At 44.9% G+C, this 71,226-nt stretch overlaps 3 protein-coding genes and 1 pseudogene across 14 annotated transcripts in view; 3 read left to right on the top strand and 1 right to left on the bottom strand.

Annotated features, from left to right (window-relative positions):
* Positions 1-20,521: 20,521 nt before the first annotated feature.
* On the top strand, positions 20,522-25,142 carry LOC117864073 (protein FAR1-RELATED SEQUENCE 5). The gene is made up of 5 exons (XM_034748061.2): positions 20,522-20,695; positions 21,970-22,018; positions 22,302-22,409; positions 22,511-22,594; positions 22,680-25,142. The coding sequence occupies exons 2-5, from the start codon at positions 21,986-21,988 to the stop codon at positions 24,687-24,689; spliced, it is 2,235 nt and encodes a 744-aa protein (XP_034603952.1). The 5' UTR covers positions 20,522-20,695; positions 21,970-21,985; the 3' UTR covers positions 24,690-25,142.
* Positions 25,143-30,987: 5,845 nt separating this feature from the next.
* LOC117864268 (protein FAR1-RELATED SEQUENCE 5) lies at positions 30,988-34,918 on the top strand. Of its 7 annotated transcripts, none has more exons than XM_034748306.2 (5): positions 30,988-31,171; positions 31,646-31,810; positions 31,921-31,986; positions 32,581-32,667; positions 32,754-34,918. In XM_034748306.2, exons 2-5 carry the CDS (start codon positions 31,706-31,708, stop codon positions 34,647-34,649), a joined length of 2,154 nt encoding a protein of 717 aa, XP_034604197.1. In that variant the 5' UTR covers positions 30,988-31,171; positions 31,646-31,705; the 3' UTR covers positions 34,650-34,918. The 7 variants fall into 7 exon arrangements, with proteins under 7 accessions (XP_034604197.1, XP_034604200.1, XP_034604203.1 ...); XM_034748309.2 differs by having other exon boundaries at positions 32,584-32,667; XM_034748312.2 differs by having other exon boundaries at positions 32,638-32,667.
* Positions 34,919-43,887: 8,969 nt separating this feature from the next.
* LOC140223415 (uncharacterized) lies at positions 43,888-58,400 on the bottom strand (annotated as a pseudogene).
* A 7,173-nt stretch (positions 58,401-65,573) lies between these two features.
* LOC117863852 (protein FAR1-RELATED SEQUENCE 5) overlaps positions 65,574-71,226 on the top strand; it is a 5,813-nt gene continuing 160 nt past the window's right edge. The window contains exons 1-7 of one of the 6 annotated variants that reach the window (XM_034747715.2): positions 65,574-65,789; positions 66,826-66,930; positions 67,042-67,137; positions 68,378-68,523; positions 68,731-68,838; positions 68,937-69,023; positions 69,110-71,226. The exon at positions 69,110-71,226 is cut by the window's right edge and continues 160 nt beyond it. In XM_034747715.2, coding sequence (XP_034603606.1) covers positions 68,518-68,523; positions 68,731-68,838; positions 68,937-69,023; positions 69,110-71,101 — 2,193 coding nt within the window. In that variant the 5' untranslated portion in view covers positions 65,574-65,789; positions 66,826-66,930; positions 67,042-67,137; positions 68,378-68,517 and the 3' untranslated portion in view covers positions 71,102-71,226. The remainder of the gene's footprint in view (positions 65,790-66,825; positions 66,931-67,041; positions 67,138-68,377; positions 68,524-68,730; positions 68,839-68,936; positions 69,024-69,109) is intronic. The other 5 variants (XM_034747713.2, XM_034747714.2, XM_034747716.2 and 2 more) reach the window with 5 other exon arrangements.

Raw genomic sequence — 71,226 nt, forward strand, 5'->3', positions numbered from 1 at the left:
AAGTTTCCTTTGGATATCCCACGAAAATGCACTTATCCGACTTGGGTGTGATCTTGTCCGACTGAAGTCGCTTGACAAACACTTCACATCCCCAAATCTTTAGAAAAGACAAACTGGGAACCTTTCTAGTCCATATCTCATATGGTGTCTTAACTACGGATTTAGATGGTACCCTATTAAGTGTGAAAGCTGTTGTTTCTAGAGCGTATCCCCAAAATGACAATGGTAGGTCCGACTGGTTCATCATTGATCGAACCATGTCTAACAAAGTTCGATTACGTCGCTCGGATACACCATTTCTCTGAGGTGTTCCAGGCAGTGTAAGTTGTGGAACAATTCCGCAACTCTTTAGATGATTGCTAAACTCGTGGCTCAAATACTCGCCTCCACGATCAGATCGTAAGGCCTTAATTTTCTTGCCACGCTGATTTTCAACTTCATTCTGAAATTCCTTGAACTTTTCAAAGGTTTCAGACTTGTGCCTCATCAAGTAGACATAGCCATATCTACTAAAATCATCAGTGAAAGTTATGAAGTATTGGAATCCTCCTCTGGCCGTCGTGCTCATTGGTCCGCATACATCACTATGTACGAGTTCCAACAAGTCTACTGCTTTCTCAGGAAATCCTGTGAAAGGCGTCTTGGTCATCTTGCCTAGCAAGCAAGCCTCACATGTCTCGTATGATTCAAAATCAAACGAAGTTAGAAGTCCATCAGAATGGAGCTTCTTCATGCGCTTTTCACTTATATGACCCAAACGACAATGCCACAAGTAGGTAGGACTCAAATCATTAGGCCGAGGCCTTTTAGCACTTACGTTACAGACAGGTGAACCATCAAGATTTAAAACAAATAATCCATTCACAATGGGTGCAAAAGCCATAAACATATCATTCTTAGAGATCACACAACCATTGTTTTCACTCGCAAATGAATAACCATCCTTCATCAAGCATGAAGGAGACAAAATGTTTCGACTTAAACTAGGAACAAAATAACAATTATTCAACTCCATAATAAATCTTGATGGGAGGTGGAGTTGCATCGTCCCGATTGTCAACGCAGCAACTCTTGCATTATTGCCCACGCGGAAATCAACTTCTCCTCTTTCCACGCTTCTACTTCTTATCATTCCCTGCATCGAATTGCAAATATGAGCAACCGATCCGGTATCAAATACCCAAGAATTAATAATTGTATCAGCGAGAAAAATGTTGTCTATAACATTAACAACAAGCGTACCTGAGGTAGAAGTACTCTTACTTCCGCCATTCTTCAACGAAGCTAGGTACTGCTTGCAGTTTCTCTTCCAGTGACCAAGTTCATGACAGTAAAAACACTCTTTGTCTGGAGCAGGTCCAGGTCCAGCTTTAACCTTGGGCGCTGGGTTTGGCTTGGACGTTCCAGCCTTGCCCTTCTTCTTCCAAGAATTGCCCTTCTTCTTAAAGCTAGGCTTGTTCTGTATAGCCATCACATGGCTGGTACTAGCGCTTTTCTTGATGTCAGCCTCTGCTGTTTTAAGCATGCCACACAGCTCATTCAGACCCTTCTCCGTCCCATGCATATGGTAGTTCGAGATAAAGTTCCCATAGCTAGGCGGAAGAGACGAAAGAATGAAATCAGTGGCCAACTCTTGGCCCATTGGGAAGCCCAGCTTCTCCAATCGCTGAGTGTAACCAACCATCTTGATTACGTGTGGTCCTACTGCTGCGCCTTCTGCTAGCTTGCTCTCAACAAAGGCTTTGGACACATTGAACCTTTCAGTCCTAGCCTGTGTCTGGAACATGTCTTTGAGCACCACGATCATATCGTGTGCCTCATGATTTGTTTCGAACTGCATCTGCAGCTTGGGTTCCATGCAAGCAAGCATAAGGCAGCTTACCTCAAGATTAGCATCAAATGCCTTCTTGTAAGCAGCCTTAACGGCAGCGGGTGCATCATCAGCAGGTTCTTCTGGTAGTGGGTTGTCTAGAACATCTTCCTTTTTATCGGCCCTGAGAACAATTCTCAGATTACGGATCCAATCCGAGTAGTTTGTTCCATTCAACTTGTCCTTCTCAAGGACCGAACGCAAAGCAAACGATGTGGTGGTGTTGCTAGGTGCCATTTAATCTACAACAAAAGTAATGCAAAATACACTAAGACAAACGTATCCATGATAGAGCAAATCACATTAAGCTATTTTAACAGAATCTACTCCCACTAAAATCAATATCCCTCTATTGAAACTTAGTGATTCAGGATCCACAACTAACAAGTCTACTAGTGAGCTTTAGCATCACCGCTAGCAAACAAGGTAGATCGGTAAGCAACTCTTGCTAATCATATCACATATGACTCCTATTGTTGGGTGACATCTCTATGTCTCGGCGCCCAACTTTTATGCCCCAAGGTCCTTAACCGTTAAGATAACCTTGTTAAGCAAACCAACCCTTATGCGCGTAAGTGTCCGACACAAACCCGTCTAGTCAAGGAAAACTAGTGGTACCCTAATTTCATAGACCCACCACTAATTGTACAAGACATGGGACGGTGCAAGTTTTAGTTGGGAGGGTATACTAACTTAAACTTTGTGAGGGATCGTTCTACTTCTAACATCACAGCATGCAGAAAGTAAAACATAAACAGAATAGCATTCACATAGTTGTGACATAGTATGGCCCGTTTTTTTTCTTATGGTGATCTCCATCTACATAGGATCTGTTCACCATGGTCATCTCCATCTCCATGTTCCATGTGCGCCATCCTCCTGGTGATGAGTCCTCCAAGAACTAGTACATGCTATTACGCCTAATAGCTAGTAAAGAAGCTAGTAATGAAGATTACATAGTTGCTTGGATCATCACAGATTGGTACGCAGACCATTAAATACATTAAGGTGACAACACATTTGGCTCCTGCCGTGTTGCCGTACGCGTGACACGCAGGTCATGAATGAGTTACACACATGCATCACATACACAAAGGGGCCATACTGATCACAAGATATATATACATACATCCTGCAAAATAGAGTTAGGCGTTCTAACGTTCCAAACTTCGGATGCCCAAAACTCCATCTTCATGTGTAACTTTTTCTGTTAGGCTATTCTGTTATATATACATACTGTGTCACAACTGTGTGAATGCTATTCTGTTTATGTTTTACTTTCTGCATGCTGTGATGTTAGAAGTAGAACGATCCCTCACAAAGTTTAAGTTAGTATGCCCTCCCAACTAAAACTTGCACCGTCCCATGTCTTGTACAATTAGTGGTGGGTCTATGAAATTAGGGTACCACTAGTTTTCCTTGACTAGACGAGTTTGTGTCGGACACTTACACGCATAAGGGTTGGTTTGCTTAACAAGGTTATCTTAACGGTTAAGGACCTTGGGGCATAAAAGTTGGGCGCCGAGACATAGAGATGTCACCCAACAACAGGAGTCATATGTGATATGATTAGCAAAAGTTGCTTACTGATCTACCTTGTTTGCTAGCGGTGATGCTAAAGCTCACTAGTGGACTTGTTAGTTGTGGATCCTGAATCACTAAGTTTCAATAGAGGGATATTGATTTTAGTGGGAGTAGATTCTGTTAAATTAGTTTAATGTGATTTGCTCTATCATGGATACGTTTGTCTTAGTGTATTTTGCATTACTTTGTTGTAGATTAAATGGCACCTAGCAGCACTACACCGTTTGCTTTGCGTTCGGTCCTTAAGAAGGACAAGTTGAATGGAACAAATTACTCGGATTGGATCCATAACCTGAGAATTGTTCTCAGGGCTGAGAAAAAGGAAGATGTTCTAGATAACCCACTACCAGAAGAACCTGCTGATGATGCACCCGCTGCTGCTAAGAATGCTTACAAGAAAGCATGTGAGGCTAACCTCGAAGTAAGCTGCCTTATGCTTGCTTGCATGGAACCCGAGCTGCAGATGCAGTTTGAAACAAACCATGAGGCGCACGATATGATCGTGGCGCTTAGGGACATATTCCAAACACAGGCCAGGACTGAAAGGTTCAATGTGTCTAAGGCCTTTGTTGAGAGCAAGCTAGCAGAAAGCGCAGCAGTAGGACCACACGTAATCAAGATGGTTGGTTACACTCAACGGTTGGAGAAGCTGGGCTTCCCACTGGGCCAAGAGTTGGCCACTGATTTCATTCTTTCATCTCTTCCGCCTAGCTATGGGAACTTTATCTCGAACTACCATATACATGGGACGGAGAAGGGTCTGAATGAGCTGTGTGGCATGCTTAAAACAGCAGAGGCTGACATCAAGAAAAGCGCTAGTACCAGTCATGTGATGGCTATAGAGAACAAGCCTAGCTTTAAGAAGAAGGGCAATTCTTGGAAGAAGAAGGGCAAGGCTGGAACGTCCAAGCCAAACCCAGCGCCCAAGGTTAAAGCTGGACCTGGACCTGCTCCAGACAAAGAGTGTTTTTACTGTCATGAACTTGGTCACTGGAAGAGAAACTGCAAGCAGTACCTAGCTTCGTTGAAGAATGGCGGAAGTAAGAGTACTTCTACCTCAGGTACGCTTGTTGTTAATGTTATAGACAACATTTTTCTCGCTGATACAATTATTAATTCTTGGGTATTTGATACCGGATCGGTTGCTCATATTTGCAATTCGATGCAGGGAATGATAAGAAGTAGAAGCGTGGAAAGAGGAGAAGTTGATTTCCGCGTGGGCAATAATGCAAGAGTTGCTGCGTTGACCATCGGGACGATGCAACTCCACCTCCCATCAAGATTTATTATGGAGTTGAATAATTGTTATTTTGTTCCTAGTTTAAGTCGAAACATTTTGTCTCCTTCATGCTTGATGAAGGATGGTTATTCATTTGCGAGTGAAAACAATGGTTGTGTGATCTCTAAGAATGATATGTTTATGGCTTTTGCACCCATTGTGAATGGATTATTTGATTTAAATCTTGATGGTTCACCTGTCTGTAACGTAAGTGCTAAAAGGCCTTGGCCTAATGATTTGAGTCCTACCTACTTGTGGCATTGTCGTTTGGGTCATATAAGTGAAAAGCGCATGAAGAAGCTCCATTCTGATGGACTTCTAACTTCGTTTGATTTTGAATCATACGAGACATGTGAGGCTTGCTTGCTAGGCAAGATGACCAAGACACCTTTCACAGGATTTCCTGAGAAAGCAGTAGACTTGTTGGAACTCGTACATAGTGATGTATGCGGACCAATGAGCACGACGGCCAGAGGAGGATTCCAATACTTCATAACTTTCACTGATGATTTTAGTAGATATGGCTATGTCTACTTGATGAGGCACAAGTCTGAAACCTTTGAAAAGTTCAAGGAATTTCAGAATGAAGTTGAAAATCAGCGTGGCAAGAAAATTAAGGCCTTACGATCTGATCGTGGAGGCGAGTATTTGAGCCACGAGTTTAGCAATCATCTAAAGAGTTGCGGAATTGTTCCACAACTTACACTGCCTGGAACACCTCAGAGAAACGGTGTATCCGAGCGACATAATCGAACTTTGTTAGACATGGTTCGATCAATGATGAACCAGTCGGACCTACCGTTGTCATTTTGGGGATACGCTCTAGAAACAACAGCTTTCACACTTAATAGGGTACCATCTAAATCCGTAGTTAAGACACCATATGAGATATGGACTGGAAAGGTTCCCAGTTTGTCTTTTCTAAAGATTTGGGGATGTGAAGTGTTTGTCAAGCGACTTTAGTCGGACAAGATCACACCCAAGTCGGATAAGTGCATTTTCGTGGGATATCCAAAGGAAACTTTGGGATATTATTTCTACAACCGATCAGAAGGCAAAGTGTTTATCGCTCGGAACGGGATTTTCCTAGAGAAAGAGTTTCTCAAAGGAGAAAAGAGTGGAAAGACAGTGCATCTTGAAGAAGTTCAAGATGAGCCGATCGAGCAAGAATCAATGAGTGATACTAACGTAGCAGAACAAGTTGAGATACCCATGGCAAGAGAAGCACCACCACAACCACGAAGGTCAGCAAGGCTCCGCAAAATGCGGGAAATATTATTGTTGGACAATGATGAGCCTGCGACATATGCAGAAGCAATGATGGACCCAGACTCCAAAAAATGGCAGAGTGCCATGCAATCCGAAATAGAGTCCATGGGAGACAATCAAGTTTGGAACTTGGTTGACCCGCCTGATGGTGTTAAAGCCATAGAGTGCAAGTGGATCTATAAGAAGAAAAAGGACATGGATGGAAATGTTCACATCTATAAAGCAGGACTTGTTGCAAAAGGTTTTCGACAAGTTCAAGGAGTTGACTACGATAAGACCTTCTCGCCCGTAGTGATGCTTAAGTCCATTCGGATTATTCTAGCTATAGCTGCATATTTCGATTATGAGATATGGCAGACGGATGTCAAGACAGCTTTCCTGAATGGAAACCTAGCTGAGGACGTGTATATGATACAGCCTGAGGGTTTTGTCGATCCGAAAAATGCTGGAAAGGTATGCAAGCTTCAGAGATCCATTTATGGATTGAAGCAAGCATCTAGGAGTTGGAACATTCGTTTTGATGAAGTGGTCAAAGGGTTTGACTTCACCAAGAACGAAGAAGAGTCTTGTGTTTATAAGAAGGTTAGTGGGAGCTCTGTAGTATTTCTAATCTTCTATGTGGATGACATATTACTGATTGGAAATAACATTCCTATGCTTGAGTCCGTAAAGACTTCACTGAAAAATAGTTTTTCGATGAAGGACTTAGGGGAAGCGGCATATGTTCTGGGCATTAAGATCTATAGAGATAGATCGAGAAGGCTTATAGGTTTAAGCCAAGATACTTACATTGACAAAGTGTTGAAGCGGTTCAGCATGGAAGAGACAAAGAAAGGGTTCTTACCTATGTCACATGGCATACATCTCAGCAAGACTCAGTGTCCTTCGACTACTGATGAGTGGGATCGCATGAGTAGAGTACCATATGCCTCGGCTATTGGATCTATCATGTATGCAATGATAAGTACTCACCCAGATGTTTCATATGCGCTAAGTATGACAAGCAGACACCAATCTCATCCAGGTGAGAGTCACTGGACAGCGGTGAAAAACATTCTTAAGTACTTGAGAAGCACTAAAGATATGTTCCTCGTCTGTGAAGGTGAGGAGGAGCTCGTTGTAACAGGTTACACCGATGCTAGTTTCCAAACTGACAGAGATGATTCAAAGTCACAATCAGGATTTGTGTTCACGCTAAATGGTGGTGCTGTTAGTTGGAAGAGTTCCAAGCAAGAGACGGTGGCCGATTCTACGACATAAGCCGAGTACATCGCGGCTTCGGAAGCCGCGAAGGAGGGTGTTTGGATAAGGAATTTCCTCATTGAGCTTGGTGTGTTCCCGAATGTGTCCAGCCCATTGAATCTCTACTGTGATAACAATGGGGCAATTGCGCAAGCAAAGGAGCCAAGGAACCACCAGAAGAACAAACACGTAATGCGGCGATTTCATCTCATTCGAGACTTCGTTAACCGGGGTGAGATCAAGATATGCAAAATACACACGGATCTGAACATTTCTGATCCGTTGACAAAACCACTCCCGCAGGCTAAGCATGATGTGCATGTAAGAGCTATGGGTATTAGGTACCTTCTAGATTGACTCTAGTTCAAGTGGGAGACTGTTGGAGGTATGCCCTAGAGGCAATCATAGAGATGATGATATTCCATTTGTATCCATGATTTGTATATTGTGTTCATTGAATATCCATTAAAGGCTACTTGAATTGATTTGCAATTATGTGAAATGTATGTGAAACTCTTAACTTGTATGGTTATTCTAAAGTTGTCCCTAGTCGGAGTTCATGTGAGGACACACATGAATATTAGACTAGCACATGTATTAGTTGATGACTATGTTTCACAAGTCATGGACATGGAGATGTTGAACTAATAATGTGGACACATGTGGAGACATGTGCTAGGACTGACCCAACACGAGAAGTAGTTCTCTCTTTAAACAACATATACGCTTTGTCCTTGGACCTGAGATTGTCGCATGTATTCTAGATGTGGATCGACCTACTTAGGGGCTATCAAACGCTACGCCGTAACAGGGTAGTTATAAAGGTAGCTTTCGGGTTTGTCAAGAAGCATGCTATGAGACATGATCAATCAAGATGGGATTTGCCCCTCTCTTATTGAGAGTGATATCTCTGGGCCCCTCGAGTGATCGGATCCGAAAATGCATGGCCATGCTACGTACGGTTAAGAGTTAATCTACAACGGGATTCCGAATCACAGGATCGAGAAAGAGCGGTCGGCTTGAAGCTAGACCAAATATCGTGAGGCAGAGGGAATAGCTTGTATATTATATTGTGATGGTTTGTCTGATATGATCTTCGTGTGCGTATAGGAGTTGGCACGTCTTGCTAGAGGCCGCTACCGACTATTGGGCTGAGTAGGAGTACTCGGGCCATGTCTATACGTATCGAACCCATAGGGTCACACACTTAAGGGGCTGGAAGCCCAATTCGGATCTGATCCGAGTTGGATTAGGTTTAGAAGTACTAATGGGCCTCGGACCCAGAGGCCCATCAGGAACCTCTATAAATAGAGGGGTGGGGGTGCCCTAGGGTTTACACCTTTTGGCGAAACTCATCTGCCGCGCCTCCCACGCCCTCGCCTGTTGCAACTCACGGATCTAGCAGTCCGGCTTGCGACGCTTCCTCCCTGCACGTGTGGATACCTTGGAGGTGTTACGCCTGCAGCACTTGAACGAGCCGCCGACGAGCCACGACGAGCCGCCGACGAGCCACGACGAGCTGACGACGAGCCGCGGCACGAGGGCGATCTTGCTGCACGTGGACGAGCTGCTGAGGAGTTGCTGGACGTTGACGTGATCGACTACGTACGACTACGTTGATCGTCTTCACTGCATCGACACAAATCTACATCTTCCGCACTAGTAGTGCGTCGAGTGGTAATCCCGTGATCCTTATACGGCAGTTCTTCCTGGTTTTACGCGGTAGAAATTTTGATTTGCACTAGTGTAGCCTACCTTGTATCCCAACAATTTCTCAGGAGTTGAAGTCGAGGCCGACTTAGCAGCAGATCTCTTGCGGACTACTCGGTGTTTCTTTACAGGAGGAGAAGGCTCGTCCTCTAATTCCTCAACAACCGATTCTTTTTCCTCTAACTGCGCCAGATAGCCGGCAAGAACTCGGGACTACAAAAACAAGTTGATATTCAAACAAATATCCCAAGAGTTCAAAAAAGTACAAGTCAAGTGAAAGACCATACCACTTCTGGCTGATACCAAGCATCATACTAACAAAGAGCTGAAGGAATAACTGGTACTCCTTGATAGTTCCTAAAGAACTTGGCCAGCAGCGCCTCCACATCATCGTCAGATATATCCTCAGCGGACATACACGATGGATCATCAAATTCTGAGTACTCACCCCCCGAGTGAACCCGTTTCTGAAGAGGCTGAACTCTTCTCTTGAGAAAACTGGCTGCCACATTAACTCCAGTCAAGCCCAGTACTTTCAACTCGGCAATCTGGGTCATCAAGTAGTCGAGCTCTGGGGTATCTTCAGGCTCGCTCACCCAGTTCTCTGCATGCTTAGGGGCGTGACCTGTGACTACCGGAAGGCAAGGCTCGTGGTTTCCAATGTAGAACCATCTCCTTTTCCACTCCCCATGGGAGTCAGTCAAATTGTAGTCAATATACGTGCCCGAGTTCCTGAGTTGGAACCCGGTGCCTCCAAAGACCTCTGTCCTAATGGCACTAGGCTGAGGCTTGCAACGAAACAGCTTCCTAAATAGCTCAAGGCTAGGAGGAACCCCCAGCTAAACCTCACACAAGTGTACAAAAATTAACATATACAGCACACCACTGGGATTCAGATGAACAAGTTGAAGCTTGTAGTACTCGAGGATACCTCTGAAGATGTCGGAGGTGGGCACTGCCAACCCCCTCTCCAAAAAATGTGCAAGCATAGCTGTCTTGTTCGGGTCCTTCTCGAACTGCCAAGCATTAGCAAAAGCAGGCCTCCACTCGAGTACCTTTTTTGGCTGCAGAAGCTTTGTATCGACAAGTGCTTGAACGGCCGCTTCCTTCATCACGGAGTTCTGCCATGTAACTCCAGGCGGCGGCAGTGCAGTCTGATTTGTCGGACCCACCTTCGGTGTCGGCAACACCAGTTCCTTCCCCTTCTTCGACTTCACCTTGCCCGCCGCTGGAGCTTTGCCCTGAGTCTTCTCGGGTTTCTTCCCCATCTTCTTGGTGCGCATCCGTCGGCTTCAGCCGTAGCAAAATGCACTCAACCTCGAATCTTTCTCAAAAGAGCAGCAATGGCAGCGGTGGCGCTAGACAATCGTGATGGTGCAAACAAGGAACAGAAAAGTAGAGGAGGAAGAAAAGGAGATCTATTAAAGTGGAGCGAAAACCTAACCGAAAGGGGGCCCTCCAGTTATATCTCCATCGTCCCCGGATTCCAAGCGTCAGTTACGCAACGGAAAGGTTTTAAACAGATTTAATGCCATAACACCCAACGGCTACTCCTATCAACGGGTTTTGACCACTTCAATGACAAAAATCGCCTAAGTGCTCGAGGGCTACGGGTACCGTACCCGATGGTCAGAATTTTCTTTTTCAGATTACCAAGAGTAAAACAGCCAAGAAGCAGGATTGACCCTAAGCCTGACTCTTCGACTCAACCTAAGGCTCGGGGGCTGCTCCATATGGAGTGCGATTGTCATCGCACCACCATATAAAATTCTTGGAATAAGAAGCAACTCAAAGGAACAAGAAGAGTACCTTCCAACCACACGACAGTACTCGAGCACCATGAACACTACAACCTCTACGAAGGAATACTCGGATAGTGCCCACAGTACTCGAGACTGCGGCGCATGACTACAAAGTACTCGGGGGCTTGTCGGGCATGCACCCCAGGCCCACGAGTAGACCTTGAACGGCCCACCAAGGGACGTACTCAGATATGATCAAGACAAGGGGATAGGCGTATCCCACTCAGGCTAGTCAAGTGTGTATATGGAAACTACTCGGACCATACCGAGTAGAACTCTGTAATTGTACTCGGCTAGGACTCGGACTTGTAACCCTGCCCTCCCGTGTATATAAGGGCGGGCAGGGACCCCCCCTCAAACAGAACAACTCCAAGTGTATCTAAGATCAATACAAACAAACACATAGGATATAGGGTATTACGCGATCTAGCGGCCCGAACCTGTCTAAATCATGTTCCTTGCGTCACCATTGACTCCTTGATTCTCGACGACCCTTACCGCATAAAAGACCACCTAGGATACCCCTAGGCGGGTTGCCGGTCTAAAACACCGACATTCACCTTGCCTCTATCATTTTCACCTTCATTTTTATATATCAAACAGTTACTTTCTATTAAAGTCTTTTACTATCACTTTTTACTCAAGGACCGAGTCTATAAGGATTATCGAAGGGGAAGAACCCTAATTATCTCTAGAGTAACTTTAGCAGTAGTTGAGCCATCACTACGACGATTGCTTGCATCGGGACTCTGTCATTTCCAATCGAAGCTACTATCGTTGTTCTTTCTATCTATCTGTATTGCCTCTCGATTTTGTTCTTCTTGATTCTTCTTAGCTATGGAGGCAGTTTGTGCAATTGTGCTTCCAAGCAAATCTTTGATTTTGTTCTTCTTGATTCTTCTTATCTATGGAGGCAATTTGTGCAATTGTGCTTCCAAGCAAATCTCAGCTTCCGCTTTGTTGTGGTGGAAGATTTCGAAGCATTTGCCTTGTTCTGCTTTGCTGTGGTGAAAGATTTCGAATCTTTGCCTTGTGCATATTTTACAATTGCTCTATCAGTATTTGAGTGTTTCATAGTTCGTCAGACATGGGTGCATTCAGCGTTCAACGCTTCGGCCTGGTGGGGGTAAACAATCAACTTTCATCCTTCCTTTGAGAAGGAGGATGTAACACCCCACTTCAAAATCTGCTTACAACCTAGCTCCTCACGTGAAACAGTCCCACATATACATTGCACCTCTCTTATACTTTCATCCTCACTTCGTGTAAAAAGGTTAATTTGGAGGTGCTATGTTCGGAACGATAAGGATTATAAGCTGGCCCTCACCCCCTAAACTTCCAAGGTGGTACTAAACCCACTACAATCATAGTTGAGCCATATGAGCCAACAACTTCAACTACTATAGGATATTGGGCTGGGGTATTACGGTGAAGCCCCCACCCATATACTTTTCTTCAAAAGCTTCAGCTTTAACTCATAACACGGCTTTTATTTCATCTCCCAAAAAAGATTGAGCATTTTCTTGGGCTAATCTGTTGCCCCATGCATCTCTCAAAACTCAAAACTCCCGAATTTAATGGCCTGCTGCACTTCCGCTTTTAGAAAAGAACAACGAACAATCATCAGCGAAAGCAAGTGTGGTATCCTCAGAGCTCTTTGGCAAACTTTCAGAGTTTGTATCTCATCTATATCTACTGCATTTGATAAAGAAGTGGAGAACCTTCTACTACGAACAGGAACAAGTAAGGAGGCAAAGAAACCCCTTGACATAATCCTCTCATAGGAGTAAAAGTTTCCAACAGGTGACCTGATGAGGACATCACCTGCTCGGATACAACCACATTAGTAACTTTTGATTCACAGGTGAAATAATTCTTTACCATGATTGTATTTGATATATTTGATGAATTAATGTTGCACCATGATGTGTGTTCGTTGTCAATTTTAGAAATACATACGTGGATCAAAAATAGTGTTAAACACACATGGAAGGTATAGAGGACCAAAGAAGTAGATTGGGGCCAAGTCCAAGTATTCACAATGTCCTTGTTGGAGGTATTCCCTAGAGGCAATCATAGCGATGATGATATTCCATTTGTATCCATGATTTATATTGTGTTCATTGAATATCCATTAAAGGCTACTTGAATTGATTTGCAATTATGTGAATTGTATGTGAAACTCTTTACTTGTATGGTTATTCTAAAGTTGTCCCTAGTCGGAGTTCATGTGAGGACAGACATGAATATTAGACTAGCACATGTACTAGTTGATGACTATGTTTCACAAGTCATGGACATGGAGATGTTGAACTAATAATGTGGGCACATGTGGAGACATATGCTAGGACTGATCCAACACGAGAAGTAGTTCTCTCTTTACACAACATATACGCTTTGTCCTTAGACCTGAGATTGTCGCATGTACTCAAGATGTGGATCGACTTACTTAGGGGCTATCAAACGCTACACCGTAACAGGGTAGTTATAAAGGTAGTTTTCAGGTTTGTCAAGAAGCATGCTATGAGACATGGTCAATCAAGATGGGATTTGCCCCTCTCTGATTGAGAGTGATATCTCTGGGCCCCTCGAGTGATCGGATCTGAAAATGCATGGCCATGCTACGTACGGTTAAGAGTTAACCTACAAAGGGATTCCGAATCACAGGATCGAGAAAGAGCGATCGGCTTGAAGCTAGACCAAATGTCGCGAGGCAAAGGGAATAGCATGTATATAATATTGTGATGGTTCGTCTGATATGATCTTCGTGTGCATATAGGAGTTGGCACGTCTTGCTAGAGGCCGCTACCGACTATTGGGCCGAGTAGGAGTACTCGGGCCATGTCTATATGTATCCGAACCCATAGGGTCACACACTTAAGGGGCTGGAAGCCCAATTCGGATGTGATCTGAGTTGGATTAGGTTTAGAAGTACCAATGGGCCTCGGACCCAGAGGCCCGTCAAGAACCTCTATAAATAGAGGGGTAGGGGCACCCTAGGGTTTACACCTTTTGGCGAAACACATCTGCCGCGCCTCCCACGCCCTCGCCTGTTGCAATTCACGGATCTAGCAGTCCGGCTTGCGACGCTTCCTCCCTGCACGTGTGGATACCTTGGAGGTGTTGCGCCTGCAGCACTTGGACAAGCCACGACGAGCCGCCGACGAGCCACGACGAGCCGACGACGAGCCGCGGCACGAGGGCGATCTTGCTGCACGTGGACGAGCTGCTGAGGAGCTGCTGAACGTTGACGTGATCGACTACGTACGACTGCGTTGATCGACTACGTACGACTACGTTGATCGACTTCGCTGAATCGACGCAAATCTACATCTTCCGCACCAGTAGTGCGTCGAGTGGTAATCCCGTGATCCTTATACGGCACTTTTTCCTGGTTTTACGCGGTAGAAATTTTGATTTGCGCTAGTGTAGCCTACCTCGTATCCCAACAGTGGTATCAGAGCCGTAGCTGTTTTGTTTTGGATTCGGGATGTGTGCATATGGAGATATGCGAGTTTTCAGTTTGATCTATGTCCTGGTTTCATGTTCTTGCTGCAATGGTAGTGTAACGACATACTTCTACCGGTCGGTTTCCACCATCGGAGTTAAGTGATACACGTAATTCCAGTTGCAGTGAGCGAAGATCAATGTGATTGGTCGAATCAAAATCCAGGTTCATACGCCAGGCGCATGAGATGTGCAATAGTAGATGGGATCTACTACCGGGGTCGGGATTTTTGCCGTGTGTGTATGCTTCGGTAAATCAGCCATAACTTTTCGGTACGATCTCGGATTGGGGCAAATTTTATATAAAAATTGATCTACAGAAAAAGTTTCAGCGAAATTAGATTTCCCAAATTTGGCTTGGAAGATGGAGTTTCGGGCATCCGAAGTTTGGAACGTTAGGACGCTTAACTCTGTTTTGCAGGATGCATGTATGTATCTTGTGACCAGTATGGCCCCTTTGTGTATGTGATGCATGTGTGTAACTCATTCGTGACCTGCGTGTCGCACTTACGACAACACGGCAGGAGCCATATGTGTTGTCACCTTAATATATTTAATGGTCTGTGTACCAATCTGTGATGATCCAAGCAACTATGTAATCTTCATTGCTAGCTTCTTTACTAGCTATTAGGCGTAATAGCATGTTCTAGTTCTTGGAGGACTCATCACCAGGAGGATGGCACGCATGGAACATGAAGATGGAGATCACCATGGTGAACAGGTTCTATGGAGATGGAGATCACCATAAGAAAATAGGTCATACTGTGTCACAACTGTGTGAATGCTATTCTGTTTATGTTTTACTTTCTGCATGCTGTGATGTTAGAAGTAGAACGATCCCTCACAAAGTTTAAGTTAGTATGCCCTCCCAACTAAAACTTGCATCGTCCCATGTCTTGTACAATTAGTGGTGGGTCTATGAAATTAGGGTGCCACTAGTTTTCCTTGACTAGACGGGTTTGTGTCGGACACTTACACGCATAAGGGTTGGTTTGCTTAACAAGGTTATCTTAACGGTTAAGGACCTTGGGGCATAAAGGTTGGGCGCCGAGATATGGAGATGTCACCCAACAACAGGAGTCATATGTGATATGATTAGCAAAAGTTGCTTACCGATCTACCTTGTTTGCTAGCGGTGATGCTAAAGCTCACTTGTAGACTTGTTAGTTGTGGATCCTGAATCACTAAGTATCAATAGAGGGATATTGATTTTAGTGGGAGTAGATTCTGTTAAAATAGTTTAACGTAAGTGCTAAAAGGCCTCGGCCTAATGATTTGAGTCCTACCTACTTGTGGCATTGTCGTTTGGGTCATATAAGTGAAAAGCGCATGAAGAAGCTCCATTCTGATGGACTTCTAACTTCGTTTGATTTTGAATCATACGAGACATGTGAGGCTTGCTTGCTAGGCAAGATGACCAAGACGCCTTTCACAGGATTTCCTGAGAAAGCAGTAGACTTGTCTGAACTCGTACATAGTGATGTATGCGGACCAATGAGCACAACGGCTAGAGGAGGATTCCAATACTTCATAACTTTTACTGATGATTTTAGTAGATATGGCTATGTCTACTTGATGAGGCACAAGTCTGAAACCTTTGAAAAGTTCAAGGAATTTCAGAATGAAGTTGAAAATCAGCGTGGCAAGAAAATTAAGGCCTTACGATCTGATCGTGGAGGCGAGTATTTGAGCCACGAGTTTAGCAATCATCTAAAGAGTTGCGGAATTGTTCCTCAACTTACGCCGCCTGGAACACCTCAAAGAAACGGTGTATCCGAGCGACGTAATCGAACTTTGTTAGACATGGTTCGATCAATGATGAGCCAGTCGGACCTACCGTTGTCATTTTAGCGATACGCTCTAGAAACAACAGCTTTCACACTTAATAGGGTACCATCTAAATCCGTAGTTAAGACACCATATGAGATATGGACTAGAAAGGTTCCCAGTTTGTCTTTTCTAAAGATTTGGGGATGTGAAGTGTTTGTCAAGTGACTTCAGTCGGACAAGATCACACCCAAGTCGGATAAGTGCATTTTCGTGGGATATCCAAAGGAAACTTTGGGATATTATTTCTACAACCGATCAGAAGGCAAAGTGTTTGTCGCTCGGAACGGCGTTTTCCTAGAGAAAGAGTTTCTCAAAGGACAAAAGAGTGGAAAGACAGTGCATCTTGAATAAGTTCAAGATGAGCCCATCGGGCAAGAATCAATGAGTGATGCTAATGTAGCAGAACAAGTTGAGATACCCATGGAAAGAGAAGCACCGCCACAACCACGAAGGTCGGCAAGGCTCCGCGAAATGCGGGAAATATTATTGTTGGACAATGATGAGCCTGCGACATATGCAGAAGCAATGATGGACCCAGACTCCGAAAAATGGCAGAGTGCCATGCAATCCGAAATAGAGTCCATGGGAGACAATCAAGTTTGGAACTTGGTTGACCCGCTTGATGGTGTTAAAGCCATAGAGTGCAAGTGGATCTATAAGAAGAAAAAGGACATGGATGGAAATGTTCACATCTATAAAGCACGACTTGTCGCAAAAGATTTTCGACAAGTTCAAGGAGTTGACTACGACGAGACCTTCTCACCCGTGGTGATGCTTAAGTCCATTCGGATTATTCTAGCTATAGCTGCATATTTCGATTATGAGATATGGCAGATGGATGTCAAAACAGCTTTCCTTAATGGAAACCTAGCTGAGGACGTGTATATGATACAGCCCAAGGGTTTTGTCAATCCGAAAAATGCTGGAAAGGTATGCAAGCTTCAGAGACCCATTTATGGATTGAAGCAAGCATCTAGGAGTTGGAAACATTCATTTTGATGAAGTGGTCAAAGGGTTTGACTTTACCAAGAACGAAGAAGAGTCTTGTATTTACAAGAAGGTTAGTGGGAGCTCTGTAGTATTTCTAATCTTATATGTGGATGACATATTGCTGATTGGAAAATAACATTCCTATGCTTCTGTCCGTAAAGACTTCACTGAAAAATAGTTTTTCGATGAAGGACTTAGGGGAAGCGGCATATATTCTGGGCATTAAGATCTATAGAGATAGATCGAGAAGACTTATAGGATTAAGCCAAGATACTTACATTGACAAAGTGTTGAAGCGGTTCAGCATGGAAGAGGCAAAGAAAGGGTTCTTGCCTATGTCACATGGCATACATCTCAGCAAGACTCAGTGTCCTTCGACTGCTGATGAGCGGGATTGCATGAGTAGAGTGCCATATGCCTCGGCTATTGGATCTATCATGTATGCAATGATAAGTACTCGTCCAGATGTTTCATATGCACTAAGTATGACAAGCAGACACCAGTCTGATCCAGGTGAGAGTCACTGGACAACGGTGAAAAACATTCTTAAGTACTTGAGAAGGACTAAAGATATGTTCCTCGTCTATGGAGGTGAGGAGGAGCTCAGTGTAACATGTTACACCGATGCTAGTTTCCAAACCGACAGAGATGATTCAAAGTCACAATCAAGATTTGTGTTCACGCTAAATGGTGGTGCTGTTAGTTGGAAGAGTTCCAAGCAGGAGACGGTGGTCGATTCTACGACAGAAGCCGAGTACATCGCGGCTTCGGAAGCCGCGAAGGAAGATGTTTGGATAAGGAATTTCCTCATTGAGCTTGGTGTGTTCCCGAACACATCCAGCCCATTGAATCTGTATTGTGATAACAATGGGGCAATTGCGCAAGCAAAGGAGCTAAGGAACCATCAGAAGAACAAACACGTAATGCGGCGATTTCATCTCATTCGAGACTTCGTTAACCGGGGTGAGATCAAGATATGCAAAATACACACGGATCTGAACATTTCTGATCCGTTGACAAAACCACTCCCGAAGGCTAAGCATGATGCGCATGTAAGAGCTATGGATATTAGGTACCTTCTAGATTGACTACTTTAGATGATGATATTCCATTTGTATCCATGATTTATATTGTGTTTCTTGAATATCCATTAAAGGCTACTTGAATTGATTTGCAATTATGTGAATTGTATGTGAAACTCTTTACTTGTATGGTTATTCTAAAGTCTAGTCGGAGTTCATGTGAGGACAGACATGAATATTAGACTAGCACATGTATTAGTTGATGACTATGTTTCACAAGTCATGGACATGGAGATGTTGAACTAATAATGTGGGCACATGTGGAGACACGTGCTAGGACTGACCCAACATGAGAAGTAGTTCTCTCTTTACACAACATATACGCTTTGTCCTTAGACCTGATATTGTCGCATGTACTCAAGATGTGGATCAACTTACTTAGGGGCTATCAAACGCTACGCCGTAACAGGGTAGTTATAAAGTTAGTTTTCAGGTTTGTCAAGAAGCATGATATGAGACATGGTCAATCAAGATGGGATTTGCCCCTCTTTGATTGAGAGTGATATCTCTGGGCCTCTCGAGTGATCGGATCCGAAAATGCATGGCCATGCTACGTACGGTTAAGAGTTAACCTACAAAGGGATTCCAAATCACAGGATCGAGAAAGAGCGGTCGGCTTGAAGCTAGACCAAATGTCGTGAGGCAAAGGGAATAGCATGTATATGATGTTGTGATGGTTCGTCTGATATGATCTTTGTGTGCATATAGGAGTTGGCACGTCTTGCTAGAGGCCGCTACCGACTATTGGGCCGAGTAGGAGTACTCGGGCCATGTCTATATGTATCCGAACCCATAGGGTCACACACTTATGGGGCTAGAAGCCCAATTCGGATGTGATCCGAGTTGGATTAGGTTTAGAAGTACTAATGGGCCTCGGACCCAGAGGCCCGTCAGGAACCTCTATAAATAGAGGGGTAGGGGCGCCCTAGGGTTTACACCTTTTTCGAAACACATCTGCCGCGCCTCCCATGCCCTCGCCTGTTGCAACTCACGGATCTAGCAGTCCGGCTAGCGACGCTTCCTCCCTGCACGTGTGGATACCTTGGAGGTGTTGCACCTGCAGCACTTGGACGAGCCACGACGAGCCGCCGACGAGCCACGACGAGCCGACGACGAGCCGCGGCACGAGGGCGATCTTGCTGCAAGTGGACGAGCTGCTGAGGAGCTGCTGGATGTTGACGTGATCGACTACGTACGACTACGTTGATCGACTACATACGACTACGTTGATCGACTTCGCTGCATCGACGCAAATCTACATCTTCCGCACCAGTAGTGCGTCGAGTGGTAATCCCGTGATTTTTATACGGCAGTTTTTCCTGGTTTTACGCGGTAGAAATTTTGATTTGCGCTAGTGTAGCCTACCTTGTATCCCAACAGTCCTCCACCAGTCCACCATGTCACTTTTGGCCGAAGGAAAGAAAGAGATCCAATTCAACACGTTTTGGGGCTGGATTCGGACTGCAGCTTTGTGCCAACTTGTAACGGCCACCATGACCTCATCTGGACTCCGCTTTGGACGTTCAAGTACTCCTTCGAATTATTATGAAGCATATTTTCATATGGATTCGGACTCATATCCATACCTTTTCTGATGCAGCTACAATGACCGAATTACTACCGAGAGGTTTTCTGTCAAAAGGTGCTGCGTCACCTTATTTTAGCCCAATGAGCCGTGTATCAAGTTGGGTTCATTAGGAACACGTCCTAGGGTTGGAGCACGACCCCAACACCCCCTGGTCGTTCTCATAGGTATTAATAAGGATTGGAGCCGCCACAAACAGATTGAGTTTTGTTTTATTAAAAGTTTAGCCATTGCTACCTCCTTGTAGACTCGTGTGTCGACTAGACCATCTGTTCTACTCGATTTAGAACCCCAACTTTGTGAGTTCAGTTTGGTTGTCATCTCTATATTTGCAATTGAGTTACTTGTTCTTGCTTGTTTCTCGATTGGTTGCAGGAATTACCCTAGTGGTTTGGTTGATCGTGCTCCACAAGATCGCGACGACTATTGGAGGTGATGTATCGGTTTCTAAGACGCAACATCCTTGGATGGTTGTAGTTGGTCCGTGAACGTCTTCTCCATCCCCAAATCGAGTTGTTCACCTTCTCTCATCAAAAGATTGGAAATCAGCTCTAGCGGGTTCTGATCATGACCATTGAAACACACCGAGTAGCTCAGAGAAGAAACGCAAGCCATAATCCATTTTATCCATTGCTGCTCTTCCCGTGCGTTTTGTTTTTTTAGCTGCCCCGTGCGTGCCGTGCGGATAGAGTTGGGGGCACACGGTGTTTTGGTCTGGCCCAATGGCCCATTAGCTTTCTACGAACTACGATCCAGTTTCAGCCCGCAGGCCCAATTGGTCCGTCCCCCCATTCCAGCGGGCAGACCCCCGTGTCCCGGACCGACGGCCACTCCGCCGGCGAGCGGCGACAAAGACGAAAGGGGAAGGAAGGGGACCGGCCCGGCGGCCCCTCTGCCAGCAAGCCGCCGCCGTCTTCGAGCTTTGAGCAGCGAGCGAGTTACGAGGTATTCACTCGCCTCCCTCCCTTCCAGTCCTGCCCCGTTCCGTCGCTCGTTGGTTAGGAAACCCTACCTAGCGCGTTCGCGTTCGCGTCCGCGTCTGCTGTTGATGGTAGTCTTGCCGCCGTCTTATGGGAATCTGTATGGGCTAGAGATGATTAGTGATTCCTTTTCTAGTTTGGAAGCCGCAGTAGCTTTGCCTCGCGCTCGGCCTCATGGATTGTAGACTTTTCTTTTATTAGGTGCTAAAATTAAGACATGTGTGAAACTCGAATCCATGTTTCTGCAATGTATTATTCATCTCCTTGTGCGGCCGATTGCTTCAATCCCCCTCCGCGAGCCATCCCGACTGGAAAAGCCTCACTGACGTGTTTCTGGGATTCAGAATTCCTGAATTGCAACTCTACTTAGTGCCATACCCCAAGGAAAAGGGGATTGATTTCATCCAGGCCGCTGTGGATTGCTGGAGTCTGAACGAAATAGGTGGTTGGGTTGCGGGGAGGTGGAGGGTCTGCCTGACTGCCACACTGTTGGGCACTACCACCTGTTGAGGTGGGACTCTCTATGTGTCGTTAAGGTCTGATAAGATGGAAGTTTAGGTTGCAACACAGCATGGCTGTAGTGGATTCATGTTTGTGCGTGCCTCCTGAGGTTGGGATCACACACAATCAGTAAGTTGTAGGCTTTGAATTCTGTTCGCTTGGCTAGGTCGAATATTATGGTTGCTGCGAGAGCACGTGTCCTCAGTTGGATTAGACGATACGCCATTTTAGTCCAATATAGTCTCTTTTTTAACTTTATTTCTAACTTTGCGTATAGTGGAACTGCTTTTGTTTCTTACCTTAACTGTAATCTATGTATTCTCACCTAATAGAAGCTAAATGGCAGTGTATTCCTTGGGTTATTTCTAGCAATATGACTAGGTGCTGTTGTTATGAAATTATTGGTGGAAGTCTATATTAATATCATTAGCTGTGTATATATATTTATTTGCTTGAGAGTATCCTACATTTCAATCGCTTGTCTGGCTTAATGAAAATAAATACAGTGGCCCTAATCTTGGTAGAAAACATGTGTCCCCCCATAATTGAGATCAATGAGGAAAAGATTGACGGAACTGCTATATCAAGATAGAGCCATTAGGAATTTGAAAGTTGATGATGTAAGCAAGCTAAAGCTCATAATGCATATGAAAATAAAAATCCCTGAAGCAACCTTCAAATTTATCTTATTGTTTATGAAAGATGAATTCGAAACTATCCTAAAAATTTACGTTGCAGGTCCGTGGCAGTAGAAATGGAATCGTATATGGCAGTGATAGCAGAGAAGGTATGAAAAAGGCATGACTTATGTCTTATGACGTTTACTAGTTATGAACATTAGTAGTTACCTGACATGCCTGCAATAAGATGTGCAAATGTTCTATGTGTCTCTTTGCACTGTTCCAAATAATGTGTTGAATTGTTCTTCTTATTTCATCAAAATGCTCCCTTCCATGTTTCAGTGGAAATATTCTACATAACAAAGTAAAGGCTATGTCATTTTAATCAAGAATGCACTAAATGAAAAAATATCAAATTCGCAAAAAAACTTGACATTTTGGTACATGCAGAAAACAAGCATAAGTGAGAAAAATTTGGAAGAAAGATATGAAATCATAGTTACTTCTGAACATGAGGCTGGAAAATTTGGAAATGGTTCAGCTAAGGAAAGTTTGCATGTACGATTGAACAAATACTCTTTGGCACATAGTTTACTACTTTGGAAAACTAGAAAGAAAAAACAATGGACATTAAAGTCCTGTGACACTGTTTTCAGCAGGTACCTCCTTTCCTGTTGAATGGTGCTGGTCCAGGTATGCTATCCGAAATACAGACTGCTGATGCTGATGAAGCATTTATCCAGGTAACTAAATGCAAAAATTTCATTGCATGTTTAAATTGTTGAAGATTAGTTCTCATTGGATGTTATAAACATTTTGAAATTACAGGAACTTGAACAAGAGAATGGGAACCCTATCCTAAATGACGAACCAGATGATGACCTCAATGAATGCCAGGAAGATACAGCTGAAGTTGAAGTTGATTGTGATGAAGACTACTTTTTCCCAAGTCCAGACGAAGTGGAACAGGCTAGGCCTCCAGAGGTTGGCATGGTATTTGCTACGCTAGATGATGCTCAGCGTTTTGTTAATGTCTATGGGCAAGTTACTGGCTTTGTGGTATACAAAGGAAGGAATTACAAGCACAGGAAAATAACATTGCAATGCAATAAAAGCAAGAAGGCAAAAGAGAATGAAATGCGACAAAGGAAAAGGAAAAGAAATACCATTGAGAGAACTGGTTGTCCCATGAGGGTTACTGTGAAACTTGTCGAAGGAAGATGGGAGATAATGGCAGTTCAAAATGAACATAACCATCCACTTTCAAGTTCACCTTCGTTGACCAGATTTTTTCTCAGCCACAAGTATATGTCTGAGGAAGAGAAAAACTTCTCTAGAATATTGCAAGAAAGCAAAATTAAACCAGCAAAGATTATGGAAGTTTTCTGGAGACTGAGGAGGAAATTCAAGAATATACCTGTCCAGAAAATGGCTGTCAACAATTTGGAACAGTCTGATAGGTTAATGAAGATAGAAAATACGGATATAGAAAGCACACTGGAACATGTTAGAAGGTTGCAGAAGGAACAACCTGGGTTCTATTATGCTATAAAGACTGATGGAGATAACACTGTAAGAAGTATCTTTTGGACAGATGCGCAAGCTAGACTTGATTATGCATTATATGGAGATTTCATTTCTTTTGATACATCTTATAGCACTATTGAATATAACATGTTGTTTGCACTGTTAATTGGAATGAATGGGCACGGCAAGGCAACCGTATTTGGTTGGGCCTTACTTGAAGATGAGAGGGCAGAGACATTCTCTTGGTTATTCAGGACATTCTTGGATGTAATGGATGGCAAGAAACCAAGTACTATATTAACACATCAGGACTCAGCTATAACAAAATCAATTGCAGAGGTATTCCATACAGCTTTTCATAGATTCGATATGTGGCATGTGTTGAGGAAAGCTAGAGATGAATTGGGAAGTTTTATGGCACACAGAGGTGGGATGGAAACTGAGCTAACACACCTAGTTTCGAATTCTGTAGCAACTGAAGAATTTGAGAATGGTTGGCAAGCAATGCTTGAGAAATATGACGCAGCATCAAATGCACACTTGGATCTTATGTATCAGACAAGACTAATGTGGGTGCCTGTTTACTTCAAACATGTATTTAGTCCATTTACACAATCCACTGGATGTAGCAAGAGCAAACATTCAATCTTCAAAGACTATGTCCAGCAAAATGATACCATAGAAACTTTCATCAGCCAATATGACATCTTCCAGGAGGAGGCTGTGAGCATTGAAGATGGTGATAGATCTCAGTCAACCCTGAAAAAGCCAGTATACAGTACAAGGCACCCAATAGAAAGGCATGCTGCAGAAATATACACAACGGGAATGTTCTTAAGATTTCAGAAAGAGCTACTTGACGCATCAGCTTTCAATGCTTTTGAAAAAGAAAGAGATGTCATTTATACAGTGAAGAAAGCACTGGATTATGAGGATGCTGAATTTCTTAGAGACTCCTTTTCTGTTGATGTTGACTTGAAAACCAACACGTTTAATTGCATATGTTCAAAGTTTGAGCGAGATGGAATAGTTTGTTGCCATGTTCTGAGACTTTTCACACAGTTCAGCATCAACATGATACCTGAACACTACATTAAACCAAGGTGGACCAAGAAGTTCAGAGAGCAGGAACTACAGAAGTATTGCTCAGAAAAGATAGGATCAGATATTTCGCAAAGCTCCCTGAGATACGCTATGATAATGAACAGGATGGCAGAAAGTTGTGCTGCTGTAAGCAAGGATCCAAATCAAAGCAAAATATTCTTGGAAGAGCATGAAAGAATTTTGTGGAAGCTTACAGATAGAGAATAGGAGGCTGATGAGACAAAATAAAGGGCAACTAAACAAGAAGACAATATTGTGTTTCTGCAAATTAATTTTCAGTGGTTGGGTTGTTTATGGGATAAGACAGTTTTATCTTCCTTAGGTTGTCGTTAGTAGTTTTCTCTAGTCTCAATCTGTTTGAGCCCATTGTAAATTATCATTGTGACCCTTTTCCCCTAGGCAAGGAGAAAGACAGCTCGCTTTCTCACCCTAGCCCGTGCGATAAGACAGCTCGCTTTCTCACCCTTCGTGTGCGTGGCTGCCTCTCGTCTTGAGTTTAGGCCATCTAATCCCACTCCATGGCATTTTGAATTTTTGATATAGCTTCCTAGTTTATTCATTTGTGCTAATAGGCACATGCTTGAATGTTGCTGAACACAGTGATTTCCCAAATGGCTTCCTGACCCTAATTATATTTTCTTGGTAAGTTGGGCCACAAAAGATTGTTATCTGTGATTACTAGCTTATTGTGGAGCTAGCTTGGTGTTCCAAGATTTCCTGCTTTGGAAGGATTAGGATTATGTCGGTCTGTGTTGATGTAAAATCTGAGTTTCAGGATTCTGCGTTGAACAACACGGAGGACCTGGTAGATTTGCTTAATTTCAGTGTAGGCTTCAAATCAGCTCACGAAGGTGCAAGGTGTGCTAGTTAATTTGACCTGTAATTGATAAGGGAAATGTTAAATACCTAAGCCAATAGGTGGCTAAGCCTTCGAGCTCATAAACAGGTGTTACTTTGAATAAACACCATAGGAGTTAAATTTTCAATGTAATCATATGATGTAAATAGATAGCAGCATTAAGAGCATGTGCCATCAGCTATATGAGATGACGGGCTAAGATAGATACAAAATAAAACAAAAGCCATTAAAAGGAGTCTTACCAAAGCATGTCAGATAAACTAACAGATCTAGTTAATGTCATGAGATGTAGATTGGATAACCAAGGCAATAGGAGTGAGAGGACAGTAATAGCAATCATTAATCTAAAAGCCTAAAGCATAGTAGTAAAGATCTCTTGCCTACCACTTACGAGCCGATTAAGCTAACGGATCTTATTAATGTCATGAAACGTAGACCGAACTTAACCAAGATAGTACATCTAAGAGGGCATTAACTTTGACCCACTAACTTATCAGACTAGTATGTGGTAGCAAGGCCTCGCGCGCACAAACCATCAGCTTGATAGCTCTCATTGGTAGCGTTCTGACGTTAAGATTCCGACAGCTAGCAATACGAGGGGTAAGGGTAAAGATCTATCGGACCTAGCATATATAAAGCAAGTAAAGCATGCAAGATCTAACCAGCCGATACGATTAGATAACCGGTGAACGCTTAAATAAGATCAAGGAGCCGATGTACACAACCTAATCAGATCTAAGCCGTTCGATAACTGTGAGCGCTTGAGTGCTTGATAAAACTAAGAGATCGATACGATACAACTTAATCAAACCAAATAACTCGATAACTGTGAACAACGTCAAAGACAAATAGAATATTGGACAAATCCTAGAAAGTTCTACTTGCAATCTAAGAAACTCGATAACTAGACTTACGCTAAGAAATCCGAATATTGGATAATGCCTAGAAAGTTCTGATATAGATAACGTAACGATCAGGTGACGGTACTTACAAGCTCGCCTGAGATCGAAACCGATGCAGTCATGCGTGCAAGAAGAAACTCGCCGGTTTCTACCCTACTCCTACTTCTAGGGTTTGATGGCGTGGCGCCGAAAGGTTATATATTTATTGATCGATGATAATTATTCATTACAGAGCTTATGGGTTTATATTTATACCCTGGAGCAAGCTAAAATCCTAGTCGATTATGACATGAACTATTACGATAAATTCACGCTTTACTTATTTGATGAAGTCGATTTCTTTTCGAATCGAATCCCTCCCGGTCTTCATCGGCTTCTGGAATTCGGTTACCCATGGTTGCCTTTGGTCAACGCAAGGACGTTAACGGTCTTCATCGGCTTCTGGAATCCGGTTACCCAGGGTTGTCTTTGGTCAACGCAAGGACGTCAAAAGACTTTATTTTTTCAAGTTCATATGCTGTCAGACCTTATCCTCATCGGTTAATTCAGGTCAAAAACCGGTGTTAACAGATTATTTCATTTTTTTTAAAGATATTGCTTCAGTTCTGAGTTACCGTAATGAAACCGGATTCAGTGATCAATAAAATTCCGTTTTCATTTAAAAGAAACTCAACAGTAACGAAATGAACATATTTCAGTATTTCACACCTGGCCTCCAAGGCCTAAGATGGCCCTCCTCACTTGCCACGTGTTGTCCTCACGTGTTCTCCTAATCTCCTTTGTCTTCATCATTTAAATCCATAGCTCTCAAAAATAGATGCTCCTTAAAACTTTCAACTAGAATCTATTGCACTCTGGACATTCCAAAACAGATTCGAAAACATTTTTGTGTTTTTTTTTATAACTCTATTGTGGTACTTTCACATTTTAACAATGAATTAAATTAACAGCATTAAATTTGCTCACGAAAAAACTTTCAAATTAATTGTAGAAAAAATTTCTATTCCATGGCTTTCAAATAAATATTAGAAACATGGCATTTATAGGGCTTTAAAAGAATGTGATTCAGGCTCTAGAATGCTACCCCTTGTTGTTTTTTCCTATTAGACAGTGTGCATATGCGATCTTTCCTCCAAAGCAAAAAGGTTCTTATCAAACCTACAATAAGACTGGAACAAAAGATAAAATCAAGACAAAATCAAATCCACCGGGCAAAAATCGATGAGTCTACTACTCAAGAGATAAAAAATCTATTCTACTGATAAAATTGTATTCCTTTAGTGTCCTATATTTGAATTTCCTACCCTAGAAAAAGGATTAGGAACCATAGAAGTATAAGAGAGAGGAAATCCAAGAGGTGGGAATATTTTATTCTTTTAATGTCATTTATTTAAACATTCCCAAAGAAAAAAATATCAGGAATTACATAAGAAGAGATGGAAAATCCAAGAGGTGGAACAAACGAGAGCTCCTCCGATATAAGGGATTTGCAACTGGATGCATAAGGATAAGTCATGTTATTCATTTGGTAAGATACGCTATAGTATAAATATAAAAGCTTCAAATAAAATTTTGGCGATTTCTACTGTTATAGAGAAACCGTGCGAAACTGACGCTGCATGTAAAACCAAAGGAAAACTAAGTAAAGCCATTGCTCGTAAAATAGGTTTTCTATAAAGGCCCCTAGACTTTTTATGAATCCATCCATGGTCATCTACTTTATAAAATATTTTGTTAGCCTCTAAAATTTATTTTTTATTTATATTATACCACGTAACCTTTGCAAGTAATCTTTTCACATTTTAGTTACTAGCAGAAATACCCGTGTGTTGCTACGGGTCCTTACTTGTCTCATGTTATTATTCTTGTTTCTAATATGTTGGCTTCGCTTCACAATATATTGGTGCGTTGTCTCTAGTAGTCGTCTCTTTCCAAGTATAGTAGTAGAAGATATTTGTTGGTGATTTGATGCCCATCTGTTTATTATGAGGGACCCACACATGGAAATAAAAAAAATTCACCGCTTAACCTCCACTCTATCCATTCATTCGATTTCCCCCGTACTCATCGTCATCCAGCCAGTAGCTGCCTCTTCGTCCATCGGCACCACCCGCATCTTGCACCATCCTCGTCGTCGCTCAGGCACTGCGCATCTTGCCATCCTCGCCGTCGCCCAGGCAAGCGCTTGTCCTCCCCGTGCCTAGCCTCATTCCCGCTTCGAGAGCTAGGCCATAGCGCCTCTGGCCGCCATGAGCTAGAGTGCATCCTCCTCTTCTTCTCATTTCTATTCACCTCCCTTCTATAATCCACTCCAGATCATTCCAATCAAGTGCTAAATCGAGCCCCCGATTGCTAGATGCCCCCCTTCCCTGGCGCCATGCCCTCAATGGCACATGGCTCTATTTGGTTGACTGCAAGGAGGCACTCGGCACAAACAGAAATAAGAAAACCAGGAGTTATGAAAATATCATAATTAAGTGATAAAAAATAATTGTAAACATGAAATAATAATTGAGCACACCACTTAGCCAATTGCGGCGAGGGGACCGAGGTGAAATCATTCTACTATTTTTTTATGGCATGAAAAAGAGCGTGCTTCAAAATTCTTTTGATCATGTCCTGGAAGCTCACAACTATCAATTATCAAATAAAACTTGAGTGCATCTAGAAAATACATCTAAAATATCAAAACATGAGTAACGTGCATTTGATTTGTAGTCAGTAGTGAGAAAGCATATACCACACATTCTATACAACAAATCCTATCCTCAAGCGTAAAGAATGTGTGGTTTGCAAACATGAGTAACCTGGAATTCCAATATAACGAATCCAATCTACCAATCTTTTTCCTTTTCCCCTATTGTAGGTCACCTAATCAGCTTGCCCTTGTCAGTGATCTCTTCTGGCTCCCTGCCCCCTCCACGATCCCGTCGAAGTGGAGCTAGTATCCCTTCTCTAATTCTTCTCTGGCTCTGGTCCTTTCTCGTCCTTGATCCTTAGAACCTGAAACTGTGAGGACATATACTACTCTGCAGGCTACAGCAATGCTCTGCGCCGTGGAGATAATAATGCAAGGTTGAGGGCCGATGATAATGGGGAGGATCTATTCCCGTGGAGCCGGATAGGATTCCAGGTCGCATTGATCGATTATCTGTTGGGCATATGCTTGGTTCCGACACCACCAACCTCTTATTCCGCAAGCGTGCTCAGTTTCCTCGCCGCATGTTAGCTAGAGCTCACGAATCTAGGGAGGTTCTAATAACTCTGTTCATATGTCTAGGGGGGGGAGGGCATTATTGGGTGAGCGTTGGTCGCTACCTACTAGCAGTGACTGAAGCAGCAGCCGTAGCGTCTTCTTCCTCCTGTATGGCCGTATCTCCTCTTTCTTCTTCCTCCTGAGCAGAGCACCGGCTGCAGCATCACCGGCTGTAGCAGCACAATAGGGTCAAGCCATGCGCCCGTGCCTAGCCACCCTGCTGCCACTGGCCTCGACCGCCGCCCGCGGCCAGCGGAGAACTCGTTGTCATGCTGGCAGTGGTGCGTGGTGAGCGCGGGGAGGGTTGGCCATGTGAGCGACGGAGCGGTGGCGCGCATCCCGCGCTGCCGTCGGCGAGTGCGCTGTGTGGGTGGGACAAAAGAACAGAAGCAAAGGCTGGATCTCGAGTCAATTGCTGTAAAGCTTGGGGACCTTTTTGCAAAATCATCCAGAACTATTCTAAGGAAGGGGTTGATTACGAAAAAGTTGAGGAACTTTTTTGCAAAACAATCATGACGGTGGGAAGAAACAACCACACTTTGTATATTAGGTAGAGATTTGTATGCACGCCAATGGTAGGGACAGGACCACAATTATATTATTCTTCTAATTGCTCAAAACTAGCATAAAAAGATACCAATATATGCACTTTTTATGGAATCATGATGTGTGACTATTTTCACCCATAGTAAGTAATAAAAGAAAGTACCTAGTAGACCCATATGCTTCCCATCCCTCTTCCGAAAGATATATAGCTAAGCATTGTATCTTTAAAGCTCGATAAACCCTTCGGTTTACTATTGCAGCCCACCCCTATTTCGACATTTTATTACTATTTTAACAATGTGCATATCTTCTGTCAACATTTTAGATAGGCTAATTTAACATTTAGAAATCATATACCTATACATGGTTGACTTACTCCACTATTGGTCCATCTAACGGTATGAATCTCAAACATTAGAAGGCGCATAAGCTATGAATTTGCTAAAGATGAATTGAAAATCCGATTGACGTGACAAAAGTAAGCCCTGCCTAAGCCAACGGGCCCAAGCCGAGTTTGTGCCGGGACTGACAACCATGGTTAGTTTTGGACCCAAAATTTGTGCCTTGGATCATGCGTGGGTGTTCGTCGGGTATGATTTTGGACTGAACCCAGTCAAGCTAGAGGTTTTTGTTCTTTCTTAGTTAAAAAATAATTAAAATATTTTTTTTTGGGCCAGACTGAATATTTACACTCGCGTGCTCCTGTTCAAGCCCGATCCTATAATGGGCCAAAATTGCTCGTTTGTATATAGTTCTGATAAAAAAAGACCCAAGTCAAAACATTAAAATCAGTTATTTTCATATTTAAAAAAAGTAGGCGAAATCCGAGAAAGTTTCTTTTTTTTAAGTAATTGGATGGACTTGGTCCGAGCACTGATGATTTTAGGCAAAAGTAAAAACGTTTTATCCAAACCCGACCAGCAAAATGATTACTCCGGTCCAACGCCTAGCAAGATGATGAGCAGGACCAGCCGTCCAGCCCATCCCTGCACGGCTCCTCACGGACGAGCGCGGTGCAGCAACCTAGCGCGCGGGCGGCGCCCGAGCGCGGGTCGGGAGCGTCTGCTCGGTGCTCAGGCAGTCAGGCGTCTTCGCGGGCGCGACCCTTATCTCGCAGCCGGCCCAGGTGAGTGAATTCCTTATCCCCAAGTACCCAGATCCGCTGTCGCCATTGCTACTTAGTTCCGATCAGTAAAGTCGATTTCATATACCCATGGAATTCCAAACCACATACCTTGCCATGTGGCTTTCTTCAGTTGTCCAGCACTAGATCAACCCCAACTCTTTCAATATTTGACGAAATATGCCGAACTCAATTTATCGCCCTGCATTCAATCTTGTTACTGCTCAGGACGAAAATGTCAGTATTACCAATCAAACCTTTGATATGGGATTCAGCGATTCCTTTTTTACTGCAATTCTATTTTCGTCTGCATCACCAATTTCCATTCAGTAGTAGTTCAGTAAACAAACCGTGCTAGTGTGCTACCCATTTACCCAAGGGCCAATTGCCCATGTCTCTACTCAAACTCTGTGCCCTGCCCTTACTCTGAAGGGCCAATATTTTTTCTTGCTTGACATCATATAAAATCACAAGCAGGCCTGAAAGTTTAAAACAATTGCCCGTACCTTGGTTGAGACTTGAGAGAAGGATAAAGAGATGGATGTGCGTGTGATTGAGATAAATAAGAAAAGAGCGATGGAGGGAATGTGTGCACGCTCAGTGCTTGTGCTGCCAATTCCAGACCAAGCTATGACTGACCAGGTAAGTAAGCCAAATTCAAATTGCAAATGAAGAAATTTCCATAAGCAACTTAAATTTTTGTTTGTCCTTGTAAAATCGATCCTGCAACTATCTTATTATTCAGCTTAAAGGTGCAGGTCCGTGAAGCACAAAGGACAGCAGAAAAGGAATCAGATGTGGCAATGGTAGCAGAGGAGGTAAGTTAAAGGCATGGGTTTATCATCATAAGCAGCAAAAACTTAAGTTGTAACAGAAACTAACCTGTAATCAAGTGCTCCAGAAGCATTTATGCATTATTCCAGATAATGCATTAAGTAGTTAGAATTGTTTTATTGAAATGTTACTAAAAAATATGAAGAAAATACTGGAAAGTTAAATAGGAATTTTTTTTTTCAATTCACAAAAGATGACATCTGCAGAACACAAGTAGAGAGGTGATGAATTTGGTAAAAGATATGAATCATGGTCGCTGCTGAACATGAGGCTGGAGAATTGGAAAAGCCAGGGCTTGTTTGTTTTAGCTTTAGAATTGTGGATGCTGGTTCCAAAAGGCAAACCTCATACAAAGGGGTTGTTACCTTGTAAAAGTGATTCTTAGAACCTAACTCCTCTCTAGAGCACAGTCCATAATTGTAGCCAGATTTTATGAATCCAAAGCTTAAACAAACATGCCCCATCCAACTGAAGAAAGCTTGCTTGTTTGATACGTAAAAAGTGGCACATAATTTACTACATCAAATAAGCTGTGCAAATAAACAAAGAAGCCTAAACTCCAGTAATGCTTCTTTCAGCAGTTACCTGTTTTCCAGTTGAATTGTACAGAAGGTAATACTCTATCAGAAATACAGGGTCCTGAAGCTGCTGTGACATCTGCTCAGGTGAATGTATGCCGAAATTGTATTACATATTTGAAATTGATGAAGTTTAATTTTCTTTGGAAGTTGTAAATGTTTTGAAATTCCAGGATCCGGAGCAAGATGGCGGGGACCATGTATCAAATGATGAAGAGAATGATGACTTTAAAGGGTGCCAAAAAGATAGAACTGAAGCAGAAGTTGATGGTGATGAAGACTACTTTTTCCCAAGTGTAGAAGATGTTGAAAAGGCTAGGCCCCCAGAGGTCGGCATGGTTTTTCCCACGCTACAAGATGCTCATCGTTTTCTCAATGTGTATGGGCTACTTACTGGATTCGTAGTCAAGAAAGGATGCAATTACAAACACAAGAAGATAACATTTGTGTGCAATAAAAGTAGCAAGATGAAAGTAACTGAAACAGGACAGAAGAAAAGGAGAAGCAATGCTATTGAGAAGACAGGATGCCGCATGAAGGTGCTTGTGAAACTTGTTGAAGGGAGATGGGAGATTAAAACAGTTGTCAATGAACATAACCATCCACTTATGAGCTCGCCTTCACTGTCCACGTTTTTTATTAGCCACAAGTACATGTCCGAGGAAGAGAGAATCTTCTCAAGAATATTGCAAGAAAGCAAAATTAAGCCGTCACAGATAATGGAAATTTTCAAGAAACTAAGGAGCAGATTAAAGCACATACCTGTCAGGAAAATGGATGCCAACAGCTTGAAACAGTCCGACAGTCAGATGGAGATCAGGAATACAGATATAGAGATCACACTGGAACATGTTAGAAGGTTTCAAATGGAACAGCCTGGGTTCTTCTATGCTATAAAGACTGATGATCGCAACACTGTAAGAAGTATATTTTGGACAGATGCACGAGCTAGACTTGATTATGCTTTATATGGAGATTTCATCTCGTTTGATACGAGTTATACCACTAGAGAACACAACATGCTGTTTGCACCATTAATTGGAATTAATGGGCATGGTAAGGCAATCGTTTTCGGTTGGGGTTTGCTTGAAAATGAGATGGCAGATAAGGCAGATACATTTTCTTGGTTACTCAGGACATTCTTGGATGTGATGGATGGCAAGAAACCAACTACAATAATCACAGATCAGGGTTCAGCTATGACAAAATCAATTGCCGAGGTATTCCCTACTGTTTTTCATAGGTTCAGCATGTGGCATGTTATGAGGAAAGCTAGAGAAATATTTGAAGATTTTATGGAAAATGGACCTGTAATGGAAGCTGATCTGACATGTCTGATTGCAAATTGTTTAACTATAGAAGAATTTGAGGATGGTTGGAAAACAATGCTTGAGAAATACGATGCACCACCAAATGAAGACTTAAATCTCATGTATCAGACAAGATTAATGTGGGTGCCTGTTTACTTCAAGCATGCCTTTTGTCCATTTATACGATCCACTGGACGTAGCGAGAGCACAGATACAATCTTCAAGGAGCATGGTCTGCGGAAGGATGCCATAGAAAACTTCTTCTGTCAGTATGACATCTTCCAGAAGAATGTTATTAGCCCTGAAGATGGGTATGGACTTGAGTCTACACAGAAAAAGACAATGTACTGCACAAGGCAGCCAATAGAGAGGCATGCTGCAGAAGTTTACACAATGGGAATGTTCTTGAAATTTCAGAAAGAGCTACTTGATGCATCAGCTTTCAATGTTTTTGAAATAGAAAGCGGCAGAGTTTATGCAGTTAAGAAAACACTGGACTATGAGGAGGCTGAATTTCCCGGAGACTCCTTTTCTGTTGAAGTTGACCTGGGGAACAACATGTTCAATTGCATATGTTCGAAATTCGAGCGAGACGGAATGCTTTGTTGCCATGTTCTGAGGCTACTCACGCAGTTTGGGGTTAACGTGATACCTGAGAACTACATTAGACAAAGATGGACAAAGAAGTTCAGAGAGGAGTTACAAAAGCTTCACGGCACGGAAAAGACAAGGTCAACTGTTTCACAGAATGCCTTGTGATGTGCTCTGCTAATGAACAGGATGGTAGAAATTTGCGCTACTGTAAGAAATGATGAGTAGTTTGTGTTATCAAAATCAGTTTTCGTTAGTTGGGTTGTTTTTGCTGGAAGTCATTAGTTAGTTCAAGTAGTTTGAACTGGATGGTTTCTTTTCTTTTTGTGGATTGAAATATTTGTTTCTGGATCCTTTTCGATCCTCTTGTAACTATGGTGGCATTGCGATCCCTTTGTACTAGGAAAGAAGTATCAATCAGAAAGTTGCATTCTCAATCTGCCTTTTTTTTTTTTTCTGAGAGAGGTCAAGCTCCATTTTGCTGTTGCTGCTGCTGGCAGTTTGGTGAGAGGCTGCTCATAAGAATGCGTGTGGGTTGTGAGAGAACATCCTATAGGATTTGGTGCGTCTTTTTTCTTAGTTTGAGTTTTTTATCCCATTTGAGATATTCATTAGGGGAAGATTCGGAGAAAATAACATAAGAAACGTTTGTAAACTACACTATTGTTACGTGTAAGAGAGAGAGATGATACTGTTCTCTTAATTTATCATCGGTATTGCCGGATTATATAGTCAAATGATTCTGATTAAACAGCTTTACAAAACATAGTATAAAGTAAGGTACAAAATTTTAAATCTCAACTAGTTGGCCTCTCGATTCGTGATAACTATGCTTTCTGTGGATCATGTAGACATGAAGTTGGATCCTGACACCATACCAACATGATGTCGAAATCGAACACTTCATCGGATCTTTGCCATCCTGGACCAAGGAGAACTGATGTGTGATTCATGTTGGTTGATTCATGAGAAGTGAACTTAAATTTGTTTATAGAAATTGTAAGGTAAATTTTCTATAGAGAATCAATCAATTGGAATTTGTTAGGGAGACACCACTCCATTGAGGTTTTATCATGGACATGATTCCTTCGTGGTAATTTGGTGCTAAATACCTCATAAATGTTTCAGCAAAATTTAGTAAAAGACATGGCTTAATACATGCTCCACAACTCCAACGCAATTTTAAGTTTTTAATCCAAACTAGTGGAGATACCCGTGCTACAGGCATGAGTTTAGAAAAAAATAAATTTAATTAGAACCTATTATTATTTATGATTTATGATATCAAATACATGATAAACACATAAAGCTATTATTACTTATATATCAAAGATGTTCCAAAAATATCATTTAAATTGTCAATCACCAGATGGGGGAATTATGATAATAGATGGAGGAAGAGGAACATTAGAATAAAAAAACCCAATCCTATTATTAGTGAAGTGAAAATAGCTAACCTGGAGTCACATAAAAATAATTCCCTCGTTCCATATGTGACGGTGGTCAAGCACCGAGAGCGGGATCTGATGGGACCCCCTTTTAGAGACGTGGCCTAGAGGTTAGTTTGTGCGAAGAGATTTGAGAGACAGTGGAGGAGATTTGTGGATGGTTACACTCAAAGGAGTTTTTAGACAGGTTTAGACCACTCGGAAGTGTAATATCTTATGTCTTGTGTGTTATGTTACTTGAATTACTTCTTCTTCTGGCGTTTTATAGGTCAGGCCTATGGCTGGGCCGACTGGAGGAAGCCTTACGCTCCAATCTCCCTCTACCTATCTATGTGTGAATGCGGCGGCCCAATGGCCGCCCTTCTTACTATAGTCCTCCCTGTAGGTCACTTGCCTTGACACCCCTCACCTTGATGTGCACGGCTTCATAAATCCTCTGTATGCCAATATCTATTCTTTACCATTTTACCTTGGGGAATCCTTTCGCTCCCTGCCAACTCTCTCTCTTCTCGGCTCGGTCCCACTGTCCTAGGGCGGGGTGCATTGAACCCAGCCTCCGGGCTCCTTCCTAGGAGGCCCTCATCGCTTCCACGGGGTCGTGATGTGGGTCCCTCCTTTGGTAGAGGACAGCCGGGAGTTGGGCGAACGCCCCTGACATAGGGGCGGCCCTCGCCACCTGTTGGACGAGATGGGTGAACCCGCCGGTCCCCCAGGTGCTTAGGCGCGTTCCATCAAACGTAATGATGGTGTTTTTAGGGGGAGGAGGCGACCGATAACCTGCTCTCCTCGACTGTCGTGCCACCCGTGCCTGGGCACGCTACCGTTCGCTTCACCTCAAAGCGAACTCTCCCGGGGACCTTCCCGAGAAGGGGTCCTGCACTTGCCGTGTGGGCCCCTCCTGGGTCCGCCCTGGGGGAGGATACCGTCTGAATGTGATATTTTTGTCTTCTTGGGCCCTCAGATTTTTAGGCCTACCTCTTTATCTAGGTCAGTTCAGGAGGGAGCTCCTATATGTGGGTAGGCCCCACTTGTAAGCACCTTCTCAGGGGACCCCCATTCCCTTGGTGCTGACAGCAGCCCCCGGGCCCATGTTGGACCGCCTATTCCTAGGTCGAGCATGGGGCTTAGTAGAAAGAGGGGGCCACCCCTTGACGCTTCGCCTTTGCCCAGCTTTCGTGTTCGATCGCCTGAGATTCGGTTGGGATTCCCCTAGATTTTTCCCTCCCCCCCACTTATTCTTCGGCGGCCATTTCTCGAAGTCGAAGCGGCATGCCTATCATCTTATTCTCGCATGGGCGAGCCCCTAGTCTTCCTTCTTCTCCACTTGTCACCTTCGTCTCCTCGTTGTGCTCTTCTTGCCACTTCTCCACTCATCACTATGGCCTGGAGCAATTGATCCAGTCGTCGCGCCCCTCCATCTTTGCCACGCGACCCTTGGGTTGCCCATCTCATGCGTTCCACGGTCGTGGCCGCGGACGCCCTGGAGTGAATCTGGGTGATGCTAGCTCTGGCGGGGCCAGATGGTGGTGCGGTGATTCGCGAGGCGATAGATCCGGCGACCCCCGACGAGCCAAGGGAGGTGGTCATGTTCCTCCCTTTTTTCTTCTGTGGGCTCATCCCCCCATTCTCCGCCTTCTTCCTCCGCATGCTGCAGGAGTACCATGTGCATCTCAAGCCCAATGCTGTCCTCACGCTAGCCATATTCGCACATCTGTGCGAGATGTTCATCGGCGTGTGGCCCTCCGTCGAGCTCTTCCGTCCCTTCTTCTACCTCCAGTGCCCTAGCTTTGCCGGCAGCCCCCGTGTAGTGGGGCGTGCTTCTTCAAGATCCGGACCGCGTGGGAGGGGGAGTATATCCCCATGATCCTCCGCAACAAGTGGGAGGACTATAGGAGGCGGTGGCTGCACATAAGCGCCTCTACCTCCCTGCTTCTCCCCCAACTGCCATCACTGACATGTGGTCAGCTCCGCCAGACCTCGGGGAACAATGGTGGCCGGTGCTGGATCAGGTCGCTTAGCTCCGCCAAGCTGGACTCATGTCGACCATGGTGGTGGCGGACTTCCTCCATTGCCGCCTCACGCCCCTGTGCGCACGGGTTCACCCAGCATGGTTCTACACCAGCGACAATGACACGACCTGCACGCGTCAGGAGGACGGGCACGAATCTCTCTGGGGCAAAGATCGCGGAGTTACTGATGCTGATTTCGGAGGTGTGGGATCCGGCGATGGCGATCTTCCCAGAGGGTGTCGTGCCACTGTGCGATGAGCCGGCGCCATGCCCTCCTTTTGACTCTTCCAAAGATTGATGTGTGAGGGCTTGTCTCGGTGTGCCTTGCCTGCCCCTCCGACGGCATTCGCATTGAGGGGTCGGACGGGCTTCCAGGAGTGGCAGTGTCTACAGGCGAGTCGAAGCAATGACGGTCATCTGGGGAGACTGGCGATAGGGCCCCATCAGCGATCCGTCCCTGCAGGGGGTCCTTTACCCATGGGGCTGCAATCCCCTACACGTGGGGCCCTAACGGGTGCAAGCGACCCCAGCGAGTCCTGCCTGCTCTCACCACGTCCATGCACCGTCAACCCGCTAGGGTTCGGGACCCTCACCGGAGGGGAGTCAAGTGCCGTCGAGTAGCCATGTGAGTCTCCGCCTGCCCCTGCCCTACCCCTCATTTTGAGCGGAGGTGATGCGGCGCAGCCGCAGCTCTGATGCTCGCGCCATCCACAGTGGGTGCCGCTGACGGTGAGGAACCGCCTACGATCCTTCTCTACATGTGGCGCATCTTGGAGGTGGCCCTTGAGGATGTCCAGCGGGCGGTCGTGGACCCCGGTGGGGAACCCTCTGTGGGGCGCGTGATGGAGCTCTAGGAACACGAGGAGGAGCTGCACTTCCTGGTGCTTGATCTAGCCTGACACGAGGAGCAGACCCATCTTTCGGAGGCGGACCTAGTGACACATGAGGAGGCTGCTGACACATGTGACCAGCTGCTTGATTCGTCCGACGCGGCCATAGCCACCTGTGAGCTCGAGCTGCAAGAGCGCACTACCCAGCTTTAGCGCTAGGAGGAGGATCACCGCCAAGGGGTAGCCGCCGCCCACGCGGCTGCTAGTGGGAGAGGCAGTTGGCCCACCATGCTCACAAGCTCAATCTTCTCGCGTGAAGCTTGGAGCCCCGCGTGCAATCGCTGGACCGCCGTGAGCGTGAAATGACCCAGCAGGCAGCCGAGGCAGCCACCATCAGTCGGCAATGGTGGCGGTGCGAGTGGAGGCCAACAAGGTGATCCAGGTGGAGCGTCTAGCGACAACTGCCAAGATCCACACTGCTACGGATGCCATCAACGCCTAGCTCGACATCTGTCGGCGGGCTAGGGAGGCCAAGAGCGCTCGTGCGGTGGCCCTGAGGCGAGCGAAGGAGGTCGAGGCGAGGGTTGCCAACATGGTTTCCCTTTCACACGGCTTCCTGGAGGAGCTCACGCAACTCCAGTTTTCTCGCTGGTCAGCCGCCGAAGGTTTCCGCGACCTCACCCTTCATTTCCACGATGTGCTCTTGGACGGCAGATGGGAGTGGTTCTCCTTGTCAAGCCTTGCGGTTGACCGCGGGTCGAAGCACCTCCTTCCCACCTTGACCAGGCTGGCATAGCACCTGGAGGCATTTCGGTCGGCAGTGGATGTCGTCGTGGCACAAGGGGTACGTGACCTGGCTCAAGGCGTGGCGAAGCACATTCTTGACTGTATGTGGGCTCAGTCAACTGACCTGCCTATGGAGGCGCTGCGCGAAGGCCTGACCATTGAGGAAGAAGAGGTGGCGGGCGTTGCCATCTGTAATTTGGCCATTAAAGTGGTGGGCTACTTCATTCCTGCTCCGATCGATGAAGGGGCTGACGACGAGGAGGGAGAGGATCCAAGTGCTACTGCTGCAGCCTCTGTAGGCAAGGTTTCTGATGGCTCGTCATCGGTTGCCATGCCCCAGCAGCCCTTGGCGAGCCCCTCATCCTCTTAGTCTTTTTTATTCATCTTGTTTTCTTTTTGTGCTGGTTCTGCCCAAGTGTGGCACCTGAACTTTTGGGGTATTGTGTTGTGCCCCTTACTTTTGTAATAAACCAGACTTCCTCTTTTGGCTTCCGGATTTAGCTTTTGTTCCCTTGCCCGGACTTCTACTTTCTTTTGTCCCGGTCAAACAACCTTCCAACTATCTGGTGGCTCCTAACGGCCCCGCGCCAGCGCATCCTGCCGAGAGCGTTTGCGTGTCGTGCTGGCCTTGATTACACCGCGCGCATTACCCTCGTGTCGTAAGGGGCAGCGTCCAACTCCTGGCTCCATGCTATAAATAGCTCCTAGGGCTGCCCTTCTTGTTCACCATCGTCATCATGGAGCTCATAGCCTGTTTAGTTCTTCTAGGAGGGGGGGGGGGTTCGGCGGCTTTGCCCCTGGGCCTCATCCTTCCTATGGTACTTCCTCTTATGAGGATGCTTCGGGGGAGGCTGCTGCTTTGTGCAGCCTCTCCCACCTAGCATAGGAGAGCTGCATTGAAAGGGTGCCATGACCCCGGGGAGTCATGACGCTCTAGGAGCGGAAGCGGTGGAGCGGCGGTTCGACGACGGGTTGGGGTGTGGTGCATTAGCCCTCAGGCCTATGCACCTATCCTATCTCCCTTCCCTTTTCTCACCCAACGTAGGAGAGCTGGGTTGAAGGGTAGGGAGGTCCACGGCTGGGTGACCCTACGGGCGATCTCCACTAGATCCATCGCAGGGTCGCTTGTGGGTTTTGTCGCCCCTAGAGTAGCCCCGCGCCGCCTCGCCGATGAGGTAGGCCACCTAGTGAGGGTGGAAAGTCGACAAAGGCCACTGCCCATTACCAAAATGTGGAGAGCGTGTCCTGGGAGCGGGTGCGGTATGCATTCATTGACGCCTACTTATCGCGCTGCCTCGCCATCGAGGTAGGTCATCCGGCTGGATGCCCTGCCCGAGCTATGTGGGTAACCTCCCATAGGAAGGGTCCCTATGGATGTTGTTGCTCTAGCATGAGTCGGCTTGGCATCCCCAAGGTCTGCCCAATGGCAAGGGTGCTGCTGGTGGGAGGTCCCATGGTGGGGTTGCTCTGCTGCTTCGCTGGCTTGGCGTCCTCCTTCCCTAGGATGCCGCTGATTCGGTTCCAGCGTTAGAGTTGGGGGATACTTGTGCAGGCTTTGCTTGAGGGGCCAACCTCTAGCAAACTTTAGGAATAGCCCTAGGCTGCAGCCCCCCCTCCTCTGGACTGTAGCGACGTCGTCGTCCTCGCGCGTGTTGACGGAAGTTAGCGCGCTAATTTGTGAACCGCAAGCGCACGGATCATCATTAGCTTTTTTCATAGAGTATTCCATCCAAGTTTTATCAATTCGTGTATCAGCTGCGAATTGGCTAGGATTTTCTATCTAGTCTAATAGATCTATCCTAACATAAGCAACGATTGCATATAAAGGTAAACTTAATAGATATGAATGATAGAGCATAGGTTGATCATATCCACAGATACATATAAGATAGCATAACCAAGGGTAACAAGAGCCTATCATCTTCTAGTTGTAGTTCTAGCAAATAAGCAAGAATATCATGCATCTCATCCAAAGCAATCTTTAAACTACTACCTCCGGTCAACCTCCTGAAAACCCCCACCTTACACGGAAGCAGACCCTGTCACGATCACCCCTATCAGTGCAGGCAGTTTAAGGCACGAACACAGGTGAACATGTTTAGCTATCATGAAGGATCGACATACTAGATATAATCACCATGATTAATCCAGAACTAGACTAGGAACAAGCATATCCACAATAAATAGAAAGCATAGAAGGAGGCATTGAGTTGCTAACAGATCGGATGACATGAAGAACATTGCTTACATAATAGATGTATTTAGATCATCACCTCCGAGTACATACTATCAATTGTCTACTACTTCTCCTGAACTCCACCATGGCACAACCATGCAGGGAGGCCAAGGCAGCTAGGGTTTGGCCTAAGCCATCTCCAAGATAACTTCGAAGACTTGCGGCGATGTCAGTTCTCTCTGGTAAATACTCTAGGTTTCGTCGAGTTCTGGTGGATGTATTCCCCATTGAGGGCACCTAGGGGGTCATATTTATATCCTTGGGGAGCCTTGGGGCGTGCTCCACCTTCCGTTGCATGAGCTCTTTTCTTGTGAGATAAGCAATCTTTATTTCCATAAAATCTGACTCGCCCAGAATTTCCTTTTACACAGCTCTTCAGTCTCCCTTGTCTGGACTCCAAATAGGGAAAATCTGATTCCTAAATTGTGTAGCACAAAAAGATCTTTAACTTTGGTATTCATTGCTTTCCCTAGAAACGAAGCTAAGGTCCCCAAAATAGCGTCGCAAGATAATCTGCCTGATTTCAGACTTCTCTGCGCAGCATGTATTTCGGGAGCCATATCTCCTAGCTGCATAATCCAAATTATGCTTTCCATATGTTCAAATTGAAGCCCTCGATGGTGGCTACAACTTTGGTAGTCAAACTTTCTTCATTAGAGATCGTTTAGGTATTCGAATATGCACCAAAAGATCAGGCTATTTTGGGCTGCGCGAATATCTCTAGGTTGACTTGATCTCGTGGATAACTTATCAAAACTCCAATTCTTCATGATTAAGTCTCCTTAGCCTTAGATTTATTGAATGCAGACACCTAAGGATCATGGTTGGGCTATGAAAGCACACATAGCCCATTTGGTGATCCATGGGCTTCCTCAACTAGGCTCGATTCATTTGGGCTTGCACTTCTAGGTGGACTTTGTGCAAATCATCCAATTTAGCTTGTACTTCCCATCATTTTGCAATATGATCCAAAATACAAGACACATGCAAATTTGAAGTTATTTTAGACGCCAAGTGGTGAGTTAGTATAAGAATATGTATGAAAACACCACTTAAATAGCACTTAAATTATGTCAATAATGAGCGTTTACAGCGCACCTCCAGTTTCCATGGTGGATGCCATGGTCAAAAGGGGCTCCGCATCCGTGCATGGCTGATGCCATCAATGCGCTGTGCTTGTGGAGGCCGAGATGTCGGGCACACTACAGATTTACACGGGGAAAGGTACCTAGTGCGCGTATCACAGGTGCCTGATGTGGCTACTCCTTGCCGGTCGCCTTCATCCCAGGCAGGCGGAGCATCCATGGCGGACAATGGAGGTGCTCCTTTTGCCCAGGGATGAGGCCTTATCTCTGCCGCTGTTGTTGCCGATCGGGGGTGTCTCCTTCACCCTCTTTCTCATCTCCCAACAACAGCGGGTTGCTCTTGTCTCCGAGCAGTCCTCCCTACTCATGGGAATCTCCTTCTCCATGGCACGGAGCTTCACGTTCATGCCCCGCGGAGCTCCCTTCATCCCTGTAGAACTTTTTTTTCTTTTTTTTGGCAGTAATGCCTGTGTACCTCCCTGTGTAAAACTCCAAAAGAAACCACTTTTTTGTTGGAGCACTTGGTCCCCTTTCGTGTTGTGCAGGGAATATGAATAAAGGATGGTGTTGTTTTGTTTTTTCCTTCCTGGGATGATGCCACTCCCCGTACTTGTGTTTGTGCTGGCAGAAAGGATAGTGGAGGCCGGGGGCCGCTTAGGTTTTCGCCATGCCTAGGGTCCGGGGAGGCCGGGAGCTAGGCGCTGACCGTTGGGACCCACCAGTCACTCGGCAACTATCATCTTAAAACACAAACACGTTCCTTGAACGTGCTTGTCCCGGGGATTATTTCTTTCAATATGAGTGAGTTGTGATCAAAGAATTGGACACAAAAGTTTTAAAAATTGCCATAAAAGGCGCACATGCTAGGATGCTAACACATGGTTGGAATCAATATTAAACTGATACATAGATAAGCCAGTACATAGGTGGGAGCCCCCGAGCAACTGTCTCGGGGATGAATGTCTCGGGGTAGTTGTCCTTGATGCCTGAGCACTGGGTCCCCTCATGTTATCTATGAGGTAGAACTTACGGAGATGTTCCATACATTGGGTAGTGTTATGTCATCTTCGTCGATCAACTTGACCGCGCCGGGCCGTCGTACTTCTGTCACCCGGAAGGCCCCCCCCCCCCCACATGGGGGATAGCTTGTTCTTGCCCTTCAGGGACTGGAAGTGTCGCAACACCAGGTCTCCAACCTGAAGTTCTCTCGGTTGGATGTATTGCTGGTGGTAGCAGCGTAGAGCTTGCTGGTACCGAGCCGGCCGCAACGCCGATCTGCACCTTGCTTCTTCTAGGTATAGAACGTCTTGTTGGCGCATCCGCTCTTGATCTTCTTCTTCTTAGGCGCCCACCCTTGGGGTTCCTAGGGTTAGCTTAGAGGGGAGGACAGCTACAACAAGAAATGTGTTGATCTATGACAAAAATTTTATGACACATTTGTTCTCGTCATATATTTATGACGTTTCTGGCTGAAAATGTCATAAAATTTTACATGCGAGCAAATTTAGTGATAAAGTTACGGAACGTCATAAAATGTGCCACTATAGCAAAAAAAAGAAATTAGCAGTCGCTGTTAAATGGTGGTTTTGTGATGATATAAGGTTCACAAAAATATCATAAACCAACCTGGGTCCCACATGTAAGTTTAATATGATAAATAGGGTGCTAAAATAAAAAGGAAAACATGCTCCTCCCGTGGGTCAAACCTGTTACCGATCAAATGGGAAGTCTTGGTAAGTTATGTTAGTCTGAGATGAAAAAAGGAAAGGAAAATAAAAAGAAAATAGTGTTGATAACAAGGCTCGAACCTTTGACCTCTTGAAGGTGCTGAGACAACACTACCACTGAGATATGAACTATGTATGTTTTTTTGAAAGGACACAATTTATATATTTTGGTTCTAAGAAGTGTGGTCCCAATACCAGTTGCAGGCTCAAGTATGGGTATATTTCTCATTTCTCGACACGTCATACACTACTGCAAGAGACTCATCGGCACCGTGCTCCTATTGGCTATGGCAAAGACTAGAGCTAGCGTCGGTGCGCAGATCTGCAACTGCCTGCGGTGGGAATGCTGAATCCTAGCGGGCCTAGCGGCAAAGGGAGGACGAGGAAGAGCTCTGATCAGGTCAGTCCTCTATTTTGTGCCGCTACTTGCCCCTATCATCATAGGTAAGGGGATTTCTGGATTTGGGGATCTGGGTTGAAGATACTAGATTATGATTTCGTCATACCCTTAGATTTGCATTCCGATTGGTGTTAGAATTTGTTAGTCTATACCTAATTTTAAGAGTTTATGCTAGAGAATGAAAGAGAATCACTTTCAGCCACAAAATCACTCCTCTGAGAGAATCAGCTCGCATAGGTGCATAGCAAAAATCATGTATCTAGTTTATAATTTGATAGGTTCATTTATTTTATTAGCTTCCACAGGTGCTTGGAGTCACTGATAGCTACAGATTACCATCGCATGATCATGATGTTATCGTTGTGGATTCTAAAAACAAGTGCAAGCACGGGTTGCCTTTCTATGTGAGGCATGATTGGACATTTGACAACCTTGGGCACCGGTATGCATGCTTCTGCGAGGTAAACCATAACTTGTTTCAATTCCAATAAACCTTGCTTCTACTTTTGATGTTAGTGTTATAAATGACGAATTGTATGAACGTAATCGATGTCTGCAGAATGAAGGGATGAAATGCGTGCCATTTAGGTGGGTTGATCCTGAATGGGATGCTAGGACTGAGGGTGTTCTGGTGAAGCTGATGAAGAGGAAGGGAAAAGCTGAAGAGGAAGCAAAGTGAAGAAGCATGTAGAATTGCTAAGAAGGAGGCCAATGACACAAACTAAGAAGGAGGCAACCAATTCCCTGAGGAACACGAGGAAGAAAATGAGAAACAATGCAGTGCTGAAGGAGCTAAAAAGGGAAAACCCTTACAACAATTACGATCCGAGGAAGTGGAACGAAGAATACGCAAAGGCTAGCATGGAGCTTGAAGAGACTGCCGCTGAGCTCTAGAAGGTGAAGGGACACTTGGACCATGCCACCAATGTGGTGAAGAGGGTCAAGCAATCGATGCTGGAGGCCAAATATAGAAGGAAACTCGTCAGGGATGATTAAAGGCATAATGTCACTCATCAGGGCAAATTATGATGAATGGCTATAACATGCCATCTTATGAAACTTGTTGTTGTTGTGAAGTTTGTTGCTTATTGCTGTTGTGAACTTTGTAGTGATGAATGGCAATGACATTCCATCTGATTATGCCATTTTGGTTTAAGCTACATTCAATTTGATTGCAGCATTTTTACCATTCAGAATTTAGATACGCTGCATAATTGAGGAACACTAATAATACAGATATTGGTAGTATATATACAAATGCATTACAAGAGTTACAATATGAAAGATCGAATCTTCTTATAGCTAGGCAACAACCATGTTCCTTGCGACCAAATGCAGTTCCCAAGATCCTGCGTAATGCGGATCACAGGATCATTATTGATGCCTGTGACATTTCTTATTCATTGCTGGTATAGCCAATATTGCCACTTTCATCATGCCGATCCGTTCTTAGGAAGTAAATGTGATTTCCCTTCAGGTTAGGCAAGCCACAAATGGCATGCTCTCGTACAAGAATGCACTTGCCAGGTCCAAACAAGAATTCTGGAATCTGGAGCTATCTTCTAGCGAATAGGCTACCAAATGTCACCGACGAATGAATGCAGAGTAAATTCCACCACCTCATCATCTCTCTTGTTGATGTCCCAGGTCCAAGTGTTGTGCATGCTCTCCTTCCGAACAACAAAGAACAATCAATCTTGACCTTGGAGTAGAGAAGAGTTGCTCATGTCAAGAGTCCATGATAACCGGAGTCCAACGACTTGAGGAGGTGATGGAAGATGAAGCCCCAAGTAGATCCATATGTGTTTGGAAGAACTACACCAAAAATCTTCTGAAGATATGGTAGTCAAGTCGGATTGGCTTCCCAAATGCCAGATGTAGACGGGCAATGATCCTAGCGATGGAGAAAATTTCAGGGGCCAAAAGTTAGTTATCACAAGAAATGACTCTGCGCTAGTAGCAATTTCCAAGACCAAGATACAAGCATCGAGAGCAGCCATATGGCACCATGTTGGATGTTGAGGAAGGATAATGTGCTCACGAGGAGATAAAGGATTCAGCAGGAGCGTGGAGCTCCCATCTCTGTTATCTACGGTGACTATGCGTCCAGATCCGCTGCAACCAATCAAACTAGTCCTTTTCCAAGCTAATGCTAGAAAGGAGACCTCAAAAAGCCAGTGATCCACGATGGATGCGAATGTCAATGTTCCAGATTCACCGATATCTTCGGATTTCATAATCCAAGGGTCAAACAAGCATGCCTCACCTGAACCAGCGCAGTTCCAACTCTTACAGAGTGCTTTGTACCTAATGAAATATCTTGCATCACTGATCTTATTGGTGATGCTCACAACAAGATATGGCATAAGATTTGCCCAAGAAGGACCCATGATTGACTGGACAGCATGAGAAGAAGGTAGAGGGAGAGTAAAGGAGGACTCGTGATAGATAGAGAAGAGGGAAGTTATGGACGAGGCAGAGGTTTTAGTTCCAAGGAAGAGAAATGATGATGGAGTGGAAGCGGATGTCAAACTTCCAGTGTATTGATGTTTTGTAGAAAGGACCTTCCTAACTAACAATTGCATCTATCTGTTTGTGTACACCAGATTGTCTTGTTTAACTTCTATTTACCATATCGGACTTTCATATATAACAATGATATATTCATGGGCATATTTGATCTTAGTACAATGTATCGCTTGTTTAAATGCTATGGCTTGTATGTATTTCAAATGAAATTATGTATTTGAATCCGAGGAATGAAATTATGTATTTCTATCAGTAATGAACCCATGTGGAACTCATGGAGAGATTGTGTGGAGCAGTTGCAACTATAAATTAAATGTTATCATGCAATGAATTAATGTGTTGAAAATAGTAAATGCCCATTGAGGATTGCCTACGAAATGATTTTACATTACTTTCCGTGGGCCAATTGTCAATATGGGCATCGTCACTTTATATTATTGCAACCGCCAAAAAACCCCAGTTTGGCTCTTGTTGAGTAAGCTACTTCTTCATTCTTGCAACCACCAAAAAACCCTAGTCTGGTAGCGTGCCTCTTCCTTTCCCTATGGCGCCATCATCTCGTAAAGCGACGGTGTATGTCACATCCTCTGATGAAGAGGAGAAAGATCCAAGGTACGTTCCCACGAATTTGGAGTCGAGCAATTCGTTATCACCTAGAGTGATGGCGGATACATCCTCTGATGATTTGGAGCTTGTGGAACAAATTGAAATCGCCGATCAGGTGCCTCTCCGACGTCGCACCATCCGCAAGTCAGCCAGAGGTGGCCGTGGTCAGAGGCATGGAAGCACCGCCACTTAGCTAGAGCTTGTGCGAATGATTTCAACCTTTGTCACATGTTCTTGTGCTTGTTTATTTGTCCGCTCTAAATTTATACTTAAACAAATGCATCAACTAAAGTTTAACTGCATCCTGTTTCAGCTAGCCAGAGGGTTAACATCTGTAGTCACTCCTTTTCAGTCCAGCTCCAGGGTAACAAACTAAGCACATGATGATTATTGACGTTCATTTTTTCCTTAGTTTAAATCAATTACAAGATCACAATTTGATTTTGGATCCACTGTTGCTAGCTAGAAGTTATCAAATCAATTATGCTTCTTGCAAACCAAGAACATGATGTGGCAGCGGAGTACTCAAGAAGCTCTACTAAATCCTTATGCGGCATTGTTGATGAGGAGCAAGTTGACGCCGACAAACAGGATGGGGTACAACTTCAACAACAGTTTGTTGGTCACCAGCATGAGTTAGCTACCTTGAAGAAGAAGACAGAAGAATCAAAATCAACTCTCAAATTGTAGTCAGCCGAGATTGAGAAATTGAAGATAGTAACACAAGATAGTGAAGCACTCCTTCGTCAACTGCTAACCTACACAAGAGGTTAAGATCAATGCTCTACTTTATCTTTAGATATTATGACCTGCATGCAGCTTTGTTAACCTCTGTTCCTTGTGAGATAGTTATCTTGTAATAGATTGTGATATGTGATGAACAATATGGTAGTGGTTGTCTCGATGGGGAATAATAATTTATTTTCTTGTATACATAAATATGTGTGCTTTGTTTATTATTTTGCCAACCGGATCGGAATTGAAATGAAATCAATTATTTGTCAGGCTAGATTGGTTAAATTTATGTTTGCCTTAAGTGGGCTTAGTCCAATTATAAGTAGGCCAAAAGTCAATTTCATTCATAAGTCAGAACTAAAAGGGTCGCAAATAATTTGCACAACTTTTGAGCTCAACCCAACAACAAATGGGCCTACCAGAATCAATTTTGGGCTATTTGAACAATATTGGCCTGTGGGAACAAATTTGGGCTCAACCCAATCACAAATGGGACTACTGGAATCAATTTAGGCTATCGAAACAACATAGCCTGTGGGAACAATTTTGGGCTCGACTCAACAACAAATGGGCCAAATTCTTTTTATAATAAAATAATTTGTCACAATTATCACGCCACATCGGATGCCACATTAGATTGTGTCCATCATGGCAAAATATTAGGAACCACATTATAACGTTTCTGTTTAACGATTCGTAGGCGTCATAATATTAGTGATGCAATGAAATAAGGAACGTCACTAGTCGCGGTTTATGATGCTCGACTAATGATGAAGGGTTTTCATCACTCCCGCATCATAAATCACGGTTTATGATACAAACAAATGCATTTATGATACTTTTTGGTTCATCATAGGTCAGAAGATTTCTTGTAGTGTGCTTCCGCCCCATAGACCAAGAGGAAAGGATTTTCTCCCGTGGCCCTGTTGGGTGTTGTTCGATTGGCCCACACCACTGCTGGCAACTCATTGATCCACCCGGTACCATGCTTCTTGAGCTGGTTGTAGGTTCTCATCTTAAGCCCTTTGAGCACTTCTGCATTGGCCCTTTCCACCTGTCCATTGCTTCTGGGTTGAGCGACGGACGTGAAGCATAACATGATGTTCATGTCTTCGCAGTAGTCACCAAAGAGGGTGCTAGTGAATTGCATCCCGTTGTCAATGATGATCCTCTTGGGTATGCCGAAACGGGCCACATGGTCTTTTATGAACTTCAAGGCTGATCCCTTGTTTGCTTTGACGACCAGTACCACTTCTGGCCACTTGGTCAACTTGTCCACTGTGACATACAACCATTCGTACCCTCCAACCGCTTCCAGAAATGGTCCTAGGATGTCCAGCCCCCAAACCACGAATGGACATGACAGGGGGATGGTGTTGAGCGCCTGCACTAGTTGATGGACCTGCTTTGCGTGGAACTGACATGCCCTGCAGTGCTTAGCTAGTTTGTCTTTATCCTCGAGAGCTGTCGGCCAGTAGAAGCCCTGCTGGAAAGCCTTCCCGACTAGCGTGCGGGAGGAGGAGTGACTCCCGCGCTCACCCTCATGGAACTCAACGAGGAGCTCGCCACCCTCTTCCTAGGATATGCACCTTAGGAGGACCCTATCCGTGTCACGTCGATATAGATCTCCATCTATCATGACGTAGCATTTGGACTGTCGTGCGATCCTCTCCGTGATGGTGTCATCCTCAGGAAGGATGTTTTCCTTCAGGAAGCCGCGGATGTCATCCATCCATGAGGGTTCCTAAGAACATATGGGAAGTGTGGAGCTTCCCTCTTGTAGCATGCCCTGGGTACCCCCACTCAACAGCAGGGTTCCTCCTATGCTACAGTCGGCAACTGTAGCGGTGGGACGTACAGACGCTCCTCGAAAACCTAGGGAGGTAGAGGTGCTCAAGAAGAGGCGAGCCTGGATAGCTCATCGGCATTAGCGTTGTCCTTCCTAGGGATGCGTCGGAGCTCCATCCCATCGAAATGTCGCTCCATCCGCCGGTCCTCAGTGATGGACGTGGCCATCTAGGGGTCCACGCATTGATACTCCTTGGAGACCTGATTGACCACCAGCTAGGAGTCTCCCTTCACAAGTAGTCGTCGGATCCCTGATTCGGCAGCCGCTTGGAGCCCGGTGACCAGACCCTCATACTCTGCCATGTTGTTGGTAGCCTGGAAGTCGAGCTATATCGAATAGCGGAGGACCTCCCCCGTAGGTGCGGTGAGGACCGCACCAGCCCCTGCGCCATGCAGGGTGAGCAATCCGTTGAAGTTTATGGTCCAATACTCTAGTGTCCATGGCTTCCCATCTCCCACGTCGATGAATCCCAGGACGGTCTCCTTCTCCAAGCAAGGTACGGGGGTCCACTCAGCGATGAAGTCCGCTAGGGCCTAGCTCTTGATTGCATGGCGAGGGGTGAACTGGAGCCTGAACTCGGCCAGTTCGATGGACCATTTCACCATTCACACGGTACCTTCCCGATCCCTAAGGATCAGGGCTAGGGGGTATTACGTCACCACCATTATCGGGTGCGCTTGAAAGTAGTGCCGCAGCTTTCAGGGTGCCATCAGAATGGTGTACAACATGTTCTGCGCTTGGGGGTACCGCTCCTTGGCATCCCGCAGTACATCACTGACGAAATACACCGGGCGCTTGTTGGTATAATTAATGAATGTGAATGAATCTATAAGCGCATGGATACTGTTGTAGCTTTTACCTCAAAGTACTCCAAGGGTATTGAATCCAAGGGAACGTGTGTGTATACCTACGATTCTAGTGTCCAAGGACAACCAACCAAAGGTGTGTGAAAGGTAGAGAGGGTTCCTATGGATAGCACTAGATAAGTTAAAAGTTGATCTTTCGGGTCAGAATACGCGCTTAGGGAACCGGCTTACCCTGAATTAGTCAGGCATGTCCGGCCAATGGCTTTACGCTATATCCGAACGTGCAGAATTACGAAGGACCAATAGGGTTGTCACCACCTACGGCCTACTTCTGCGTCCCGGGGATATAACGCAAATGAAGGATAACGCTTAGTCTAGACACCACGTCTATGCTACTGATTACTATTGCAACCTAACAACATCTATCGACCTGTAGTAGATATACAACACTCCGTATAAATATGGAGCAATGAACCTGCGAGTAAGAAAACTAATCTCACTTATAAATAAGTCCTGAACCAAAGAAGGAATCACAAATACTTACTTACTTATACCAAATAAAGCTAGCATCCATAGAGATACATGGCTAGAGTATAATGCTGAGGAACTCAGCACTCCTCTGAGCTACTCCATCTCTCTCTCGCTCTCCCTATCCTAAGTACTAGCCTAAGTAAGGCTTCACCATGGAGCTCTTCTCTTGATAGGAGTGGAAGGTGTGGTGGTGGTTGATGTTGTTGTCATGAAATTAGACCCCTCCCCTTGTATTTATAGGCACTTGGGTTGGTTCCAGGCAGGAATATTCGGGGAATATTCCACAACCACATTTGGGAAACTATAAACTGCTACCATGTGTTGGCTGGAGATGAGAGGGGACAGTAGGGGTTCAGCCGAACCAGGGGTTCGGCCGACCTCCCACAACAACCTCTTGCACCGCTTTTGCTTTGTGTCGCTGCCCTGTGGGTCCTCATGTGGGTAAAGGGTGCTTGGTGGTGGATGTAGTCGATTTCCTTTCGGTTGTGGGTCCATGAATCCATGTGCTTACTCTTGAGGTGTGTTTTCTCTCTTAATGGACCTGCATACAAATATTCACCAACACTTGTGGAATTTGTTTGTAATAATTCCTACCACTACTGTTGATGTTCCTCTTTTCTGTGTTTATGCAAGAGTTGACGGCCTAAATTTGGTAGTTAAGAGTCGTCAACAACACCCCCACACTTTGCCTTTGCTCATCCTCAAGTGAATGAGAAAGGACTAAGGTGAAACATAACTTTCATGGTTGAAGCGAGCATAAGAGATAATTCCAAACCATACCTTACACCTATGAACTTTGAAGTGCCTATCATGCCATCTTGGGTAGTTGAGGAATGGAACGATCTTGAATCAAGTCACCTCAACTCCTTATGTCAAGTAGCTTAGGGATTTTTAAATAAGTTTTCAAAAACAAACCTTGCTTAGCTCCTCATTTGATTCTCTAGATCGCTCAATATGTATATGTCCTTACCAAGGCATTTGACTTGCCTTTCTTCATCCTACTTCTAATGATGGCTATATGTCGAGCTCAAGGTAGGGTATGAACAATAAGGCATACTTGTATCAAATATATTGCAAAGTCAAAGATCGGATCCAAGGAGAAAACAAGTCATACAATTAGATCAAGATGTGCATGTGTATGGATATGGTGGATGTAATGGGATATGACAATGGAAGATCCTTTTTGTATGATCTCTCTTCCTTTGTAAATCTTTTTTGAGAACATGGCTATCTTTCTTTTTTCTATTTCTTGGACCTTCATGTGTCCAACTTTTTTTTCAATACTTGGACCTTCATGTGTCCATATATTTTTTTGATGGCCCATGTCTGTTTTGTAATAATAACTAAAGAGAGAGGTCAACACATATGATGGAGCATTTATCTTGTGGAATGAATGGATGGTACAATGCTAACTTCTCATAGAAGCATAGCAAGGGGGTATATGGTGTGTACATGAATCTTGATCATGAAAGCATGAAAATAATTCTTCCAAGGGTCACAACAATTTGACAAAGTTCAATGCAAAGACAAGCAGTTTTCAAGATATCTCGTCATATGACTTTGGTAGGACTTTGGCATATCAAAGAGGAGCTTTGCAAAGGGTTTTCAAAATTTTCAAATAGATTTCCCAAGCACTTAAACATCAAGAGCGAAGATCATATCATTGAACCATATCTCAAACTTCAACTACTTAGATGAGCATGTTGTCCTAAAGATATTTGTTCACAAGCATCAAGATGATAAGTATGGAATAAAACATATGCAAGCTAACCATAGAAAGCATGTAGAGCAGGTGGAGCACATTGGTTCATTTTATTTGAGTTTGATTTAAAGGATTAGATTTAAAATTCATTCAAACTCATGAATCAGGGATAAAGAGTCACAAACCGACACGGTGGACAAAGATGGGCCTAAGTGGGCCACCCCTTGGGTCGACCGAACCATGGGTTCGGCCGAACCCTTGTGGGCCTAGCTCTTGCTCACCTTTCGCGTACGTGATGGTGCAGCATGGTGTGCTTTGTTTGTGGGTGTGTGTGCATCGTTTCAGCTCTAGAGACTCTATGGCTCTCTCCCACACTTATTTTGTACCTAGGTGCTTCTTCCAAAAGACAAGTAAGTGACACGAGGACTCTACGGGGCTGGATGACCGGTGAGTCAAATTTTATTGAAATCAAAATGGAGGCGCTTACAATTCTGAAGTGGCCTTGTACAAGCGCTTTATCTTAGTGCAAAGACCATGGCGGAGAACACAGAAGTCATCCTTAAGTTCTTCTGTTTCTAACTTCCACTTTGCTAATGCATCACTAAGCCTCCTATTTTCTAAATGCAAATCTACGATCATGGAGGTTAGCTGCTTAACTGTGGGGGCCTTTGGAGATTTCTCTTTACTATCCTAAAACTAGCCCCTCGACCTTCTGATTGGCAGCAGTGAGATGTGTTGCCTGACCTTGTCACCATCTGAAGATGAATTGAGCAATCCAGCCAATTCCCTCTCCAAAGGTGAGAGGTACAGCTTGAGCTCTCCGTCACCACCATCCGGGGTTCTTACCCCAAATACTTGGAAGTGAGTATGTGGTGGTGGATTCTCTGCCCATAAATCCTCCTCATAACCATGGCAGAATGCATCGCCGTTCTTGTTGAACAGAGACCCGGCTAGCGCTCACCTGGCTTCAAGGGTGGCCCTGGATACTCATCGTATTTCAGCCTTCTATAGGGACTTGATGCATGCGTCCGCATTCTGGAGTCCTCCTTGGCGAGGGCGAGCGAGCAGTCGAGCGGGAGGGTGAGGCGGCGCTGGCCTGGTTCGGCCGAACCCCTGGCGGTGCCCCTCGTGCCCCTGCTTCACCCTTCAGGTGGTATGACGGCCAAGGGCTCGACCTCTAGTGTGTGGACCTCCTCTATCGCTAGATCGCTGATGGGGACAATGGCATTCGCTAGATCGATCTCCCCATCAAGATCAAAGGTCGAGCCCGGGTTGGTGAAGGGAATGAGGCCTTTGCTAGCCATGGTGGTGAGTAGGGGTTTTTGGTGTGGATCTTAGTAGATTTGATGGAGATGAGAGTGAAGTGAAGAAGGAGAGGAGGAGGAGGAGGTTTTAAAGAAGGATCCCCTCTCCTGTGATGCTCAAATCCAATGGGACAATGAGGGATGAGTCAAGGGATGTTGGAGGAGCGTCTGTGCAAAGGCTGGAAGGCGGTGGCACTCAGACTGGTTTGACCAAACCCTTCTAGGCTTCATTGGGCCTCCCGTTGCTTGTATGCATGCGTGTTGTAGAGAGGGAAGTAGAGAGATTGGGCCCAACCACTGTATGAGCTGGGACTTTGGTAAAATCTAGGAAAGAGCTAGGGTCAATGACATTGACCTTCTCTTAGCTTCAGTTTTATCTAAGCTGACATATATTTCTATGGAGATTGTAGTGGTGGACTTACCTTAACGACATACCTTAGCCATCGCGGGGTATGATTACGCCTTGTGACGATCTTGTGTTGATGATGTGTATTGTGCTTGCGGTGGTGATGTCATCCTCTCGATGCACCTCCTCCCCTGATTCTCTCCATTCTTAATGTGTCCTCTCGTAACCTGTCAAGTTAGTGTCCCACGAATACTCGAAGGATAAACTTCCTTACAAAATATTTCATTTAGATAATAGGAAACTTATGAGCTTGGGCATCTCATGGTGATTCCTTGCTCAACCACATGTACGTCCACCTTGCTCCGACAATTGGGATGGATCAATAGTGTCTTGGCTGCAAGGTTAGTGCACACATACAACTATGAGCCCTGCATAGATATTATGATAAAGAAGAACCACATACAATCATCCTAAAGGGCATTTATGATGGGAAACCCCTAGGTGATCATGCGACTCGTAGTGCCTTAGCACAACAGACGACATATCTCGAAGATATATAGGATGAGCATGATTCTTTGTGATGAATCAGCATGAAACTTCATGCTCATCGAGTGAGTGGCCTGATCTCCGAATAGAACAACTCAATAATGTCCATGGCCCCATAATGAAAGAGAATGTGTAACACTGTGGGCCAATGGAATGATTCGAGTTCGGGTCGTGAGGGAAATGAATTTCTTTCAACTCATCCCCTCCTTAGGTAGAGAGCTTCACGTTTCATCAAAGATGAGTGTTGTGGCAAAGTAATCTAGCCTAAGCTTCCAATAGAAGTTCATTTGATATGAAGGGTGAACATAACTACTATTGGGCACAAAGGAGTGAGATATAAGTTGTAAATCACTTGATTTGATTGGCATCGATCTTTAGTCGAGGATAAAGATATGAGTTTGTTTCACTCGATTCGATCAGCGCGGCCTCTGTGATCCCTTGACCAAAAAGATAAGCCCTATGGACTACGATGTGGTGGTCAATGCCAAGGTATATTCCTCGATGTGTACAAAAAAACCTTGGATGTCACCATGACATGGGAACATGATAGGCTTTCTTATGGTAGCTCTTCTAGGAAGTTGTGGTTGAAACAGATGAGTCATTAAGAATGATCCTCCTCTTTCAACCACTTCTTCCTCAACCTCCCTCAATTCAGAAGGAAGCACCATAAGGGAATTTGGGGGTAGGATTCGCATGCGACGTTGTTTCCCCAAGATTCCTGCTATTTAGGAAAGGTATCTTCAGTAGAGTTTTGGATATAGTCGAGATAAAAGCTCGAACTCTGCTGATGATATTCCTTCGTTGCTCAATGTGCTCTCCTCCTAACGAGGCACGTCATGCAGATCGACTGGGGGAGTAGTTTCTGGGATGCGCTCCAAGATTTCCTTCCGTTCTGTCGGATCCTTAAGCAAAAACGTGCATTCGAAGAGGGCATCAAGTTGCAAGCCAACGTCCTCCAATAATCCTAACTAAAAGTGTTGAAGCAAAATGTGGTTGGGTATGGACAATACTGGGGAAATCTCCGTAAGAGCAGTGAAATAAGCCCATGTTGCACCTAGCAATTCCACCTCTCGCTGCTTGAAGCAGAGAAGCTTAACTCGCAAAGAAGCAATGCAGGATGAAGGAAAGAGGGAGGAGCAAAATCTAGCCCTCAGCTCTTCCCAATTATTGATCACACTCTCCTCTATGTGAAGGTACTATTTTCTCACTATCCCTGAGAGGGAAAACAAGAAAAGCTTCTTCTTAAGAGCGTCTTGTGTCAAGCCAAATATTCTCTGGCAAGAACACAAGTGCTCAAAGTCTCGCAGGTGATGGTAGGGGTTCTCATAGCTTAACCCCAAGAAGGAATTTTCCTGAACTAGCTCTATGAGTGAGGGACGAATCTCGTAGCCGGATGAGGAATTGGGTTCCAAAAAGGATGGCCCTTAAGACTCGCCCCAAAGGTCGATTTCCTTTAGGTTGTGGGCGCATGAATCTGTGTGCTTGCTCCTGATTAGTTGAGAGTGTGTTTCCTTGCTCTTGAGGTGTGTTTTCTCCCTTAATGGATCTACATACAAATATTCACCAACACTTGTGGAATTCGTTAGTAATAACTCCTACCACTACTGTTGATGTTCATCTTTTCTGTGTTTATGTAGAAGTTGATGGCCTAGATTTGGTACTTAAGAGCTGTCAACAACGCTGTTCCTTCCTGGTTTGCCCCGAGGTGGTGCAGTCAGGGTCTTAGGGGGTGAGACCCCAGGATGACCCTCCATCCACCCATCAAGCCCCTAGGCCCCAGGCATCCCGGGAGGGGCCTCAACTGGCACTGCTTCCTCGGGGCCATCGTTGGGAGCCATCGGGCAGGGCTCATCGGTGGTGTGTTCAGGCGGTGCGCCGCTCCTACTGGGAAGTAGGTCCTGCTCTTCCCTTTCGACTACAAGAGCCGCACTCACTACCTGTGGAGTTGCGGCGACGTACAGGAGCAGTGGCTCCTCATTCTTGGGGGCGACTAACGTCGGTGGCGTTGAGATGTATAGCTTCATCTGCTTCTAGGCTTCACTTGCTTCCTCGATCCACTCGAAATGCCCTGTCTTCTTGAGTAGCCAAATGAGTAGGAGCCCCCATTCCCCGAGTCTTAAGATGGAACGTCCTAGAGTTGCCATGCAGCCAATAAGGCACTACACATCCTTCAGGTGGGTGGGAGGCTGCATACACTCGACGGGTTCTAGCTTCTCGGGGTTGGCTTCTATCCCTTGATTGGAGATGAGGAAGCCCATGAGCTTCCCTAATGGTATCCTGAACACGCACTTCTCTAGGTTGAGCTTCAGGTGCGTCACTCGTAGATTGTCGAACATAGCAGACAGATCTTCGAGTAGTGTAGCCTGATCCCGGGTTTTGATGATGATGTTGTTGACACACGCCTCGACATTTCGACCCTGTTGGTCTCCTAGCGTGATGCGCATGGTCCACTAGAAAGTGGAACCTGCATTCTTTAGGCTGAATGGGATGCGTGCGTAACAATACATTCCCATCGGGGTAGTGAACGCTATCTTCTCCTCGTCCTCCCTTCCCATGCTTATCTGGTGGTACCCGGAGTACACATCTAGAAAGCAAAGGAGGTCGCATCCCGCCGTGGAATTGACAACCTGGTCAATGCAGGGTAGCGGAAAAGGATCCTTTGGGTAGGCCTTGTTGAGGTCAGTGTAGTCGACGCACATCCGGAGCTTCCCGTTTGCCTTCGTCACGATGACTGGGTTAGCCAACCACTCAAGGTGGAGGACCTCCCAGATGATGCTAGCCTCTAGCATTTTTTGAACCTACTCGCGGATGAAGTCTTGCCTTTTTGGAGCCTGCCATCGTACTTTTTGCTGTACAGGTCGCGCGTCGGGATGCATGGCTAGCTTGTGCTCGATCACCTTCCTAGGGACCCGGTCATGTACAACGGCTCCCACATGAACACGTCGGCATTTGCCCGGAGGAAGGTGATGAGCGTGCTTTCCTATTTGCCACCCAGCTGGGCCTCTATTTTAAAAATTTTGTCGGGGCCGTCCCCGAGCCGAACCTCCTTGGTGAGCGCGGCGTCATCGGGGACGATGCATTGCTTGGTCGAGGGAAGCAGGTTCTGCTCCAGGCACTCATTGTCTTCAATGGGTGCAGCCATAGCCAGGGCCTTGAAGACCTTCTCGGTGCAGTACATGACCCCTTTTACGTTGGTTTTCACCGAGATGATCCTGGATGGACCCGGGTTCTTCAGGGTTGAGTAGGCGTAGTGTACTGCCACCATGAACTTGGCCAGAGCCGGTCAGCCTAGGATGGCATTGTACGGCAAATCGAACTCTGCCGCATCGAAGCTGATGTTCTCCGTCTGGAAGTTGTTCCAGTCACCAAAAGTGATGGGTAACTCGATCTTCCCCAGGAGGGTGGTTTTCCCCTTCATCACCCCATAGAACGGGTGTGATAGGATGAGCTATCGGGCGCCTACCTACATCAGTGGAAGACCTGAGGTGAGAGGAGGTTGAGCCCGACTCCATTGTCGATGAGGACCCTCGCCACCCCTAAATTGCAGATCGTGGGGGTGATTACAACAGGGTAGTTGCCCTACCCCCGCCGTGTTGTCAGGGTGGTCGCTGCGGTCAAAAGTCAGGGGCATCCCTTACCATTTCAACAGTTGGGTGCCCTCTGGGCAAGGTGTGGTGGAGCACAGTTCCCTCCAGAGCAGCTTGGCATTCCTCCATGATGGGGGAGCGTTTGCCCCACCAAAGATGGTGGCGACGGCATGCTGGGGCTTTTGGAAGACCAAGCCACCCCCATCGGGATCTTCGCCCTCATCGTCCCTTCAGTGGTGGTCCTCCCGTTCCTTCTGCTGGTTCTCAGCGAGGTCCTTGACTAGTCGACACTCAGTCAGGTCATGGCAGTCGATTTCATGGATCTCAGACCACTAGCTGCCCGCCGGTCGCACTAGCGCCGGTCGCTTCCTGTCACCCCTCGGGCTTAGGGGCCTGTTTTGCCCTTCTAGGCCTAGCGCAACGACAGCCTTCCTTTTGTTCTTCTTATCCCCCTGGTCCTTACCGGGTTAGGGAGATTTTTCTTCCAAGCTGGCACACGGGGAGGGGGGCAAGGCTTGAGCTTCAGCCTCTCAAGCATACTTATCAGCCAAGGCAAACAGCTCGACCACAGTCTCGATGCTGTGAGTCCCCAGCTTCCCCCTCAGCCGCTAGTTGGTGACTCCTTGGCTGAAGGCGACTATAACCGAGGTCGGGGTGAAGCGAGGGATGGTGTTGCAAACCTGGCTGAAGTGTTGGACGTACTGTCATAGCGTTTCACTGTCGCGTTGGCGAACGGTGTGAAGGTCGATCTCCATCCTCGGTCGAGCGAATGAGCCAGAGAAGTTAGCGACGAACTTCTCACACAAGTCCACCCAGGAGTGGATGGATCCTGTGGGGAGGTTCATTAACCACGATCGTGCCGACCAAGGGAGGGCGATGTGGAAGTAGTTGGCCATGACCTTCGACCTCCCACTGGTTGTGTAGATTTGGAGGAACTCCTTCGGGTCGATCATGCCGTCGTACTTCTCTGGGATGTCGGGCTGGGACTTTGTCGGCTAGTCGACCCAGTGCAGGTTAGCAGTAAAAGCCCGGCATCTGGTGCCATAAGGGCCGGTGTCGTTGTCCCACCCGTGGGAGGTCCCGGCCTCACGGCAAGAGTCCACACTGGGGGTGGATCCCTAACGCCCTATGTGTTATGTTACATGAATTGCTTCTTCATCTCTTAGTACAAGTACTAGCTTTTTATAGGCCAAGCAAATGGCTGGTTCGACCGGGGGAAGCCTTGCACCCCAATCTTTCCGTTTGCCTTTCCGTGTGTGAATGTGGCTGCCAATGGCCGCCCTCCTTGCTACACTCTTCCTGACCCGCAGGCCACTTGCCTTGACACCTCTCACCTTGATGCGCACAGCTTTATGACGTCTGACCAATTCCTCCATATGTCAATATCTATTCTTTACCATTTTACCTTGGGCAATCCTTTCACTCCCTGCCAACTCTCTCTCTTCTTGGCCCAATCCTACTATCCTTGGGCGGGGTGCGTTGAACCTAGCCTCTGAGCTCCTTCCTGGGAGGCCTCGCCGCTTCCTGGGGTTCTGATATGGGTCCCTCCTTTGGCAGAGGACAGCCAGGAGTTGGATGAACACCCTTGACACGGGGCCGGTGCCTGCCGCCTGCTGGACAGGATGGGTGTTGGTGTTTTATAACCGGCAACCTACCGAGGGGTATCCCGAGGTAGTAGATTGGTTGGTGTGGGATCGTCGGACTTGGAACTCGAAGTTAAAAGCAAGGACACAAGACACGGATTTATACAGGTTCGGGCCACCAGAGTAGCGTAATACCCTACGTCCTATTTGGGGTGTTGTATATTGCACCTTGCGCTTGGGTGTTGTTTGGTGTTGAGGATTTGGTCCTCTGTTGTGGTTCTATAAGGTCTTTGCCTACCGATCTAGGGACCCTGCCCTCCTTTATATACTCCAGGGGGTGGGATTACTAGTCAATTACAAGGAGTCCTAGTAGGATTATAAGGTATGAGTCCTAGTAGGATTACAGGGGAATCCTAGTAGGAGTCCATCTTCTTCCCTCCTTGCGAGTACTGGGGATCTATCCCCGACAAGCCCTTGAGCGCTTCATAGTTGAATGTAGCAATCTTCGAGTACTTTTCAGATCCTCACCGAGTAGTTTAGTGCTTCTCGAGTACTTTGTCTAGTTGAATCTACAAAGTTCCTCAAAGCTGCCATGAGGCTATGGTCTGCCCAAGCCTTGATTGTCTTGATTTTGCAATCTTCATTTTTGGAATGTGATATGGAGGATGGCAAAAGTCGCACTCCATATGGAGTAACCCCCGAGCCTTAGGTTGAATCGAAAAATCAGGCTAAGGGTCAATAAAATTTTGAATCTTCTTCCTTTATCGTGAAAAAATAACTGTTTGGTGTAGCTAATCAGCCCCCGAGCCTTAGAATAATTAATTAATCAATCCGAGGGTCTAGTGAGTTTTAGTCTTCCCACCAATCATCTTTCGAGTAGTTTTTCGGCGTCCAGCCCCCGAGCATATGCACCAGGTGAGCCGTAGGAGGCACGTTGAGTAGTTATATGCGCTTAGCCCCCGAGCTTGGAAGCTAGCTGAGCCACTGGAGATATTCCGAGTAGTAATTGGCGCTTAGCCCCTGAGCCTGGGAGCTATCAGAGCTATTATAGGTACGCTGAGTGTCCTAAAGAGTCGTCGCCGAAGCTTGACCTACAAAAAGAGATGCATACATTATGTAGCATATTTGTAGAATATTGAAACTACTGAAATTTATTCAGTGATGAATGTAATGTAAATGTTGTATGTCATGCTCTTGTTTCGGCTATATTTTTCCCGAGTAGTTATCCTATTACATTTAGGCTCCTAGTCCCTATTTAGCCATTGCCACTGCGTGTGAGATCTTTGTCTTGTGTACGCGTACTGGCACTACTGCTACAAAGATCTTTGTCTCGCGTCCTAACGTTTAGGCATGACAGAAGATTCGAGGCTTTCACGAATTAAGAGCGGAATGAATTAAGGCATGTTTTGCTCGAGGAGATTAGTGACTGCTAAGAGAAGACATTTAAAATAAGTAGTCGACATTGCGACAAAAATAGAGCGTGATTGCGCTTAAAGTAATCGTTGAGACTTTTCTGCCTTTTGGCGAGAAGAGTGTGTATTGCCGCGCATAGGATTTGTGTCTCCTTAGGGTATAGCCGCTACGAGCCTCCAGCACTTAGTGCACTAAACCTGTGACCGTAGCCTCCAAAATTCGATGTACCAAGCCTATTGGCGGAGCTTCTAGAACTCAGTGCACTAAACCCGTGGCTATAGCCTCCGTAATTCGGTGTACCAAACCCATAGCTGTTGGTTAACATGCCTCAGGAATAATTGGCAAAGTGAACTCTGGAGGGTAATTTCCATCAAGAGGCGTACACATATAAGTAGTCGGCGCATTGCCCTGCATACAGAAAACAGGCCGAAAAAATTATATAAAATAATTAAAAAAGTGACTTAGCTTGATTCGTGGACGATTGTCGATAAAGCCGTGTCGATTGTTGATTAAGCCAACTAGTTGGAGTTGATTCCAACTAGTTGTTGACGGTGATAAGTCTGCCCCGACTAGTTGTCTAGTCGATACGAGTAGTATAAGTAGTTGTTAGCGAGCCGACATAGATGTCTTGCTCTTGCAGAAGTAGTCGATCGCATCATCAGAGATTTGTTGGTGTTGCCACGCAAGTTAAAGTCCTACTAGTAGCTTTTTTGGTGTGTGCATAGCTGAATACACCATTGATTTCCAGCACCAGAGGGAACAACGCCAGCTGTTTCTTTATTTTGATGCTTGGCGTGCTTTTCCATCTTCGATCAACAAAGTTGGTCTCCATTTCGAACTCGACTAAGGAAATCGATTTCCTATAAGATTCCGTCTTGACACCATCCAATTCTATTCCATCTCAATGTTGATGCTTGGAGATGATCAGCGGCAGGTGAATTGCTCCACTCCGCACTCCATTTCGAATTCGAATTCGGTGAGAACAGATGCTAGATCGGAATTAGCATGTCCGGCGACTTCACCTCGAACTTCGACACAGTTGTACATTGAGTCGTCGATTGGATGGGAGAACAACGTTCTTATCTTGTAGAGTAGATTGATCTTGATGATTGTTGATGATAAGATCCTTCAAGCTCGCCTGATGATCCTGATGATCACCCCTACCTGGTGCACTAGATGTCGATGTTTTATACCTGGCAACCTATCGAGGGGTATCCTGAGGTAGTAGATTGGTTGGTGGGGAATCGTCGGACCTGGAACTCGAAGGTAAAAGCGAGGACACAAAACACAGATTTATACAGGTTCGGGCCACCAGAGTAGCGTAATACCCTCTGTCCTGTTTGGGGTGTTGTATATTTTGCCCTGCGCTTGGGTGTTGTTTGGTGTTAAGGATTTAGTCCTCTATTGTGGTTCTATGAGGTCTTCGCCTATGATCTAGAGACCACTACCCTCCTTTATATACTACAGAGGGCTCTTTTATATACTGCAGGTGGTAGGATTACTAGTCGGTTACAAGGAGGAGTCCTAGTAGGATTACAAGGTATGAGTCCTAATAGGATTAAGAGGAATCCTAGTAGAAGTCCGTCTTCTTCCTTCCTTGCGGGTACTGGGGATCTATCCCCGACAACGGGTGAAGCCGCCGGTCCCCAATGCGCTAAGGCGCATCCCATCAACTATAATGATGGTGTTTTTATGGGAAGGGGGCGACCGGCAGCCTGCTCTCCTCGACTATCGTGGGCATGGCACCGTTTGCTTCGCCTCGAAGCGAACTCTCCCGGGGGCCTTCCCAGGAGAGGGTCCCGGAGGGGTCCTATACTTGCCACGTGGGATCTTTCTAGGTCCACCCCAGGGAAGGATACTGCATGAACGTGATATTTTTCTTATCTTCTTGGGCCCTCAGATTTTTAGACCTACCTCTTTATCTGGACCTTTTCAGGAGGGAGCTCCTATATGCGGGTAGGCCCGACTTGTAAGCACCTTCTTAGGGGACCTTTTCCCTTAGTGCTGACAATATGGATGAAGTAAACTATGATATGTCAAACCAACAAAACCTACCTATACTACTACGTCAACATCAGATCATGAAGTTGTGCCATAGAACCCTTAAGAGACATGAAAGTAGCATGTAACAACAAATGAATATAGGCGTGTGTATTCTTTCAAGTAGTGGGATGTGGGACGAATTTGGCTATGGATCGATAAGCACTTATATATACGAGATAGAGATCGGAGAGTAAAGTATCAATGCTTCAATCAATCAATCAATAAATTTGGTTATAGAATTATTGGACTCATAATTAGAAGGGTTTTAATATAATTGGAAGGGACTTGACGTGATTTGTGATCTGATTGTTCTGGATTGATCGTGATCAATCGTCAGTCAATCAATCAATTTGATTGGTGGGATAATGGATTCATAATTAGAAGTGTTTCGACGTAATAGGAAGTGACTCGACGTGATTGGTGATCTGATTATTCCGGATAAACTCTGATTATCTTCAACTAATCAATCAATTTTATTGGTAGGAACAATGGGCTTCGATCTAATTGAAAAGGACTTAGCGCGATTAGTGATTTGATTATTTGGGATTGTTTGTTTGGCTTGAATGGAAGTTCTTGAACCGAATGGACTGATCGTGCAGATGCAGTAAGTGGAGCCTGCGGGTAAAAAATATGTGGTGATAAAAAAATTTATAATTGTTGGACGCGGTGGAGCGGCAATATGCAACAGATAGTAGGAAATATTTGATCTCTCTCCTCCCCTTCATAATGAATTTTTACCTCGTTTTGCTCTAATAGGTGAATCCTTTGTGAGGGTGAGAATTAACCTTCAATTTCGTCACTCTTTGTAACCCCTACACTTAAAGTGAGTTTGTATTTTTAAAATTATAAATATAAACACACACTTTAGAGAATTAACTATGGGATTATTCTTTCATTATTTTTTTATTAATTCTTGTGCCTATATAATTTTTTAGTCGTTGTGCCTTTATATTTAAATCAATAGTATTGTAGAGTAACGCGATCACGTTCACGGACCAAACAAGAGGGCAAAGCCGTCCAGAGTCCAGCCCAACCCGTCCCGCACCTGCACGCACGAACCCTAACTCTCATCCACGATTCCTCCCGAGCGAGCGCGGCGCAGCAATCCAGCGAGCGGGCGGCGTCCGGGCGGGGTCGGGAGCGGTGGCTCGGTGCTGGGGCAGTCTGGCGGCAGGCGCGACCCGCAGCTCGCGCGCAGCCGGCAGAGGTTAATAAATTCCTCATCCCCAAATCCCCAATGCTACTCTAGTTTTCAATCGCAATCCACACGCCTTACCCATGTGACTCCTCTTCATTTGCACAGCACCAGATCAATCCAAACTCTTTCATTGTTGTCACAACATGCCAAACTCAGTTTGTTGATATCCAATCTTGTCCCTGCTACCACTACAAAATCTGGGATTTGTAAACTGAATGATTCCTTGTTTTGTACATCACTTGTCCATTCATCTGCGTCACCAATCTTTCCTTCAGTCTGTTTCAAAGGTGCCGTGCAGAATGTTACCCAAGTGGAGGGATTGCCCTCTGTGTCCTCACACTTAAAAGAGTTGTTTAAAGGAAATTTGATGTAGAAAATAATTAAAAAAGGGGTTAAATTGTTTGAGGTAACTGGGAGTCTCTTTTTTTGTTGCTGAGATTGGACATTAGAGTGCAGCAGAGGATTATGGCTTTTGTGGGTTCCTGTTTGCATGTTGTGAGGACGGTTCAGCAGATCTTGTTGTAAATTGGGTGTTGGTTGGCTGCCTTTTAATTACATTTCCTTGGTTTGGTAAAGAAACAAATTATCATGGTCATTGAGGCCTTGAAGGTGAAATATATCCAGTGGCTTCCATTTCAGGCTAAATATGTAGTTTTGAGTCAATTCAGTGCTCATTTATGTGTTGTTTTCCAAGCTTCTTGTGTGAAGAGTCTGCTTCTGTTCTATTGCCTGGTTCGTGAACTGCCGCAGTACCATGAATACAAGCTAAATAACTTATGGTGAAGTCCCTTGTGCTGCACCTACCAATATGACTACTGTTACTGTAGTATGCATGTCTGGCAGTATCTATTGACGTCAATAGATTTATGCATGGCCCCTTTTGCTTAAAGCATGTCAACTCACAGTGCCTATCTTCCTGACAGAAAACTAAAAACAATTGATGTCAATAGATTTATGTGTGGCCCCTTTTGCTTAAAGCATGTCAACTCACAGTGCCTATCTTCCTGATAGAAAACTAAAACAATTGCTTAAATGTTAAATCTAGGTATAGAGGGCGAGACAGAAGAAAAAGATGGAGGAGAGATGTGCAAAATCAAGCCCCTTGCTGCCTGCTCAAACTATGACCGAGAGGAATTTGAAATATTACCAGGTAAGTAAGCTAAGATTCCCACTGCACATGATGTAATCCTTGAAATAATCTTAAAATTTAGACACATCCCACCAGAAGTAATGAAAGAAACTTTCTTGCTAACATTTTCAGGAAATGAGTGGTACGAATGGAGAATCGGGTATGCATCAAGGGAATGAATCAGCAAATAGAGAATCTTATAGCCTCGTGGTATCTGCTAGGAATAAGGTAAGCTGACCTGCGAACAAAAAATAACGCCAGTCTTTAGATGTAGTTATTGTGAACCTAGAAAATTGACCGCTACTTCAGTTGCTGTAGTTTTTTTTAGAAACAATGTTCTCCCACTTTATTTCAGGGAAACAAAGCATCAGATGATTACAGTACCAGAAATGTATTCAAGGCCTGCCTGCTAAAAACTCCACTACTTATCACCTCATCCACACTCATAACCTCACTACTGTTACTTCTTATTACAATGTCTTCTTAACTAGAAAAGGTTTCAGTGATATAATCCATGGCTGCGACAACTTCACTTCTACTCGCCTCCAGAAGCTTGGCATTTGCGAACGGGCCTCTAGCTGAGTTGGTTAGAGGGCTCTAGTAGCACCTCCTCAGGTCCTGGGTTCGACTCCCTGTGGGAGCGAATTTCAGGCTGGGGTTAAAATAATCCCCTCGTCTGTCCCACACCAAAGCACATGGTCAAGAGCCGGCCTGACTCACACAGGTTACTTATGGTTCCCTGTGTAAGGGTGGGCAGGGGTTCGGGGATTTTCTCGGTCTGCGTGAGAGACTTTCTTCTTTCACTAACGCTCGGGGGGTGGCTAGCCCCTTGCAGGCTGAGTTTTTCAGAAGCTTGGCATTTCTGGAACCCGCCAGCCCAGCTGACACGTCCGAACCTAATGAGGCCTGCACCTGGGAGCTCCATGTTGCAGATATTGCCCTCTCTGGATGTCCAACGGTCAGGTGCAGTGAGTGTCGAAGCTTGGCAATCAGTGCCTTCCCCACAAGCTCCATCTCTGCCAATTGTGCATCCTTGCACAGAGCTTGACAGTTCTTCAATGTTCTAATTAGCTTGCACAGCAACTTCTTGTCCACCCAGCTTTTGCCCTGAAAACAGAGCTCATTACGCATTTTCCATATGCATCACATCATTGTGGTACAACACATTCAGCACACTATTTTTATTATTGCTGACCCACCATCAGGCCGCCGATTTAAAGTCAGTACCTAGCACTTTTACCAAAAATATCAGATAGGTAATTCCACATAGTTGTGGCAATACAAAAATCAAAAAATACATGGTGCACGGTTTCATCTTCACTGCGGAATAGACAGCTTAAGTTTTCCATTTTATTTTTCTTAGTCAGATTTTTCCTAGTTAAGATTTTGATGATACTTTGTACTGCTGAACATATGGAAAAGAAGAAAAAAACGATAACCAACTATCTTGTTCAACTTGATGTTGCAGGTCCGTGAACCACGAAAGGAAGCAGAAAAGGAATCAGAAATGGCAATGGTAGAAACAGAAGTGAAAGGAATGGGCTTATGATGTTAACTAGTTGTGAACTTTGTTTTTGAGAAAGAAGTAGCTACGAACTTAAAGTACTTATGACAGTTGAGATACGCAAATGTTCCAACTATATTTTTGTATTTTTCTTGATAATGCATTGAATTGTTCCATTTATTTCACTGAATTGTTCCCTTCCATGTTATAACAAAAACATTGCTGGTAGGAAGCTACTCAAAGGTTACATCATTTGAAAAAAATGCTACAGAAGTAAGTGTCAAATTACCAAAACCTTGATATTTTGATATGTGCAGAATACAAGAAAAGGGGATACAGATTTGGAAGAAAGATATGGAATCATGCTTGCTCCTGAACATGAGGCTGGAGAACATGTAAATCTTACAACTGAAGATAGCTTGCAGGTATGATCTGAAAACTCATTGGCACATAGTTTACAAGACCAAAGAAACTGTATGAAATAAACAATGAAGACTAATTTGCATTGGCATTCCATTTTCAGCAGTCACCTATTTTCCTGTGGAATGATACTGAAACGAACAGGCGATCAGAAATACAGGCCCTGGAAACTGGTGACACATTTGTTCAGGTATGCAAAGCCCAGAATCCTATGCCGTGGTTAAATTGTTGAAGATTACTTTTCTTGGGAATCTATAAACATTTTTTAAATTGCAGGAACTGGACCAAGAGAATGGAAATGCCATCCTAAATGGAGATGAAGACCTCAATGAATGCCAAAAAGATCAAGCTGAAGCAGAAGCTGATGGTGATGAAGACTATATGTTTCCAAGTCCAGAAGAAATGGAAAAGGCCAGGCCTCCAGAGGTTGGCATGGTATTTCCCACACTACAAGATGCTCATCGCTTTATCAGTGTCTATGGGCAAGTTACTGGATTCGCGGTGATTAAAGGAACGAATTACAAGCACAAGAAGATAACATTTGTGTGCAATAAAAGTAGGAAAGCAAAAGAGACTGATACAAGACAGAGGAAGAGGAGAAGAGATGCTGTTGAGCACACTCAATGCCGCATGAAGATGACTGTGAAACTTGTTGCAGACAGATGGGAGGTTACAGCAGCTATGAATGAACATAACCACCCACTTTGGTGTTCGCCCTTGCTGACCAGATTTTTCATGAGCCACAAGGACATGTCGGAGGAAGAGAGACACTTCTCAAGAATATTGCAGGAAAGCAGGATTAAGCCGACAAAGATAATGGAAATTTTCAGGAAATTACAGGGGAGATTGAAGAATATACCTGCAAGGAAAGTGGATTCTAACAACTTGAAACAGTCTGACAGACTGATGAAGACTAGGAATACAGATATTGGAAGCACACTAGAACATGTGAGAAGATTGCAAAAGGAGCAACCTGGGTTCTACTACGCTATGAAGACTGATGAAGATAGCACTATAAGAAGTATCTTTTGGACAGATGCGCGAGCTAGACTTGATTATGCTTTATATGGAGATTTCATTCATTTTAATACGACTTGTAGAACCAATGCATACCACATGCCATTTGCCTCATTAATTGGAATTAATGGGCATGGTAAGCCAACTGTTTTCGGTTGGGCTTTGCTTGAAAATGATGAGGCAGAGACATTCTCTTGGTTATTCAGGACATTCTTGGATGTAATGGATGGCAAGAAACCAAGTATTATAATGACACATCAGGATTCAGCCATACAGAAATCAATTGCAGAGGTATTCCCCACAGTTTTTCATCGGTTCAGCATGTGGCATGTGATGAGGGAAGCTGCAGCTGAATTTGGAGGTTTTATGGTTAACAGACCTGGAATGGAAGCTGACCTGACACGTCTTGTTACAAATTCTTTAACTACTGAAGAATTTGAGAATGATTGGAAAACAATGCTTGAGAAATATGCTGCAGAACTAAACGCACACTTGAAGCACATGTATTGGACAAGGTCTATGTGGGTGCCAGTTTACTTCAAACATGTGTTTTGCCCATTTATACGTTCCTCCGGAAGTTGTGAGAACACAAATTCAATCTTCAAGGACTATGTTCTGCAAGAGGATACCATAGAAACCTTCATCAGGCAATATAACATCTTCCAAGAGTCTGTTAGCACTGATAGATTTGAGTCAACTCGGCAAAAGCCAAAATACTGTACTAGGCAACCAATAGAAAGGCATGCTGCAGAAATTTACACAATGGGGCTGTTCTTGAAATTTCAGAAAGAGCTACTTGATGCATCAGCTTTCAATGTTTTCAAAAAGGAAAGGGACAGAATTTATATGGTGAAGAGAATGCTGGACTATGAGGATTCTGAGTTTCTCCACTATACCTTCTCTGTTGAAGTTGACATGAAAAATAAGACATTTAATTGCATATGTTTGAAGTTTGAGAGAGATGGAATACTTTGTTGCCATGTTCTGAGGCTTTTCACCCAGTTTGGAATTAACGAGATCCCTGAGCACTACATCAAGCAAAGGTGGACAAAGAAGTTCAGAGAGCAGGAGTTGCAGAAACTTTGCACAGAGAAGACAGGATCAACTGCTTCACAAAATGCGAGATATGCTGTGCTTATGAACAGGACAGCAGAAATTGGTGCCACTGTAAGCAAGGATCCAAAGCAAAGTCAAGTATTCTTGGAAGAGCTCGAAAGGATTCAGCAGAAGCTGTCAAGCGGAGCTAGCTGAGGGCACGGATGAAAGAACCACACAAGAAGACCAGAACGGGAGCAAAGCAAATGAATAGCGAGGAAAAGAGGGAGCACCTACACAAGAAGAGGAATTGTTCATGATCAGCACATGCGGTACTGTAG

The sequence above is a fragment of the Setaria viridis genome, chromosome 7 (assembly GCF_005286985.2).
Source record: "Setaria viridis chromosome 7, Setaria_viridis_v4.0, whole genome shotgun sequence".
Lineage (NCBI taxonomy): Eukaryota > Viridiplantae > Streptophyta > Magnoliopsida > Poales > Poaceae > Setaria > Setaria viridis.

What these genes read in the sequence shown, in the direction of transcription:
- LOC117864268 (XM_034748306.2), top strand. Translation starts at nt 31,706, where the DNA reads ATGGATGTGCGTGTGATTGAGATAAATAAGAAAAGAGCGATGGAGGGA. An exon ending in ACCAAGCTATGACTGACCAG is followed by an intron (nt 31,811 to 31,920) that starts GTAAGTAAGCCA and finishes TTCAGCTTAAAG; the next exon opens with GTGCAGGTCCGTGAAGCACA. An exon ending in TGGCAATGGTAGCAGAGGAG is followed by an intron (nt 31,987 to 32,580) that starts GTAAGTTAAAGG and finishes TGCTTCTTTCAG; the next exon opens with CAGTTACCTGTTTTCCAGTT.
- LOC117864073 (XM_034748061.2), top strand. Translation starts at nt 21,986, where the DNA reads ATGGAATCGTATATGGCAGTGATAGCAGAGAAG. An exon ending in CAGCTAAGGAAAGTTTGCAT is followed by an intron (nt 22,410 to 22,510) that starts GTACGATTGAAC and finishes TGTTTTCAGCAG; the next exon opens with GTACCTCCTTTCCTGTTGAA. An exon ending in CTGATGAAGCATTTATCCAG is followed by an intron (nt 22,595 to 22,679) that starts GTAACTAAATGC and finishes TTGAAATTACAG; the next exon opens with GAACTTGAACAAGAGAATGG.